Source organism: Chelmon rostratus, chromosome 9 (assembly GCF_017976325.1).
Source record: "Chelmon rostratus isolate fCheRos1 chromosome 9, fCheRos1.pri, whole genome shotgun sequence".
NCBI classification, from domain to species: Eukaryota; Metazoa; Chordata; class Actinopteri; order Chaetodontiformes; family Chaetodontidae; genus Chelmon; species Chelmon rostratus.
The window spans coordinates 24,817,389-24,889,477 of NC_055666.1; the positions used below are offsets into that span (position 1 = coordinate 24,817,389).

A 72,089-nucleotide genomic window follows, 5' to 3' on the forward strand; every position below is an offset into this window, starting at 1 on the left:
TCTCACTCATGTGCTTGCTGTTTGCTGTGGGAGTTGCAGAATGTCAGTTTTGCAGACGTTTATATTCCAGCATTTCATCCACAGTTGATAGTTATGTCATAAAAACAGATGCGTCAAAAAACCTGTCATGTGTTCATCTAAGTTAATTGATTACTGCACTACATGAAACTGAGTGTGTGGTGGTGTTTCCACCGCAGTAACTGTGCATAATTAGGGATACGATCAAAAAAAGGAAAATGAGCAGTAGTAATCTCACCACAGGAACACAAATGCTCTTTCTCAGCCGTGTTGTGCTGTGAGCTCACTCATCCTGTCCTCGAATGACTGAAGATACGTTTGAAAATGCATCGTTCTTGTTCATTTTGGGCTCACGATGCTTCCATTTTACAATTTCTTCTCCTGGTCTCACACTGGAGCCTTGTTGAAAAAGACTAATGTGTCACTGTCTTGCGGCAACATCTGTACTCTGTGGTGATGAGCTATACTGAAACACAACATATGTGATCACACACAGAGTTGGAAACAAGACGCCAGGCACACAGCCGTGCCGAACTGCAAAGATATCAGTGTTTGCATTCTTGTGAAGTTCGTTCTTCCAAAGGCAAGCTGGGAAAAATGCTCCACACAAGGACAACAGCATTTTTTGATTTGATAATTACCTTGAGCCAGTTTGGAGCCACATATATGCCGGTTTTCTGTACAACCGGGCAGCTGATTTCACTCCAAAAAGTGCTAATAAGGAAAAATCTTTTGCAGAAGTGTTTTTCTGGAGTGAAAACCTGCACGCATATGGCTCTCGATGGCACATAGATGAAGGCCATTGGGTTTAAAATTGCGTCTGGAACAAGTCGGCCACAACTGTCGCCATGTTGTGTATGTTGCGTGGGAGCTTGTCAGCACTGTATCCAAAACAAGGGCATGGGTGGAGAAGAACCAGATGTGGCCATTGGCGAAGGTTCATGAGGAGATCCTCCAAGCTTGGACAGTACATACTACATGACATCAGTACCAGATGGCTTGCTCATTAACACCCACCCTCTTAAAACATACTGAAAAGGCTGTGCTTAAAGTCCACTTTAGCTGCTCTGGCACATTTTTTCATGAAGTGTTGGGTGATGGTGATTAAGGCAAATTAGTCAGTGTAACAACTTTGTCATATCCTCAGTCTTTGAGCCAACAGCTAAAATGCTGCTAATTCAATTACATGCATTTGAAACACAGCTGAAGTTAGTTTCTAAAATGTTTTGCATATATTTCAGATTTAAATGTCATAATATATGCTTCATAATGACAACCAAGGAATCCAGCTGCAGTGCCTAATAGATAAAATGTGTCATTTTGTAAGATTTCCTAAGATGTGTATTAAAATTAAGCAAATCTTCAAACCATTGAGCTATATCTGTATTTCTCTCGCAGCTCCTGTTTGTCTGAGATGAACTGAGTGAACTGGAAGGGGGGCGGCGAGAGTACTTGGCACACTTGTCTGTTCCACTTCAGCTTGATCCATGTGTTGTGATGCCTGCAGTGTCCTGGTTTGGCCCTCCACCATTAAATGACCAACAGTGGGGTAGGTATTAACAGCATAGCCTGTGGTTTCGCAGGCCCAATGCAGGGGGGAAAAACACTTCAGTGGATAAAAAAATGCCTCCGGATTCAAAGGAAACAAGAGTTAGCTGATACAGGAGTGGATATCTACAGGGGAAAAAGTAAAGTCACTGCAGATTTGTCCATTTCTCATTGCTGAAATTTCCCTCTCAATCACCTATTTTGCTTTTTTTCCTGTCTATTTTATCAGCTAACTTCAAAAAATGGCCAAAAAAGTCAATGGAGCATCAGTTCTAACACAACCTTTTCAGCCCCAGACATATCAATCATTCAGCCTTGAATTTCTAAGTATTTGGCACCTTGACTAGAAAGATGAAGATGTGAAAAATTGCCTTCAGCATAGCTTCAGATACCAGACATCAATTTAAAAGTCCTCCTACCCCCATAATGAGAAGGCCTTTCACTGTCGTAACATTTATTTATTGCATTCCTCAGTTCTGTGCATTTTGTTGATATCCGGCCCTATTTACTGAAGAAGAAATCTGCAAAAGATTTGTTTTTCAGCAGTAAAGCAAATATGTTTATTAAGCACTTTAATATACATCAGAAAATTCCACTTCATATAATACAGGAATTCTTTTAAATGAAAGTTGAATGTACATGGTAAGCTATTTACAATCCAATCACTGACAGTCAAATCAAAGATGACAGACAAAACACAGTCAAGACAAACAAGATAACTGCTTAATAAGACTATACAGTATGTTTCCAACACTGTTTCTAGACCCGATCCTGCCTTGAATCCTTCTATTGACCCTTCATGGCATACGTTTGAGCTACTGTAGTACTGAAGAGCTGAGAGCTTTCACTAGGGCTTATAAGTGTTGTGCATGCGATAGGTTTCTACTCCCCCCAATCCCAGTTCTTGGCAAAAAATAGCTCACTGTTGACAATATGAAAAGCCTGCAAAAATATGACACAGTCTGTAAACGCTAACGCAGCTCCAAACAGTTCATGAGAAACAGATGTTCCAGTTCCCTCAGCGTCACAGTCGAGCACCTCCTCCCCTCCATATCCCGCGGGGTTAAGTCCTGTTGAACTGATACTCAGCTTCTCGCAGGGAGAAGGTGGGACAGAGTCACGTTGTTTCAACTTTGGCTTTACAACTCGGCATTTCAAACAATATCATTCACAGCTATGAGTTGTCTTAATGGCTGAACCCTTTTGAGCCGTTTTGTGTCATGCCCCTGAAAAATCCAGCAGGAAATTACTGGAAATTAACCACATGACAAGAAGGAAACAAAGCTTGAATTTTGTTTCTTGCATTGCAGTAGGTTATACATGTAACTCTTCAGACAAATGCAATTTTCTAAATCGCTGCTTTCACTTGAAATCGCTGCATTTAGCACCAAACTTCTGCTGACGGTACACAATGGGTTATTTAAATATTTTTTATGCACACACAAAATAACAACACACAAGCAACTGAAGAATCCCATAGGGACAAAATGAACGTGGTTTTTTTTTTTTTTTTCATTTTCAATGAACCTCCCTCTTTCTCGGATATTTGTAATAATACACAAACGCACAAAGCCAACAAAACTGGGAGTCCAAAATAACTGCAGGCAACTTCTGAACACAGCACCATGGTAGAGCGTAATGCGACACAAAATGCAGCAAAAGTGGCTTTTTTCCAAAAATAAATATGCTTGTATATACTTGTGAAGTAAACTGCCATAGCTATTAACATATTACACACAACATAGGTTTAGCACACTGATCAAGGTTAACACAGATTATTTGGGGTCTCTAGAAAAGGCAGACTATCAATGCGCTTAAATTCATACCATGGCATCACTTACTGTTATGTCCTGTGGTTTGTGACAATGTACTCAGTGGTACATTGCTGTCAGTGTGAAAAAGTAGACCGAACAAACATAATATAAAATAATAAAAAAGCATTGGTATGTTTCTCTCAAACAATTACTTTGATAAAACATGGATGGGATACAAAGTGAATAGAACAAAAGCATGTCTGTCATTTTACTCTTTTAAAAGTGCATACACTGTTCATTAAATAGCATTACATTAAATTAAAATGATAGTTTGCATGAATACATGAAGAAGGCTGTAACAGATGTAGGCACATCGATGTATCAGTTCACGTAAGCCTTAGGCAGCAATCAACAATCATCCCTAGGTATTATTTTGAGGTCTCCCACTGATTAAATAAATCTAGTATTTTTTTATGGAGATGAAAACAGTTGCTTTGGCACATTCCCTCCAATGTCTGCATGACGAATGGCATTCAAGACATCTGAAACAGTACAGGAATGACTTGGGTTAATGTTTTGCTTGGGAGGAAAAAGTTGGCTTATCCAGTTTGAGGCATTCTTCATGCAAGTCTGATTAAATCCAACTAATGGTGGTCGTGTTGAGTGCAATCCATTATCAACTAAAAGTCAGTTATTGGCCTCTATATTAGCCACTGTAGATGAACAGACAAGCCAAAGTCTTGCCTAGGTGCTGTCACCCTGACCTTAATTTCAACTTTGAGACAAATGCTTGATGTATTTCAACAAGAGCACATACTGGAGGACTATTTTGAAATGTATCTCTTACCAGCTATAATGGAGTCTCCTTTTTGTAGTTAAACCCAGGGTCTGATCCTTCAATCTGCAGTTTCAGGGCTTGTTTAAGGCTTAGCTCGGTTTCCCCTATGGGATAGTTCTCTAGAACATCCTGGTGGCCTCTGTTCTGGACAGTCCGAGGAACTGATACCCTACTCAGGAAAACCTGATTACCCTGTAGATGATAGTTGGGGTTGGTCATGATGCCATTCCTCTTCTTCTCAGAACAGCTCTGCTGCTGGATAAAGAATTGATCTTGGCCTTGCCCCCTTTCCTGCCGAATTGAACCACCAATCATGATCTTGCAATGGGGATCCTTCACCGCAATGTTCGCTACTGATTTGTTGAGGGCAATCCTCTTGTCAAACTGTGTCATCTCGTACTCCAGAACCTGACCTTGGGTTGATCCGCTGTTCTTGGCTTTTTTCTTGTCTCCCAGTGCTCCTTTGCTATTTGATGTCCCATTTCCGGTCTTACTTCCCTTTGTTGACTTGAGACTGGGTTTTAACTGAGACCAGTCAAAGTCATTGGATGGAGATGATGGCTGCTGACCAATGGACTTAGTCGTAGAGGAAGGGGACACAATAGACTGTCTGCTCCGGCTGCGAGGCAGTGAGTGCTGCTGGATTTGTTCAGTGAATGTCAGTCCATGAAAACTGTCGATCGGCACAGTCTGTGCTGTGGCTGTGGACGATGTGGTTCTCAAGGAGGAGTTCTTTGAACTCTTGAGGGAATTATTTGATAGGGAGGATTTCTGTCTATCTACTGTGGAATCAGGAGATTCTGATGGTGAACTGAAAGCATGGACAGGTCCGTTGGGTAGACCACGTCCAGACGACTGCATATCTCCTGCCCCGGTGCTGCCAGAGCTGCTTGATTTGATGGTGAGGGACTGCATTTTACCAGTCACAGCCAATGGGGTTTTTTCTTCCATGGTGTGTACTGGGGAGGGATTGCAGCCATTTAAAGTTGTGGCCCCATACTTTTCCAGAAGTTTTATGATCATTGAATGGCCGCCTTTTGCTGCCACTCTCATTGCTGTGCGTCCAAACTGATCAGCGTGATTGGGGTCGGCGCCATTTTCAAGGAGTATTTGCACAACATCAATGTGACCCTCTTGTGCAGCTATGCCTAGTGCTGTTGCTCCCTGGTTGCATGTATGATCCACATGTGTGCCATTCTCTATCAAAAACTGCACAACTTTTGTGTGTCCTTGCCATGCAGCAGACTGGAGGGCAGATCGCTTCTCATTGTCACAGGCATTCACATCAGCGTGATAGTTAATCAGCAGCCTCACCATTTCAACATGCCCTTGCCAGCAGGACACGTGGAGGGCCGTTCTACCCTCAGTGTCACAAGCTTCCACATTTGCCCCGTTTTCAAGGAAATACTCTGTCATGGCCAGCTGATTTTCAAGTGCCAATATGTAGAGTGTCGGGCGTCCATCTGCGTCTTTGTAATCTATATCAGCGCCGTGGCTCAGCAGCAGTTCAACAATGTCCCTGTGGCCTTCTAGCGCAGCCACCCTGAGAGCATTCCTTCCATCATATCCCCTCTCGTCAATGCATGACTTGTTTTCCAGAAGAATGTGCACACAGTCATAGTGTCCCTCTTGTGCAGCTAATATCAGCTGTATTCTACCATCGTTATCAACCTCTGTACAACGAGCACCTTGCTCAATAAGGGCATCGCACACTTGCCGGTGGCCCTCAAATGAAGCCATGTGTAGCGGGGTCCAGCCTGCATCATCCCTGTGATTCTCGTCCAGACCTCTGTCCAGCAGAGTTCTGACCACCTCCACATTACCCTGAGCAGATGCAATGCTCAGCACAGTCCTTCCCTCACTGTCAATGCTATCCACAGCAGCGCCCCAAAAAAGTAATGTGTTGACAACAGAGGCATGGCCCATTGATGCAGCAGCAAGAAGCGGAGTACGACCATTGTTGTCTGTGTGATCCACATCAGCCCCACCTTCCAAAAGAAGATCAACTACATCGACATGTCCTTCATAGCCAGCCACAAGGAGGGGAGTCATGCAGTCTTTATCACAGTGGTCAACCTCTGCTCCCCTGTCAATCAGAAGGCTCACAACAGAAGCATGGCCTTTACTTGCAGGAACACAGAGAGCAGCGACTGAAAGGGCAGTCCTTCCATCCACATCTTCATGATTAACTTCAGCCCCATGATCCAAGAGGTGCTCAACGATTTCTCTGTGTCCCATGTATGCTGCAGCAATGAGAGCTGTTCTTCCTTCATTGTCTGCCTTGTTGACCTCAGCCCCATGCTGAAGAAGGTTCAACACTATGTCTTCATGGCCTCCCCAAGCAGCAGCTCTCAAAGCAGTTCTACCATCAGCATCAGCACAGTCCACTTTGGCACCAGCATACAGCAGAGCAGATACAACCTCTGAATGTCCGCCCCAAGCTGCTGAGCGTAGTGCCGTCCATCCATCGTGATCTGTGTGGTTTATGTTGGCCTCGCAACCAATTAGGCAGTTGACCACCTTAGTATGGCCCTGCCTCGCAGCCAGAGTAAGTGCCGTTTGTCCATGGTTGTCTTCCAGCTCCATGTTTGCCCCTCTAGATATTAGCAAGTTGACCACATCAAGGTTTCCACTGTATGCAGCGTTGGCCAGCAGAGTTCTCCCACTGGAGTCATACTGGTTCACAGATGCCCCGTTGTCAAGTAATGTCCGTATCGAGTCCTCTCTTTCGAGGGCCTGTTGCACAATACATGACGCATGGTCGTCCTCATTGTTTACATGAGCTCCAGCTTTGACCAAAAGTTGCAGGACCTCCTGTTCTCTTGGTATGGAGGTGGTCAGAGAGTCTTTAGCAGGAGTTCCATTCCAAACCATCCAAAGAGCCAGATTAAATGGCTCAATCTGCAGATTGGAATTGACAAGGTGCAGTGCAAATTCCTGCACTTCAAGTGGTTTGAGCTGCTTTGCCCGGCAAGTATAACTCATGGCCAACATCCTATGTCCCTCTGCTGCATTGCATAAGTACTTCTGGGTGCAATGCTTAACATCCAGTAGCCACTCTGCAAAACTGTAGTGAAAAAGGATTTTAGTACTCCCAAGGCCATCAACCAACAGCTTGGAGAGAATGTCCATCTTTTTCTGAAACTCTTCCATAGTCAGTGTCATGTTTTTGGTCCAGACTGCATGGTACAGTTCCTTGACCGTGAGTGGCCTACAAGTGGCGAGGATTACATTAAGGATGGGCTGGACTTTGGCAAACTGTTTTCTGACAAATAGTCTCTGGCAGAGCCACAGATAGAGGCCATTGAGAGTGCCGGGGATGTCACGGATTTCACGAAGCATGATAAAGTTCTCCACCACGCCATCCAGCACACGCTCCAGGTAGAGGAAACAGCCACTGCTTTTGATGTGGAGTTGGTTGAGCATCTCGGCTGTCTCCTTGGTCAGGTGCTGCCTCAGGGCCTCCTCCTGGTCCAGCCTGTGGAGGATGTACTGTTGCACATCCTTTACAATGTAGGCCTTGCGCAGATCATCAAGGCTGATTTTGCGGAATCCTGAAAGAAAATAAATGGCCATTAGAGAACTAGAAAATAAAAGGCATATTAAAATTATAATAATTTGGCCACTGTTTGAAGAATATGAAAAGATGTAAAGAATAAACATAACAATAAATGGCAGTGGCTGTAGCAATCACAGTTGTTCATGATGGGTAGCATTACTTTCCCCTCAGTATACCTTGAGTCATTATCTTGAGTCTGACCTTGAGATCCTACCCAGTATTTATCCTCTGATCTTGTACCTTTGGATAGTTAGAAAATTAAAGGTTGGCTTAACCTAAGACAAAGGATAATCAACAGTAAAGCCATGTCGTTAAAGAAAAACCTTTCAGAGGAATTGAGAGCATAACCCCTCTGGCTGCTGGAAGCAGACATGAGCAGCAGGAGTTCACAATCAGTTCAGCCTATAAAGAACTAAGCAAAACAAAATCATGTCAGTAAGTGCACTAAATTGTGCCTGATGCAGAGGCAATTTCAGCTGTAATAATTTAGAGTGAGCACATGAGAGGATAAAAACAGCAATAATTTCAGTAAATACTGAAATAATGAATACATTATATTAAACTTGTGCTGTTGCTTATCCATGTACTGCAACATTCAACTGCGTAAATACTCATAAAAAAAAACTAAAAAAAGGAAAAGCACTCGAACCCATCTATTGACTGCAAAGGTTATTAACACCTAATCAGCAGGAGCAAATCTGTGGCAAAGGCTCAAGAAGTACAAGAATCAAAATGGAGAAGAGCAAGGGAGACATCATTTCAATGCCTGTAGCACATCAGTGGTCTGTAAAACATTTCTCCAGTGCCTCACTTATTATCGTGCTACATGCTCCCAGCACAGACCTTTAGAAATCCTTCTGAAAAAAAAAAAAAGGAATTATCACAGTGGGTCTTAATGAATGATCTTTAATGGGAATTCCTCTCCAAGATGTGGAAAAATGGCTCCATAATGGCCTCGGCTAATGGGCATTAAGTGAACTTTCCTCCACGTTAAAACAATCTGTTCATGGTCTGTGTGGCAGAAAGAGCATTCTGCATACCTCTATTTACACTTCCCATGAATCTGTGCATTACTGGGACAGGAAAACAATGTCACTAGAGGCGCTCTCAGTGTTATTGACATACAGTATTTTACAATGACTAACAGGCCTCCAACCCTGAGAAACGTAGTTGCATTCTTCTTCCTTAAAAAGGTGCACTTTCATGCCAGGCTGTGCATGGACTCGTTAACAGTGACCTTTTTAAAGTGAGGTAATTAAAGATTTAATTTTAGGCACCTCATTATTGACTGAACCTTTTATGTACTGACAGGAAACTGCTCTTAGAGACTGTTGAAAAGAATCAACAACAAAATTTAGCAGCAGCACTTTCATCTTTAACAGTTTGCCGTGATTGCTTTGATTATATAACACAACGTTTCCCTGTACATAATGTGAATCAGACTCTGTCACCAAGCCCGAGGCAGTGCTCTGTTCATCTGACTGCTATTGTGTGGGTAGAAAAGGCTATGAAATCTTACTCCACACAGGGCCAGTGCTCACCACACCTGGAAGCCAGATAACAAACCTGATGAGTTTAGGGAGAGTTCCCAAGCAGGTACTGACAGTTTGGACAACAGATCCTGGTAAACAGAAGGCGCGATGGGTTTTCTTTATCATCTGCTTCTGAGTTTGTTTAAGATAAGCACGCCTCCACCAACCGTCTCACAACGACCTTCTTCTACTTTGTCCTTGAGGCCTTAGTTATGTTTCAAGCTGTAATAAAACTAATGAAATGAAGGCATTCACACTGACTGTCTTTAATTACATTCACTTATTATCATGATAAATGGCAGAAAATAAGAATCAAGCACTGATTTTAATTCTAATAAATCACACCTTCCAGTTGGACGTTCTTATAGGCACAAATTACCATCCATAAAATATTTTATGACAGTTTCTAACCCTGGACAATTAGGGGGTACGTTTTTGGGATTTGTGGCTTTACTGTAGTAGTCATTATATATGGACAGACAGGTTCAGCCTCACAATGTAACCTGGGAGAAAATATATAGATAAATGTAAAAACTCCACATGCTTATTTTGAATATTCATTTCTACAGATCAAATTTAATGTTTTACAAGGAGGCAGCTGTGCAAAAGGTTTAAGTTATTACAGCTGAAAAGCATCACTCCCCAGCATTATGGCGTATAACTGCAAACTAAAAACTCAACGACCCTAACCCACTTTCAGCCTGTCATTGTTTTCAGCGACCGAGTACATTTTCCACCCTCCCTTCACCCACTTTTGTACCAGCTCCCGCTCCAGTCCTGGACAAGTCACAGTCAGCATGCACAGCAGCTGTAAGTAAATAAAAACACTCAAGCATTTCTAAAATCTTTGCTCCAAGAACCTCTGATTACTCATTACAACAGAACCACGGGAAGACCTGTAATGTAATCGTCGATTCTTTCAAGTTTGCATGAAAAGACACAGAAACACTTGAAGGTACCTAATGATCCTAATGTGCATTCCTGTCCTCAGTGTACTCACTAGTCCTCTGGCTCAGACTCAAAGCATTAAAGATCAAATTTCAGCCTATCATGCAATCAGAGGATTTCTCACTCCTACTCCCTCATTTTCTCCAGCCGTTTGTTTCATTTCAGGTCCTTAATGGTCTTTTGTTTAGCTTGACGGCAAAACTAGCTGGTGTACACTCTTCCTTCACCTTTCAAGCTAATGCACAATGACGAGTGTCTGAGTCGACACACACATAGTAGCACATTTTTATTTATAATCAGCGTTGAAAGACAGACGCCTGGTGTGATCTCCTGTCTGTGCGACTCCGGCGTCACGGACTGGTCCTCCTACTTCTACTGGACCCAAGCCTTCTTTGGACATTCTGGGTTTGCTCCAGTTGGGACAGGAAACCCACTAGCTGAGAGGGGGGGAAGAGGCCACTGGAGGGGAAAACAAGCACCAAAAAAAGAAAAAGAAAAAAGAAGACCAATAAGAAAAACTATTTTTCAAGCAGCTAGTGGCTTCAGCAAAGCGTGACATTTAATATTTTGTCTTGATGTAGATTGTTCTATTCACACAGGGACTAAGAAAAACAGCGAGTGTGCATTACAGCCCAATTCTGGAGATGTTACTCTATCATGAATATTTTCTCAGGGGAACAAAAGAAAAATGCTTCGGCGCTGTAGTTTATGATAAACAGTTTCTCCTACATTCCACGGTCGCTGACACACCAATTATGAAGATACAATGACTAGGAAGGCTGGAGGAGGGAGGAGGAGACAGAAATTTGACTGCAGCCACCATGAAATAAAGCACTTGCCTTGATACAAAAAAAAAAAAAAATTTCAATATACAAGAAACAAAAGCAGCTCCAGCAAGAACACAGCAAAAAAAAAAAAAAAAAGACCTCCTCTTTCAGTCGGAGGGAGATGAGCTACAATTTCCACTTTAGTCATCAGCAGACATCACTTCATAAGGCTTGGATGTCAACTGTGAAGTCATGGCATTATTACTGCCCTAAACCTGCAGATAAAGCACTAAAAACAACCACAGGGGGAAAGTCGTCCAACCTGTATTTGATGACTGTGGTGTAACAGGAACTACTATTAAGTACTACACAAGAATGCAAGAACTCTCATTGGCTACAAATGTTCAAATGCCTTCCAAGAACCACTTTCTTTCTTTCCAAAAGCTAACAGTCATGAAGGCCTAGGTTTTGCACCGTTAATAAGTGGGCTACACAAACTCTAGCTGAGTATTGTGTGTGTTCAGGCTTTTTATGTGTGTGTGTGTGTGAGAGAGAGGATGGTTCAGAGTCTGAACAAAAGCGAGTGCTAAACAAGCAACAAATGACACATTCATCAGGGTGAGGGATGCAGCTCCCGAGTACAGGCCTCTGAGCCAGCTGCTGCTCGTTACAGAACTGGATACCAGCCACAGGAGACAGAGCCCCGCGTACAAAAGAGGGACTGTTTGCCTTCTAGATTAATTTTTCAGATGACAAACGAGGCCGCGTGTGTACATGCGTGTCGAGAAATAAGAGGTCCGAGCCCGTCGACCGGGATTTCAGCACGGCAGCGTCTCCGATTCGGCGCGTTCTTTGCGAGACACCATCTTAGGTCATCTGATCCATAAAGAAAACAGAAACCCAAGCCTCGCTGCCCTCTCCTCAGGCTCTCCAGTAAACCCGCGCTCGACAAACGTCTGTTCGACAGCTGCGGCGTTCCCGGCTCCAAAAAACACGAGAGCGCCAACCTCCTAAACACAAGTATGTGGATGAGAGTCAGCTCCAACGGTCTGCAAACAACAGTCCTTTGAAAAGAGTGCTGCTATTTAATCTTTGAAAAATCCTGTAGCGTTCCTCATTTGACTGCGCGCGCTCTCTAATTTCTACTCCAACAGACGACTGGAGATAACACGTTCTACTTTATCTTGGATAAATGTGGCTTATTCACAAGTGAGAAAAGACAAAGCCAGGCACTGAGAAGCTTCGACTCTAATGGGGCACTAATTCAACTGAGCAAAGATAACTGTTGCAGGAGAAAATCATTTTAGATTAGCAGCTTCATTTTACGTGCACCGTGTATTTCCATACTACACGACCACCGGGCGAGGCGCTGAAATGATTACACTTTAACAATTAATTCACGTTACGCTACAGGCAAAGCACATGAAAACGCTCCTGCCCAAACACGCCTCTTGCTGAATTTCAAACGGGACGTGAGAGGGTTTCCAGTCAAACCTGTTGTGCGCGGCTGAGCGGGGCTGACGAGGCGAAGGGTGGAGTGAACAGGAACACGTTTGACACACTGAAGCCCTTTTCACACATGGAATACTTAACATTGCTGCCTTCATCTTTCGCGGGTGATTATTTGGACGTGACAGGAGAAAGAGAGAGAGAAAACAGCTGTGAGATAAAGAAGTTATGATAGCTCTCACCGGCTGCATCACTCATGGATTTTAAAACTTATTTTGCCACTGGGGCCTTAATTAATGACCGCTGTGACTGCGAGGGATGCTCGCCCACGTTTCAAACAGTGAAGCTACTGATACGTTTTCACATCACTTTAATGTTGCTGGTAGCGAGATCTGCTGCCTGGTTTATAACATCTGAAAGCACACAGGCGCTGAGTGACAGGCCGAGAAGTTGAGACTCTTGTTCATTCATGCAGCTGGCATGAATGGAAATACATGCAGAAACTGTTGCTTAGATCATTATTGTTAGAGGGCTGTTTTAACTACAAGAGGAAAAATCGTTTTTACGGACTGATCTGATGTGAGAAGATCGATCTCATTGCTTTAAAATTGCCTCGTTTATTAAACTGATTTTGTGCATAAGAGACGATGGTTGAGGTGATAAATTCATTACAATAATCCCAGAGGACGTTTAATCTCTCTCTCCCTGCATATTTCACCTTGTGTTACAGCAGCGTTGACTTTAATCCAGCAGCATTCATTTCAAACTGATGCAAATCTGACCTTGTGAGACTGTTCTTGCAGCATTTACGTAAATGTGAGCAGGGTGTTTATTCAGACCGACATGTTACACTGCCGCCAGATTAACGTGAGGGGTGCATGTCTGCATGAGGCCCGCTTTTAGAGGTATCAATCAAACCACCTGCACAGAGAATAATACATCAGTCATATGTGCATCTATGCAGAACACACCAGAAAACGTTCTTTCTCTCACAACCGAAGAAAAAAGTTTTGAATGACAGGAGCTCATTAAGACTGAGTCGTAAGGCTGTGCACCTGGTCGCATGTGTACCTTCACTCAATGCATCCCATAATAGATATCTACTCTAAAGAGAGTTTGCACTCTATCACAGAGCGTCTTGCAGCTGCACAGATGACGTTTGAAGAAATTCCAAAAAGAGCAGAAATAACTGAGTGTTAAGCCAGAAATATGCAGATCAAACAGAAGCATGAGTCAAACTGCCCATTTACCAGTTTCTGTAATAATTCCTCTTTTCATACCACGTGATTTAAAAAAGAAGTTGGAGTTTAAAAGGTTATATATCTAACTAGGTTCCACGAGTCCACGTACCATAAACATTCCCACTTGTCGATCTCAGTCGGCTCTTGTGCTGCTGGGAGTTTTCTGCCCCACACAGGATCAAATTTCCTCAATCGCTGCCCCTGTTTTTGTTCATCATTACACCGGCTGACCTCCCGGCGACCTCATTTAGCCCTACCAGCACATGTTTCCATTCACCTGCACAAGAAACGATTCAGTCAAACACGTCACTCGTGTTTTATTGGCCATCGAGTCAAACAAGCCATTATCTGCTATCAGCGTGCAGTGCCAGGAAGGTCTGGAAGCATTTTAGAAAGATCTCACGGGGAAATGTCCAGACAACAGTTCCAGCACGGGGAAAGCTGTGGCAGCTTGCTGTGGAATCAGCTACTTGCAAAGTCATCCTTGGCATGCAGGTCAAGAGGCAGCGTGGTATAAAAATCCCCCGTCTTTACTTTAGAGGCCTTTACCCCTGCAGCAAAACCAGCCAAAAGCACGCCAGGAATTCCACTGCATTTATTCTCACTAAAGATAAATTAAGTCTTAATTTAAAGACCCTTCAATTAAAGCAAAAACTGACAAGTCGTGCTCTGTACTAGAGCCTTGAAAAAAAAAAAAAATCTCGAGTCTATAAAAAATTGGCAGGGGCACGCCACATACCAAAGGGCATCACCTCGGGAGGAAAGAGGCCAGTCGGTTCGTCCGCCATGTTCACAATCATGTTACTGCAGTGCAGCACCCAAGGTGTTACAGATACAGACACGGTAGACCTGTAATTTGCCTGGCTGTCAGACTGCATGGTGGTAAATTACAGTATTCAGCGAGGATTATGGTCTTCAGCTCATCCAAAGTGAGGCTCAACATGCAGCCTCACAGACGACAACTCATACATGAATATGGACATAAATCAGCTTGTCTGTGTAAGCCAATTCCAAGAAAGGGGGAGGTGAGCTAATTAAATATGTCGTCCTTGCTCTTGTAAGCCAGGCATCAAGGCACGGAGACAATCAATACTGAAAGCTCCAAGAAGAGAGGACAGAGAGGGCTTTTATTATGCTTTGGTAGCATGAGGCATTTGTCGAATGTACTCTCTGGTTTAGTGCTTTGCAATTTAGTCTCAGGCCAAAGCGTGTTGGACTCATTTTAAAGTTCTTTTAAGTATTAAATGAAGACTTCTTAATTTCCAGCTCAAAGAGCGCCTTGGAGCTCCTTCCCTTTCAGTACTGAAAATTGTTCTTGGCATCTAATCTCTCATAAAACTTGTAATTTTATTTCGTAGTTAAGTTTCAAATTCATCTGTTGCCTTCGCACAAACACGCATCCAATCGGCTAAATGATGCCACAAAATGTCATTTGCTGGGGAGTCAGCGAGCAGAGCCATCTTTGTCTCTCTTCAGGGAGCATTCCACGGCCCAGAAGAAATAAACCATCCTCGCTGCTTTACGACTGTGTTTGTGTTGTCAGCCGGCCAGAAGATCTCGCGGTCCCTCCACTGAGGTCTCACATTTGACCAAATAGAAAGTGTACAAAAAAAAGGGGGGGGCGTTAAGAGTTTCGTTGACCTTTTTTGGCGGAGGAACGGCCGAGGCCTGAGATTCACGTGCGGGACAAAGGGCGGCTCAGAGAGGTGGAGGAGGGCGCATACTTTGAACAGGGCTGCTCTTTTCATTTCTCATCATTGGCGGTAAATCAGCTCTGTCTCTCGCCGGGTCGGGCAAAGAAAGCGCCATTCACGGCAGGGCAGAGTGGAGGTGGAAGATGTGGTTCAAGTCCTTGCCGGGGTGGGCTGCCCTCTCTCCGAAGAGACGCACATACAGGAAACAAAAACACAGGCCCACCCCAGGGTCGTACAATTTCCTGAAAGTAGCCGTGGAATTTGTAATGGCTTATATATATTATATATCCACTGCTATGGGAGAAGACCTGCTGATAACATGAAGAAATGTGTCATTTTAGGAAGGAAATGAGTAAAGCCCCCATCAAAATGCCTCACAGGATGAGTGTCTTCTCAAAGCGGCCACATGCTCCTGCAACATTCCTCAGACAGCGCCTGGAATATAACCGTCTTAATTACAGCTGTGATTCATAACAAACAGGGGCTTTTATGTGTGGTTTTGTATGTGTGTGTGTGCGTGGCTTTATTCCAAGTTTCTAGCTGGCACAACCCACAACGCCTGCCAAGTGCCCCCTGTGACCAACTGGAAGAACTAATAGCAAAATTGGGAACAGAATGAAAATAATAATGTTTTTTATGATGGTGGAAATCAATCTAATTGAAGTTGCTGTAACACTGCACAGCAGGAATGTGGTTGTTTAAGGGAAGCTATTATCTTTCATGGCTCCAGTAGCACACTGATACTATATTATTATAACTACTGGCACTGCAGTTGACAAATCCATGCCTTCTCCATCTTTCCTCATCCCTCACTCATGTTTTCCTCAAAATCCTAAGTACAGCTTGCACGAGGTTTTGCTTTGTGTTTCCTTTAAACTGGGCTGCGTCATTGTCATCTGCCTCCTCCTGTACTCAGGCATTAGTCACAACATGGGAGGAGAGACCTCAGTGGCAACAGCTCAGATCTCCTTCCGCGTGAATTTTGCCTCTATAGGGCTGCATTTTGAGAAAATTGATTTTATGAGCGATAAAGGATCTCATCGAGTCTGTTTTTGGGCAGATATGTTGCTACCTATGTGTGATCTGACGCCAGTGGGAAGATGACAGGAAAAGAGAGGAGAGGGATGAGTTTTGGTTCTTTGGGGTTTCATATTTGTAACCTTTGCTCATTAATTAAAAGCTAAATTAACCCATATCTACATATTTCTAGCACTTCTGTTGCAGCGATGTAGTCAGAGAGCTGTGGACGTGACCCCAGCTGGATGCCACAATGTAGGAAAGCAGGTTACTTACTCAAAGCTGCTCCGGACACAAGCATCAGTTTAAAAGCTAAAATATCACAGTAAAGGGTAAATGTACTTCCTGGAGCACAACAGACAGGGATACTTTTGCATACATGTGCTGCGGTCTATTTCCTGTGCTTCAACGAGCTGCCATCCTTCTCTCATCACACACACTTCTTCATGAAGCACATGCAGTACTCCCTGCTGCCTCTAGGCTGTCGCGCACTTACTACTTGAGATACAGTGACTTTGACAAGTGTGTGCCATAAACAATATTGGGCAGATGGTAGTCATTACAGTTCAGTGATGCCTCCACACGATAAAAAGATCACACACTAGGCTGGATCAAACGCTATGAGGGGATCGGGATTAAAATTAATCTGCAATTATTTTAATGAGGCCATAAGCGAAGTGATTTTTATTTTTTATTTTTTTTGCAAAAAACAAAGGGAGAGCCTTAAAAAAAAAACAAATAAATACAATTTCTGCTTCATAATATATTGAATCTTGCTTATTTGGCATTTGAGAAGTTTGAAGAGGCATTTCTGAGTCAGCAGGAAAAGTTTTGTGCAATTTTGAGAAATCATCACCTTTATCAGTTTTGTAGGAGTAAGTGAAATGATGAGAGTCGGAGGTATGAGCTGTTGAAAAAAATACGTCTGAGAGGCTGTTTCTATTTAAAAGCCCAACCCCCTGTCTCCCACCTCCACCCTGCCCTCTCTTTCCCTTTCCCTAGCTCTCCCTTCTGCCGGAGGCCTTGTTAAATTGGCACAGATTCTGCCTGACTCCCAACCAAAATCGCTGCCTAAGTGTTTCCACTCCGCTACCCCTATCATGGCCTTACAGTAGCACAGCACACAGAGGGGGGGTGTGCACAGCAGAGGCGGGCTTCTCTCCATAGGTCTGCAGCCACTCGGGACATAAAGAAGCAGCACTGACTTCAGTTTTCAGCACGAGCCTCCTTTAACACCTCAAGACTGATTTTTTTTAATCTCAAAGACGACGCATGAAGACCGAGGCTTCATCAAAACCGAGCGATCGTACAATGTGAGTCGGCCAGAGGGACACTGTGCAAAATTCTTCCTCCTCCACACACAAACAGAACAGCCTTTGTTTGCGAGGCTTTGGCCGAGCGGATGCGAGCGAGTCATTCTGCTGCAGAAGTCAGAATGCCTCCTTCTTCCTGCGCCGTCTCAGAGGTGTTGAAAACTTCCCAAAGCACATTCCTCTCTCTCTGAGACAGACACAAGGAATAACAGTTGAGCAAGGAAAGAGGAATTCAGAGTTTAGCTCCTGGGGACAAAGTCATTTCTTTCAGTTAAAAAAAAAAACCCATCCAGCTGACGCAGATAATATGTGTCAGACTCCAGTGAATTAAACACAAATCAAAGACGGTGAAACTTTCTGTTTCCTGCATTCTTCCAGGAATCTGAAGAGCAAAGACTTCTGGTCCAGCAACTTCTCTGCCGAATGACCTTCTGGTTAAAGGTCATTCCTCAAACTTTATCGACACTATATTCACATTACCACAAAGTTCCCATCACCGCAGACCAGAGTATACTGGGAAACCCACACAACCTCCACCCCAGACGAAATGGGCCGCTCGTATAAAATAGGAGTTGGCTTTGCACAGAGCATGAAAGTGGAGTCTTTTGGCAGGTCGCTGCCATCTCTGACTTGTAAACAATATGGAGGGTATTTTAAGGGGACACTTGGCCTCAATTTGATACTCTGAAGTCCTTTGGTCTATTTTAGGCCCACTGCTGCATGAATAAGAAGCATCCACGCTGCTGTATTCATAGTAAGACGCACAAGCTAATGGAGGACGAGGTAGGTGGGTGAATGTGTTTGTGTCTGTGTATGTGTGAGGGACAAAAAAAGTCGGCCTAGCAGAAGAATTTCCAGCGTCGAGGTAAAAGCGGAAGACCGAGTCCAGACAAAACAAAGACGGCGCTAAAAGCAAAGGCGAAGCGTCTCGATGCACAAACTCAAAAGGCTCCAGTGAAACGCGGCAATAATGAAAGCACTAAATCTAGAACAGCGTGTTCGCATAAACACGGCGACACAGGCAATTCTTAAAAAGAAAATCATCACATATGTCCTTCACTCCTCTCAGACGGGGGCATCACATCTGATGTGCGAGTCTGGCTCTGTTCAAAAGGACCTTTTTAAAACCGATTGCTGGGCAGTTGGAATAAAAGCTTTACGAAAGCTTGGCCATCATCAAGAGGCGGTAAAAAGGGAAAGAGATGAAAAACAAAAAACAAAGAAAAGAAAGATAACTGCTGTTTATCAGATTGTTCCAAGATGAAATTCCCTTCAAACCATATCAAAAACAAGAGGAACAGACAGCTCATCAGCTCGCAACATGAGAGGAGGAAAGGCAATCAGAGAGCAGCCTGAGACCATCTGAAGCAAGTTACAGATGAAAACTTCCCATTAGCATTTACATCAGTGGCATATATGGCCGTATATTCCCCCGGTGACTCCACTGTCAACTTTATGAGCAACTGCAAATGACATCAGATGATTTAAATCTATGGTTCGAGACAGCCACAGCAGACAGCGCGCACACACACGCACACACACACACACACAGAGGCAGGATAAACCAGTAAACACGATTTAATGCAAATTGCTGCTGAAAGGAAATCAAATATAAAACTTCTCCTTCTTCCGTCTGTGTTGTCTGTGGGCTCAAAGTTTTGGAAAATGCTGCGAGGATGCTTTATACTACGCTGTGATACTGATCCAGGATCTGATCTACCACGGGCACCTACGTAGAAGCTTTGATGTTGGAGGAAAGCGTGGGTGGGCATGTCTTTGTGATTATGCGGTGGGCAGCTTGCATCACAGTTGGTTTGTTGAATTAGATGCGTGACGCCCACAAAAGACTCAAAGTGAGTTCTGGTGTCCTAAAACCCGAGTCAACCCAACCACCCCCCACCCCCGACTGCCACTGTCAACACCGATCAGATCTCCACTCGTCTAAACTACACTTACACCAGTCTGACGCCTACACTTAAGATTTCACTTAATCCCCAACACTGCACCCAATCATTTACAACCTACTTTCAAACTCCATATTTGAGTTAAGATGCGAACAACACATGACAATCAGTCCATAATGGGAGACAGGTGCTGCGATAATGGTGACACTGACCTGCATCATGAAATTATACCCAATCAATACACAAATTACACCCATTCTGAAAGAGGACTGGAAGCCTTCGCTGTGACCTCTTAGATCCATGTGGCTCTTTTCTCATGACTGGAAAAAAAGCAGTTTGAACCGAGTGACCGGCGCTGCCTTCCTCACTCCATTTCAGCTATAAATAAAACTTAAGCATCTGACTATCTAACGCAGAGGGCCAGACACAGGAAGCCGAGTAAAAACACAGAGATGTTTTGGAAGAGTTTGAGCCTGTTTCATCCTAATTCAGACCAGTTAAAATCGTCATATTTTTTAAATGAAACAGGACAATGTTTAAGCACAACGATTTGACCATCTAAGATTTAAGAGTTCAATTCAGTAGACAGGTCAATTCATCAATCAATTAACAGCGACTGTTTTCTTAATTAATTGCTTAGTCAATAAATTGTTCAGTTTAAACCGGAGTCAAATTCCTTGTATGTGATTCTGATTCGACACTAATGTCAAAGAATCCAAGATGGCGGCTTCAACTTCCTTGTTTTGTCCAACAGATCAAAAGATTCTCATCTTACAAAGACAGAAAACAGCAAATCCCAACGCCGCAGGAGCTGAAACCACAAAATGTGGCTGCAAACATGACTGAAATTATCAACTGATCATCAAAATATTTGCTGATTATGATATCATATTACAGAACATACAGTTTTGCTGCTGACTGCTGCACATGGACATATGAGTTTGTGCAGGTGCGTTGTTGATATTTTCCTTTAAACCACCTCCCGCAGAAAGCCGGCTGGTCCAAACATGCCTACACTCCTGACCAGCTCACTTCTAGCTTACCTGCAGAGCATCTTCTGAACATATGCCAGCGACTGAATTCGCCGCCCACTAGAAGCTAAACGCTGGTCAAACCTGCCGTTTGCGCCGAATATCTGCAGATTCTGCCTGTCGAGAAACCATTTTGGATTTGTGTACATTTTACCTTCACATCATCTGAAAACGTCCCTACTGTCCACAACACACTTGGTGACAGAGATGAACCACAACAAGGTCGTACCTGTGTCATACAGGCTCCTGATTGGCTGCCTACTGCACTGCTCTGCACAGTGAAGCAGCTTCTAAACATCACCTAGAAGACCAGAACAAGACTTCTGTCTCTGTGCCACACTGTCAAACCGCCTGATATTATATGTAAAGTAACACTGAAAATGACAAATTACAGAAACTCCTGAATATTAGTGCAACATTATAAAAGCAACGTGTGGCCTGCTCAGCCTTGAACCTCACTTGATGCATCTCCTGAGTGGAGAGCGGCACAGAAGCGACCGCTGAGACTGCTGGGATGTTACGTAACGGTTTAAGAGGCGAGCCGAGGGCTCGAGAAGCTCCCACGTTGAGCGGTTTTGGGAAGGTAGAGCGGGTACACGCATCAGTGTGAGTCTGCGGAGGAGACTTCCTCCCACGCGGGCGGGTTGATTAATGCTAAGCCAGCTCATCACCACAGAGTAGGCTGCTGGACTGACAGGGAGATAATAGCAGCTGGTATGGAGCAGTGTCACAGGACACTAAGGAAGCACTGCAACTCTTACAGAGGTCTACAATGGTGACCCTAATCTCTTTGGGCATGCCGTGATATCAGAAAGCCTTTTTGTATCTGCACTATTTGAGCAGCCGTGACAGAAAAGAAGCCGCCGCAGTCTCTGTCTGTAACCCCATTTTCAGGTGAAATATATCACATTTACACAGAAAAATAGCTGCGACTGAGCGGAAACGAGCACGGAGAAGCCCTGACAGGTGCAAATATTGTCTCATCTATCAAACTGCCTTTTTACATCAGCTCAGTTCAGTCATGACGAAGGTATCACAATTATTTCCACAATGATGCCGCAAATTAAACCTGGTGGGTTGAACCTCTTCTCTCACAGGACGGACCTGAGCAGCAGCCACGCGAGTCAATCAGGAGGAGAGCCGGACTGTTTACCTGTGAACAGTTTGGTGATGGCCTTGTTCTGTCGCCGGGCGGAGCAGATGAGAAGCAGCCAGGGAGGCAGGAACTCGTGGTGACTGGCCAGGAGCTCGGCGATGGTCCTGGGGGAGCCGGGGGAGGACCTCTGCTCCCCCTCGCCCAGCTGACAGCCTTCGTCGATGGAGTCCACCAGCAGGAAGACGGACTGCTGAGGAGGCTTGACGCTCAGCAGAGGCAGGAGGACACATCTGAGGACAGCGGGAAGACAGAGACGCAAATGTCATCACGCGTTCAGATGTTTGACTAATTAGACAAGAAGTTTTAGTTTGTGTTATAGAAACATTTCTGTCAGACAGTTTCTGTCTGGAGGCAGAATACAGTCTCACTGGTCGAGGTGCAGCTGATAAAAGATGATTGCTTCAAAGTAAAACTTCAATGGTGAGCAGCAAACTGCTGTCAAATTAGAGCATAATTTTCTCTACAAAATAGGCAAATAATCATTTGGTTCCTTGCAGGAAGCAGACTGCCGTGAAAGCAGCGGTCTGTCTGAGTGACCGCCTTTCTAAAGGTCTTGTTTGTTGCTGTTCTTTTCAATGTGGTTCCATTACAACGTAAGTAGGGCCGCTCGATTGCGGCAAAATCATGAGCGCCATTATTTTGCTCAATACTGAGGCCACAATTATTTGACAAGATTATTTATTGACTTTGGAAATATCATGCATTCATCTGACTTTTAAAAAAACTTTAACTTTAAATTCAACTAAAAACATACAAAAGGTAAATGTCTTATAATAACATCTAATAATAACATCATATACAACAGAATACATATAAAGACTTATTTAAAAGTTGTATTAGAATGCTTTCATTTCTTATATAAATGTGAGACTGGTGAATTACATCTCTGTAGAGACGAACAGAATCAATACTGAACATTTAGCTTTATATATTGATGGCTAAACATCTGAATAGTGACTTTATTCAGTGATCTGAATGAGGAGTATAAGTAAGACGCTTGGATAAAAGACCCTCGTAGCTCATATATAACTTCAGAGGGAAAGTATCCATCAATGTCATATTCTGCCTGAGTCTGCTGGGTTTACTCGAGTAGAGTAACAGTTTTCCTGAACTTTATTTTAATGTAAAGAACATTATCATGTTGTATAAATAAAGAAAACATCATGAAAAGTCGTGTGTGTTGTTCCCAAACATCAAAATCAACTAAAATTCAGTTTGCTGATTCAGTGTCAGTCATGAAAATGTAAGTCGGGCATCAGTGAGGAATCAATACATCTGCCTGACAACATTTGGCTGCTGATTCAATCAGATTTTTCTATCTGACATGCAACTCGACACTCAGTCACGGCGAACAAGACAGAGATTTTCTTGAGGCGCATCTTTCTTTCTTCATCGCCCTCAATTGGTCGAGTGTGGGCGTTTAAATATGTCTCCATCCAACCCGAACTGCATCCGTTAACGGGCCCAGTGTGGATGATTTGAGCTCACAGAAACATCCAGAGACAGTCATTTATAATTCAGTGGCTCTTTTTGTGCGACAAAAAACTTTGCCCGAGAGCTAAATGTTCAGCCTTGAGATTAAATCAAAGACGTGGAGAGAAATGCCCAGCAACTATCACGATTCCAACAAATCTGCCTGCAACATAAATATCGCTGTTTGAATACGAGAATCAGCCGTGTGGTGACACAGCAAAACATCATGAATAGCATCTGTAGGCTAGCATCACATCAGCACTCAGCTGAGCATCCCCTCCCCAAAAAAACATTTTAAATGCCACATTAACATTTTGTCGACGGCAGACGAGGAATCTACTTGCTCCAGTGCTAATGTGCAACTTCACACGCTGCAGCTCGCTGCAGCCAACGAATGCATCTCTGTTCTGTGGAGTCGCATTCGTGCTGGCGAGACTTCTCTTCCACTGCGACTGCCGCCGACAGCTTGAAGCCAGCCATGAGACGTCCATTTGGGAAAATGTCATTTCCCAAGACTCGTAAAATTATTTCCAGCTCAACTGGCCGTGATAAAGGATCTGAGGGTTTCGTATTAGTGGCGTTTTAATCTGGGTCTAGGTTAATTAAACATTTAAAAAGGGGTTGGGAAAAAAAATCAATTAATCAACATGAAAACTTGATTCAAGAGCTGGCTTCGGGGCATCGTAGGCGTGCTCGCGGGTAGCTGTCGCGCAGATAAGATCGGTCACCTTGCACATGATGGGACTCTTCAACTACCACTCTTCCTTAATGGAAGTGGCATCGGTTGTAAGCTTTGTCATAAAGCACTAAAATACTGTTTTAATGAGACTTCCTCTGGATGCTCAACAGCCTGTCACTAAGCCTGTGGCTCCCTTTAAAGCATCTACCATCTTAGCCCCAAGTTCATCATCCTTAAACACGCAGGAGCGGCGATGACTGGGGTGAAGGTTTGTGCGCCTCTGAAGTACTGGGATACACAGAAGAGGGCATTTTATAATGGCTTCCACTTGAATGCCGCAGAGCAGTCCTGGTGCAGTTTTCATGTTCGACTAAAGTCATGCGCAGTTTATTTACTGCAACCTTATCAGCCTTTGACCTCACAGCAACAACGTGCAGTATGTCCGAGTAAAAAAATGCTGGGAAAGTCTTGCAGGGAAGCTGGATTGGAAAGGTTCGTGCAGGTGGTTTGTACTTTATAAGAGTCCTTTACATTCATTTTCAGTGCACAGATAACTTTCACTTCTTCTATATCATACCGACAGCAGCACTGCAAAACGAAACCATCACTCAACATTTCCCAAAATGGTTATTATTCTGGGATGAAATTAAAGCTGCAACCAAAGATTCTTTTATCTATTATGCTTTCTATTGACTGATTTTGTGAAAAGTCTAAAAGTCTAATCACAAGTTCCCACAGCCCACGGCAATGTCTTCAATTCGCTTGCTTTGTTGAACAAAACAATCCAAAAGCATAAAAATATCAAGTTTGTATTGAAAAAAGCAGCAAATTTGCACTTTTTAGAGGCTGGAGCTAAAGTGTTGCTTCCCCTGAGGTGGACACTCAACAGTAAAACCCGTGTTTGCAAAGCTTCTACAAACTTAAGCTTGAATTTAAAACTTTCCGCACGCAGTCTGAATCCTCAGCAGGACGCAAATCAGCGCAAACAGCCTCCAACCCTCACGCTTTGTCGTGACGGCGCTCAGCCTTTCAGAAACACGGTCAATCACTCCGTCTGATGGCTGCAGCCCGCTGAGAACCTGCAGCGCCATCTGGGAGCCCTGCCAAAAGGAATGTCCATCCACAGGGGTGGCTGTGTGCGAGTGCGTGTGAACGGCCGTGTCGGAGGCCGCGTCGCCCGCCGAGACAATCAAATCCACGGTGACAGCAAGTGGGCAAAACAAAGAGTCATTCTTCTCTCACAATTCGGCTACTTTCAGCCTGTCAAAGAGTCAAAAGACGAGGGCTGCAGACAAAGAGGACTCCACGGGACACTGGAGAGAAACTAAGCTCGGGAAAAGCTGATTTAGTTTGCCAGACAGACCTGCGGCCCACCTGAGCCAGAAAATTAAAAGTAATTCAGCCCACACACATAACGGTCTCAGACATTTGTACCAACTATTTTGGTTCTCGCTCAAATCCTCAACATATGCCCCAGCTGATGCCAATTGACTATTTAAGACTCAAAACAAGGGGAAGAAGGGGGATGTGAAATGCATCTAATGCACTCGCCATCTGTCGCGTTGTGTGCGCGACTGCAGCGGCCGTCGATCCCGCCGCAACGTGCAAAGTGAAGCTTTCAGCGTGACGCTTAGTGAAGACGTCTGTGCCGACAGGGCAGCGCCGGGCACCGAGCCAACGCCTCGCAAATTTACGCAGCTCATTTTATAGAGCAGGCGCAGAGCCTGAAATCCACGCCACACACCCAAACGCCGACCAGGACGCGGCAGAAGCTCGAGAAAGCCGAGGGTGAAATATAGCGTCCATTTCTCGGCCGCTGAGGAGAGGCCAGCTGGTGAGCCGAGCTCTCGGCTTCAGACGGATCGCCACACAGAGCGATACTGACAAAGCTTTCCACCACGATCAGTAGAAGACCAGAGAGGCCTTTTCATTAGAAGAACCCCCGTCTTTTTATTTAGTTTCGAGTGAATTTGGAGGAAGCCTGCTCAGCGTCTCTGCTAAGTCAGGAGAGCTTAGTGCCACGGAGCTGAACGACAACAGCTGACTCGTGCAACGCCTCGTCCAAAGTGAAATAGACAACTATCTCGCAGATTGTACCCTCGCACTTTCTTCTGCGATTCTTGCATTATGCATAACGCTACTGCAATCATCCCGTTCAAAGTAATCACACTGATGAGGACAATAAGAGTGACTGGCGGTGAGAGCAAATGTTCTGAACAGCCAGGCTCAGACACTTCGACTGTATTCCTCCATATGCTCCCGTTTCCTCCTCCGTCTGTTATCACCGCGCTCCAGTTCGAACTGACTGGATGAAAACCCCGAATCTGAGGTTTCATAACAGTTTGTGCTCAATGGTTATCTGATGAATAAAGCTTGTTTTAAAAGCTTTTAACAAATCAAGGGGTTGATGCAGAGCGGTTACAGCGGAGCAGAACTGCAGTTATGTAAGCTGCGGACAGACATATTTACATTAATTTGCGCTGAGAGCCTTTCATTAGACGGATAACCCCCCCGAGGATGTCAACCTTGCAGCAGTAAATTAGCTATTTTTCAAAAATACAGAAATAGTCATTATAATCATTTGTTCAAAAGAACTCAGAGGAGATTTGGGCGCCGTTTTAAAAAAAACCTTATTAAGCTCAAACAACATGCATCGTGACACAAAAGATCTTTAAACCATGCCGACGTTCTTTTGTTAAGTGCAGGACATCTCTGCTGACATGAAGCCGCTCTGCCCACGTTTCATATCTCACCGAGCTGTCGGCTGGATAATTACAGTCAGTTGCAGATTGGAACTTGTGAAGCTAAAAGTTCTCAGTGAGCATTTCATCTACTCTGTTTCTAGCCCCAGTGTCAGGCAGCGTCAGCCTCTCAATCACTCAGTGGGTCATCGACCACTTTGGTTAACCCTAATAATGTTGGTGACCCCTGTTAGCGCCATCATCGGGTCAACAATTGTGTGATTTATGGCTAAATACCTGCAAAACTAACAATATTCCCATCAGGCTCAGCTGTGCTTTAGAGCTAACTAGCAAATGTTTGCATTCTAAGACATAAGCTAAGACAGTGAAGATGATGCTTTTGCATTAGCACGTCAGCATCATCTCTGTCCACGTCATTTTTTATTAGCAAGAACAAACATCTGGACTCTCTCCTGAGCCCATGCACTAACATCCTTGATCTAATCATGTGTTCACAAAGTGGTGAACCTCGCTCCATCCTCACTGTGAGCGATTGAGCCTTTCCAGGATGCTCCTTTTATACCCAATCATGATCCTATCACCAGTCACCAATTCAATAAAGACGGACCATTTTATTCATTTATTAAGTTCTTGTAAGGTGCTTGTGTGATGGAAACATTAGAAACTGATGCATTTGATCAGTCTGTCTTTGTTACCTAATAAAAAACACATACTAAAACTTGACTTATCTTATAATAAAAGGATACCCAGCCCCACTGTGTTGAAGCTGAAACTCTCACACACGCTCCACGTCAGGCCACGCCTCAGTCAGTGATGTCAAAGCAGGTGTTTTCCACAAACGGTCGACAGGTGACCTCAAATGAAAGCCACGCGTCAGCAAAAACAGCTCCAGCCTCTTCTGAGTGGTCCAGTAAGTATTTAAAAAGTGCTTGTTTCTGCCGTTCTCTAAACGCGCCGGACAATGCGAGAATGTGATCTCGGCTTAATGGATTTGCAAGATCAATTCAGCGCTGGATGCCAAGCAGACGAATGCCTCCGGCTGTCTGAGAGACAAAGTCGTGGAGACAGAGAGGTCGGAGCGCCTGACGCACAAACAAACGAGCCCCCATAATCAACCCTTTCTGATGACAAACAAAAGCTGATATCTGCGGATCTGTGAGACCGAGTCTTATGATGTTTTGGATGCTGAACGCTCTGTCATGGGACTGGTCACACACAGTGATCGCACTGTTCCTGTGACGGCGAGGGCTGGCCAAACCTAAACCCGTTCCCCCATTACACCCGACTGCGTGATCTATTAACAAGAAAGATAACCTCATAAAACAGAGCCAATTCTGATTAAAAACATTCAAATCCAGCCTCTTTATTAACCAGACAAACTCCTTCGCCCCTATGCTGCAGCCTTTTAATGATTTGCAAGAGTGTAAACATCCTGCACACGTCTTTTCTGGCCAGCACACATACCTCGGATAACTATTCCAAATCCCCGAGCTCTTCCCAGCCCAGACGAGGTGTGCATTCCTGGCCGGCTCTCCAATACCGTCAGAGGAATCTGAAATTTCATCCTCCTCAGCCCCCTCCCTCGTCTCCCCGCTGACACTCCTGCCTCCGTCCACATGCGCAAAAGCCTGAACATGTGAATACAAGCAGTTCGCGTGGGGTTTCGACATGGAGTCCAGGGGCGGCCAGCAGAGGTAGACGGGCTTCACAAGGGCAGGAAGCGCTCTTTGATATTTGACTAAAAGCCCGGGAAACACATTTTCTCACTCGGCTTCTGAATATGAGCTCTGAGATCCAACACACACAGAAGATTCTGCCAACGTCAGAACGCTTCGGATCGGCGTTTTTATGCATTTCCCTCGCTGGTTTCGAGTGGGCTGACTCGGCGGGAAAAAGGTGATGTCACATTTTTACCGCCCACCAATCAGAGTTTAGAAACACTTGAATCAAAATATGATGACAGTTGTGGGGATGTTCGCTTGTGTTGCCAGAACCACTTGTCTATCAGATGCGATCAAACCACACCTACGCAGTCTCTGTGGAGTGGATTAGCTGGATTTCAAGGTATTAAAGTCCTCAGAAATAACAGTTTTTCAGAGCTTTAAACTGTTTTTTTTAATAATAAATATTTAATGTTACAGAAAAATAGTTTTATGTGCTTTAGCCTTTAAGTAATTTAACATTTACTGGTTCAAAAGTCTGAATTTGCCTCTTTCTTCTGTGTTTTTGTCATTGTAAATCAAATATTTTCTACTGGTCAGCCCAGATAAGACATTTAAAGATTAACTTTGAGTTCTAGGAGCACATGATGGGTATTATTCATCATTTCCTTATATTCTATGGAGCAAATGATTATCTGGAAAGTTTCAGCCCTCCTTTGCCTTCATGAAAGAGTCTAACTTGCTTCAGCTCTTTCTCTATGAGCTATTACACAAGCTTGAACACCTTCATACATGAGCTTTATTTATTGAGTGGGACAATAATATGAATGAGCTATGTGTGCCCACACACACACCCACACCCCCCCCACACACACACACACATCCGCCGGTGGTGTGGAGACAGAGGCCAGCCTCAGATTGCTGAGTCATCATTGCAGCCGCACCAGTGCTGCTGTTTCTCCTCATCTGCTCGACTCGAGTTGATGCGTCACACTGGGAGCCCTTTTTTTTTTTTTTTTTTTTGTTCCTAAAACGTGGCCCTAATCTGCAGCGAGTTTTCCACAGCCGTGCACCACATGAAAGGCACGGGGCCGCTTTCATTTAGCGTCCTTTAACCCCAATAAGCAGGGCCGCCCAATGTGCAACAGTCAAAAAGTCAACACAAAGAGGGAAAAAAAGCCACAACGCTCCCTCGCCGACTTCATAAAAAATGTCTCGGTCGGTTTTGCTCGAAGCTGAAATGTGCCACAAGCTGAACTGTGTTCAAAATCAGACAAAGAGGCTACAGACATATTATCTGAGGGTCATTTAAGCAACCGTTGGATCACAAGATGTCAAGACATCTTTACAAACATCTTCACATTTATTTATATCTCTGGCTCTCCACCTCACAATTTCCTACGTTTCCAAGAGCCAATAACTAGAATTCACTTGTCACAACGTACTAAAAAAAGTTCGCTTCGCGCCGGTAATGCCATGCCTGTCTTGTGAAATGACAACTTAAAAAAGCCAAACAATATGCGTGTTCACTGGAGGCCACCGGAGTAGATCCAATCGCGCTCGGTTTTCATTAATGTCACTACTTATCTGAACGGCTATTTGGAACAAAGCAACAGGCGACGTGTCACGAAGGAAGGTTTGAAGCAGCTGCCAGAAAATCAACATTTTCAACCGTCCCGTAGAAAAAGATCCCGGGGACCCTCAGAGGGAATAAAACACCGCCAAGAAACTTCAAGTCTTGTTCGCAAATTTAAGCCGCGGCCATTCATCATTTCTGAAGTGTGTGCCCTTTGCAAAGAAACAGAGACTCGTCCAGCCACGATTCAAGTGTAACTCGTGCTCGGTGGAGAACAGCCCGGCAACAGATCCGCATAAGGTCACACCTAAACTAAAAGGCAGCTTTGTCCCATCAGCAGAAAAAAAAAAAAAAACCCCGTTGGCTTTGGTTTGACCCACATGGCCGAGTTAACTCCACCTATATGAAGCCAGCTCTTTTGTCCAGGAGGGGGAAAGTGAGGCACGTTGGATGGCCGGTTGTTTAAAACTAACAGATTCATTCAAAGTGCAGGACTCCAGTCAAAACACAGCAGTGGCCTTTGATAAAGCTAAGACAGAAGCCGCTGAGACAGAGGAATGTGCTTCGGCTGCAAACAAAACCCCCGATGATACGCTGCAACCCAAGTGTCAGACCCTTCAGATAGCACTAATGGAAATGAATTTGACCCGTCCAGGCAGCCGATGCGCCGCAAGTATCAAGTTTATTGTCTGAAGGAGCCCTGAGGTTGTTCTGGGAGTCTGGAAGCAGCAGAGAGGCTGAACTGAAAGGTGAAGCTGCCTTTTATCTGGAGGACCGGAGTCCTGACCTTTGCTGGCAGGCATCTGCGCCGCTAATGCATCCCAACATGTTTCATAACACTCAAAATAAAAATGCATGCTACTCACACGCACGCAACATGTTTGTCATGTGATCGTTTTCTTATGTACGTGTCACATATTTGACAATGTAGTTATTTATTATGCACGTGATTTAACTAATACACTCAGGGACTGGAGTCGTCATGTAACCTGTTACACTGGGTTTTCATTGTCCCTCACAAAGAAACAAATCAATAAAATAAAATCAGATCTGTTTTTAAACTTTATTTATAGAATTTGGCCAGAATTGTTAACTTGGGATAATGTAAATTTGTAAAGTGCTAAAATATGATTCAGCTGTAAGAACAAACATAATTCAGCTTGATTCATTCGCCAGTTTGTATCTGATTCAAACACTGAACACAAATCAACAGGCTGATTTCTGAGGCTTCAGAGTATTTCTGCTTCTACTTTTACTGCTACTACTACTAAAACTACTAAAACAACTACTAAGTACATTAACAATATTTTTAGTTTTAGCTTTCAGGGGCCACAGCTGCCAGTGAGGACACAGGGTCGCATCCTCACTAATATTTTTGGGAATTTGGGGGGGTTTAATGACATGAAGAGGACGCTACAATAACTCACTTATTACACATGTTGGGTTTGTCGGTGGGGGGGTCTCAACCGCATTCATATACCTGTAAAGTATAGAGTGTGGAGAACGCTTCAAAGCAAGACTTTGGAGAGAGAATACAGGGTGATGAAAATATAATTAAACAATGAAAAATAGTTTTGTTGGTGACTAATCAACTATTTCTCAGGTGGGCGTAATGTTGTGAATACTCAAATGAAGTTGTAGCAGGGTTGTGGCTGGAATTTTAGAAATATTGAGGTCATGAGTGTTCCCAATATTTCAGATGGAAACATTAATATAATATTTAATCACATTAACACATTGAGCTGCAAGCTGTATTTCTGGAAATACGCTGGTAAAATACAAGCATGTTAAAATTGTACTTGACCACAGTACTTGAGTAAATTTACTTAGTTACTTTCCACCACTTTTTTTACTCAAGTAAAATTCTGAATGAAGGAACTTTGCTTTTGGTTTTATTGAGTATTTTAACATGATGTTATTTCAGCTTTTCTACTACAACTGCTGCTACTGCTACTACTACTGCTGCTGCTACTACCACTACTGCTACTGCTGCTGTTACTGCTACTACTACAACTACTGCTACTGCTACTACTGCTGCTGCTGCTACTACCACTACTGCTACTGCTACTACTGCTGCTGCTAGTACTTCTACTGCTACTGCTACTACTACCACTACTGCTACTGCTACTACTACTACTACTACCGGTACTACTACTGGTACTACTGCTGCTACTGCTACTACTACCGCTGCTACTACTACTACTACTACTGCTGCTGCTGCTGCTACTACTACTACTACTACTACTACTACTACTGCTGCTGCTGCTACTGCTACTACTACTGCTACTACTACTGCTGCTACTGCTGCTGCTACTGCTACTACTACTGCTACTACTACTGCTGCTACTGCTGCTGCTACTGCTACTACTACTTTGCTACTACTACTGCTGCTACTGCTACTCAGTTTAGCAGTTCCAATTTGCATAACTGCACTGAGATAAAACACAGAACTTGAGCTATAAAAAACAAAGTGTAGAAAATCGTGAAAAATCGATAAAAAACATCAAATCTGAGCTTTAAGCTGCGGCCGTCTGCTCTTCTGTGGTTGCAGAGGTGCAGACGGGAGGCGCAGTGATCAGGTTGCACAGCGTGGACGTCAACCCGTGTCTGAACCGGTTCCAATGTATTAACACAAGACTGGTGATTACTATCAACAAACAGACCTGTTTGTCTTTGACTGGCCTGAAGAATTCGACGGGGGCCTCTTGCATTCACTCGCTGGCTAACGTTTAAAATCACAGCTGGAGGGGGGGGTCACCTGAACAGTCTGTGTTCAACAGGACCCTGAACTGCAACCTGTGAGGAAGGCACAGGCCTGAACCTGTTCAATCAAAACAAGGCATGCCCCCCTCTGTGATTCTCCTCCCTGATGTAAATGTGGTCATAATGTTGGACAGATAATAAAGTTTGCACCTTCCATTTATTGTTGCAGTTTTTTTTAATGTCACTGCCAGATACAGACGGCGATCTTGGCTTCCCGAAACCAGATAGCATCTCGAACAGCGGGGGAGCCGCTCAGATTATTTGTGTGCAGCGCTGCCTGGGACACTTTTGCACCTGAGATGGCGATAAGGCATCCGCTGAAGTGCTTATTTGGCTCACAAACAAAACAGGCGGCGACGGGAAGCGCTGTGTCTTTGTCGGCCGCAAATTCAGAGCCTGAGGTTTCAAGTGCTACGAGATATTTGCTTCACGAGGCGAGGCTCAGCGAATGTGACCGTCTGCGAAAAGGCCCCCCGACGTCCAGCGTGACACAGAGCAGAGCCGAAGCGAGGAGCCCGGCCCCGCTGGGTTCAGGCTCTGTTTACGTCCCGACGAGGACCTGCCTTTTATCCGAGGGGTCAAACTGAAGTCAGAGTCGTCGGTAGAGGCTGCGTGATTACGAGCAGATGACAAGAGGAGCGCTCGCTTCTTTGGGAACGTCAGTGTCCCAAAAAAAAAAAAAACAAAGAACGTGGGTTGAGCTGTTGACTCTAGTGAGCGTTTAAAAAATGATTTACCTTGCTGAACGTTTGACCTACTTTTTCTCCCGTGTGTGTGAGATGTTGAGATGGTGCAATAAGCATCGCCAGATGGCCAGACGAGGAGCGTGAGTGTGTGTTCAGTGCTGCATTCCAGCCTGCGCTGCATCGACTGCCTGACCTATACTGTGTAGACAAGCCGTGCAAGTAACCCACATCCACACACGCTCACGCGCAGCTCCCTTTAAAGCCTCTGCCTACAATAACAGTCCATCTTGATCGTGTTACATGCCCAGGCAGGGCGCTGGAAGTCCACAAGCCTACTGTACTGCAGTCTCACATGTGCACTTCATCATTCTGCAGTGCAGTCGCTCGGGTCAGTCAGTCAGTGAGTCAGTCGCAGTTCAAAGCTCCTTCCTCGCCAGTGTCCGGCCACCTGAGCTCGGCCGCCACTTAAAAATATCTGACCTTTCTTGAATCAGGAGCCGAGCGGGGACGGTCCCACCCAGCATGCCACACCAGGGGGGAAAACCAACAAAACCGTGACATCAAATAAGTGGAGAGGCTGCTGAGGCGGAGCTATGCGATGAGTGTGAGCAGTCAAAAAAAAAGGGGGGGAAGGGTGCACCGGGGTCAGGAGGTGGAGAGGGAAGGGAGGGGGAGGGGCTGGCTTTGCATTTTACATTTCTAGGCAAGGCAAATTCCTCGATTTCAGACGTTACCTGGAGCCGCCGGAGATGGGTTGTAAGCGGTTTAGATGTTATAAAACATGATCCTCCGCAACAAGCAAAGACTGTGCAGGTTTTAATTCTACTGCAGGTGATCCCATGCAGCGCTGCAACAATCTGTTGTTCTTATCAACCAGTCAAGCATTGCTTTCTGTTAATCTTTTAGTCAATAAAATGTCAAAAAAAATGGTGAAAAACACTGCAAACTGCTTGTTTTGTCCAACCAACAGAAAAACTGATAAAGAATCAGTTAATTATGATAAAAACTGAGAGAAGCAGCAAATCCTCACATCTAGGATGCTATTGTTTTTTAGCAGCTTTGCTTCATAACTGCCTTAAATAATGGATTTCCACAATTGTCCTCCATTCATTCTCCGTTTATCGACTACTCATCAGCAGTAACTTCATGGATTAGTTCCTCCCCTGTCTGCCGGTGTGATAATCGGTGAAATCATCTGGCAGCTGCACCGACAGAGCGAGGAAAAGGGGAGAGGGGTGCATTTGTGTGTGTGCGTGCGTTCGTCCTTACCTCTTGAAAGCCTCCGTGGGGTTCCTCTCACACTCTCCAGGCTGCAAAGTGCTCTGCACAGCTGGGTCGCGCACCTTCTCCTCGTAGCCCGGCACCAGCCCGCCGCGGCAGATCTGAGCCACCAGACCCCGGATGAACCCGCCGACGCACAGCGTGTCCGAGTCGTCCGCCCGGCAGAAGTGGAAAGCCAGGCTCTGCTGGTGCAGACCCCGTTGCGTCCCCTGGGCCGACGTGGGCCACAGCAGCTCCGTGCACACCGCAGTTTTCCCGCTTCCCGGCCCGCCGACCAGCAGCACCCCCCAGGAGGTACCCGACTTTGCAGATCCTGACGTCAGGGTGCCGGGGTTGGACGCAACGCCGCCGGGCGCCAGCGGGGGCTGCTTACTGGGAGTGCTGGTCACCCCATTGAGGTTGTTGGTTTTCTCCTGGAGGCAATGCTGGATCTTATGGAAGACCCACTCCCGGCAGTAAAAGCGCTTCCCCTGCAGCAAACTGGTTTGGGCCATTTTGATATAGTGCTGCTGTTCCACCTATTCCTCCTCTTCATAGGGGTCCCCTCATTCGGCCCCTCACATTTTCAACTCCAACAGAGGCCGGCAGCAAATTCGAACATCCATTCCGTCGGCCAAAAATGTGCCTCTCACAAAGCGGGCCGCAGTCTGGCCGTCCTTAGCGCTGCTGTGAAGAAGTCAGAGTGAAAGCAACTTGAGCGAAAGTAGAGAGCGAGGCAGAGCTGCTGCAGATGGCAGGAAAAGCAGCCGAGCTACGGCGCGCTTCAGAATATCTAGGTCAAAATAAAAAAAAAAAAGGAAATCAAAATTGAGGCTCAAACCATAGATTTTCCACCAGCTTTTTCCACAGCTTTCCCTCTGGTTGAACTGAGTGCTCCTTGTTATTATGAGTGTGCTGCTTTAGCATGGCGCTGGGCATGGCAGGGCACCCGGCTCTTGAGTGCATCCACTGGCAAGCTCAAGCCACCACCGCTTGATACAATTAGCCATGGGAGTTGCTGATATATTTCCGCTGATGCATTTCAGATGCTACCGGGGGCGACCAAAGAGCGTTTCCATTACATTAACATGGAAGAGGCTGCCAGTGCAGAGTCAGTCTCTCCAATAACATACCAAGCCTGGCGCTGTCCCTGGAAAACAGACACAGAAATAGAGGCCAAATTAGAACACCTTTCAAACACAACTTCACGCTAATGCACAACCAAAACATCATTTCCAGTCAGGCAGAGAGGGGTGGAGCAGAAAAGAGGGCGAACAGATCTTTATATAAGCAACAGTTTGCCCACTAGTTCTTGTGATGCACGTTTTTGTTGTGAATACTCTCCGAGCGACAAAGAAGGGTTAACTCCTGCAGAAACAAAAGGTGGGCACGTCGGTTTGTTCGGTACTTTTATCCTCCGCAGCCCACATCGCTGCCTGCCCTGCAACTAAATTCTTGGCAGGGGTTCGTCCAGTTTCTCTAGTCTATCCACTGATCCCCCCTTCCTTCCTATGTGGCTTTAAATCCCAAACAGTCCACATCCGTCCTGAACTGTGTGTGTGTGAGTGAGTGAGTGAGAGAGAGAGGGGGGGTCAAAATGAGAACTGATCCTGCACTTATAGGGGTCGTTAACATGTGTGCAAATGGAAGGTAACCTCACCTAAAAAAATGATTTAACAGCTTTTTAAGGAAAGAAACTTCAATATGAGAGCGCAATTAGGAAACGGAATTAAGCGCCAGGATGGGGGGGGGGGGGGTCTGTAAAATCAGGACAGGCCGTCAAATTTAAGCTTCTTTTGATGTGATTTCTTCCAGGCTAAGTGCAGCCTAACCACCTTTTTTATCTAGCCCTTTATCACTGCTACTACTGCCTCTCCACACTGGAGCGAATGCAAATATTACCGTGCCTCTACGGCCGTGAAACGCGCACGCTCGCGCGCGCGCGCGCACACACACACACATACAGACAGAGTCTTGCTGGTTACTTTGTAACGCTGCCAAATAACAAGGTTTTCCACGGGCTGCGCGACATTTGCAGCGAGGCGCCCCCGACACAAAGCTCAACAGATCGTCGTGGAGCAGCTCGGCGCTCAGCTGCGCTCAGGCGGAAGGCGAACGACGCGAATTCACTCCGGCACAAGTCTTTTGTATGGCCAGACTAACCTCACCCATTTCTGATGGGATACGCTTTACACCTATGGGGGGGCTTTTTAAAAAAGAAAAACCCCGTTCAGACCAGCGAACAGTTGCATGCCTTCGAGAGACCCCCCTCCTGTAATAAAGGTTAAATGTAGGCTGTCGTGTTGCTGCAGAGCCGCAACTGTTCCTTAAACTTCAATTCAGCCAATTGTGGAGCGTTTCGCTGCTCTCAATACAGTTTCAAACGCCTCTCTCATCCCCACACGGCGCCCCCTCCTCACCTCTCGGTGTCTTCTGGAGGGTCTGGCTGTGTCCGCGGACTCGACACCCTTTCAGTCCGCCTCCGGAGCTTCACGCGAGCCGCTCGAGAGTCTCCTCCGCCGCGATTCAAAGCCGCGATCCGCGCATCCGAGCGGCGTTCATGTCTTTCTTTGAATCGCTCTTTTCTGTCGGCGTTCGGCTCCTCCTGCTGCCCGACACAGCTCCACAGTGCGCCGCCTGACTCCCCGCCTCCAACCACTACAGCTCTCTCCACTGCATGCAGAGCACACACGGCAGCCAGCGGCGCAAGGCCTTCTGGGACTTTGAGTTCACCCCCCTGTCGCCATTAGTAAAATGTAATGAGGTTGTCCAATTAAAAAGTGTGAAAATAACTGCAAATAATTTATTCCCAAGCTCTTCATTCTATTTATTTTTACATATTTCTGATGTTGTTTCACATCACAAGTCAACTTTTTGCACCGCTTCATTATTTATGTTCAAAATTTGCTAATATCCATCACACCTGTTCAAATATTTTGTTCAATATTACACTTTTTAACTGCAATGGCACAAAACACTGTATTTTATTATCCATATCTTATACATGTGCAATTCAAAAATGTTCCATTGAGAAACTGAGCCATCCTTCTAAAGTCAATATTATTTTATACTCTTTTTGCGTATGATCTACATATACTTTATATATAGTTGATTTTATTTTGCATCCTTTTTATTGCCTATTTGTTCTTTTTCTACATCTCCTTTTTATTCTTGTTATTATTGCTGCCTGTAACAGCTTGTACAGTAGCTAATGGTCAACTCCTTGTATATGAAAACGTACTTCATGATTAACCTGTTTCTGATTGTGATCATTTAAACAGTGTTCATTTTAAGATAAGCTAAGGTAAAAAGCTGAAACACCATAAAACAAGCAGGTTAGGCAGTGAACATTCAGTATATATATATACACACACTGTGTATATATATTGTTTTTTTTCCCCATGTTTTAATTGTTAAATATACAAGGAACCTTCAGGTTAGTTCAGTTTAGCTTCATGCTTGAACTGAACATAGTCGTTAATGTCAAACAAACATTTCCTGTTGTGCTGCCTGATTTACAGGTAAAATCATAAGAAAGAAAATAAGTTAAACCACACTTTTAGTTTTTAGTTTAGTTTGAAATTATTGATAATATTATTATTACTAATTTTCTAGACACAAAATGAATGATATATATTTCACAGCAACCTGTACTGTTTTAGTTTCATTTGTTTATCTTGTTTAAACATATGTCCTTGTCCCTCCACAGTCTCAGCGAACTTATGCGCATTTCCCGCCTTAAAAATACCACCTTAAAAGCAGCATCGAAGCAGCTGCTGCTGAAATTGGAAATCTGGATATGTGAGAAGAACAAGATAAGATTAAAATCTAAAACCTGATGAGTGCGAATGTGTTTATGTGTCGTGATTGTAACGCACAGGATGTAACTGCCAGCACTCGAGTAGTGGATGCAGATTGTGTCCTGAAGACCTGCACCAGGAGCTTCTCCATCTGTGAGAACGTACAAACATCCAAGCTTCGATGGTGCACCAGAATACGCCTTCCATTAGCTTCATCATTACCAACGTGTTGCAAAAGTCTCTGTTTTCATTCTGCCCAAAGCTTTTCATTGTGGGAGATCTGCTGTATTTGTAGCATTTGCCAAAGGTTGCTGATGGAAGGGTTCTGACGGCTCTGAAGGCTGATTAATCAATAACGTTCTCTTCAAATTAGAGATTATGGAGTTATTATGGATCTGCTGGAAAATAATGAATTAAGTGTTAATGGGAAATAAAAACAGGTTGTTCTTTCCATGGTTGAACTGTTTTCTGTGATGTGTTTCCTCACAGCTGACAGGCCAGATGTTGTCATTGTTAGCGAGCAGCCGGCAGGTGTGTGTTTTGGAATTATTGTTTTACTTTTGACAAAAAATTTGAGGAGGTTTTCCACCATCCTGCAGCGTGTGTTTATACTCAATCTCTGCGTAATCTCCGTAGATTGCTGCTGAATTCTTTGGGACTGCTGCGACTTGCGGTTCGCCGTGTGTTCCGGCTGCAGAACAACATGATATTTGTCACAGGAGCCGCTTTAGAAATAAGACGTTCAAGCTAGCAAGTTGTAGCAGGAGTGTGAGATATTTAAAAGTTTTTTTTCCTTCCTTCCAGCAGGGATGCACACGGGGCTTCGCAGGTTGCTGTGTTTTGATCTAACTTGAGGCTGCTGATCTTACAACTTATTTATCACTCCCGCGAGAATGACTTCAGGGACTTTTTCTTTGAGGTGGAGCCGCACTCGGTTGTAATAGCTGACAGTGTTGCCGGCTGATGCTGTCTGCGCTCACATGAAGATAACCCAATCTTGTGTTGGAGTGAGTTTCCACTTTAAATCATGTTTCCTATAGTGATGCCCTCAGTGTTTGGGCTTACAGAGATGATTGGTTGGGGTTAGAGTTTAAATGCGGTTCAGATTAATATTGGGACAAGCACAAATTGATAGAAACAGACTGCGGCACAACACCCAATCTGAAAGCACAAAACAAGTCATCTGAAACGTTCAGAGGCACAAAACACTGAGAGAAAGCGTAACCGCTCACTCCATCTCCTGGAAGTTATGTTCATATACAACTGATTTGCATCAGAATCTTTTTTAAGGAGATGCAACAACATCTGGATTATATTGGTACATGTTGTAAATTAACATATTTGGCAAGTCGCAAAACATATCTGTGAAATGTTCACTGACACCATCTTTGTTTCACACCAGAATAATCAATCTTACAATACAAACGTGTTCCATTTTCTTTGTTGATTGAAAGTAGCCACAGATGGGAGTCCGATAACTAAAGCCTCATTTCCACTGCATGGTACTGCAGCTCGACTCAACTCGACTGGAACCCTTCTTTGTTGGTTGTCATGGACAGTACCTGATACTTTTTTGGTATCACCTTGCTTTAGGGTCCAAGAAAGCTGAGCTGGTGCTAAAAGATGGAGTGAAAACACTGCAGCCGAGCCGTACCATGCAATGAGAGCAAGGCTGAAATCCTGCCTTCTGCAGACCCAACATCCACCCGACCAACTCGTGACTGTGGTGCCGGACTTTGATGCAGCACATCGTTCACTCCAAAGAACTGTCGCCTCTGAACATAATAAAAGCAGAGATTTAAAGCAGTTTAGTGATCCAGACATGCAATTTCTACAAGACACGGTTGTACCAGCCTACAAACTCCACCCTCAACTGCACCATCACCTACAGAGTAAGCACTTTGTCTAACTGATAAGTATGATGTTTGAAGAGGCACAATGACTGCAGGCTGACTCAGTGAGAACTATGATAGTCACACATCCAGCACGTCAGGGTGGCTCTGCAGAGGGAAATGATGTGGAGGAGTCTGGTAACATGAGTGCAGAGTAATGAAAGTTGTTTGTTATAGCCGACATATACTGGATGGCTGGAATCCCAACCAGGCCCCAGGTTCACACGTGTAAACACAGTTCCTCTTTTTCATGTGTAAAACAGTATTTTAGAAGTTTTAATATCAGAGAGAAACTGTAGGCCATAGAGTATATGTGTGAAAACCCAGCAGCAGTAATCCTTGGCCTGATAAAGGCTTTAGAAACACACATCACTGAGTTCCACAAACATATCAGAAGCCCCTGCTGGAATATCGTAGGAAAGTTCTGATGATCTTTGTGTTACGTTCATCAAAGTGCAAAATAAGCTCTCTGTAGAGATAATAACAGCGTTGGAAAAAAGCTCTATTACAACAGTAGGAAGCCTGCTGATTGGGGAGAACAAAACACTCTCTATACTAACCAGCTGTCCGCCGTCAATTCTGTAACAAATCAAGCTTGAGTCCCTGCAGAGCTTCCAAAACAGTATAGATCAAGGGCTCACATTAGTGAGCGTTTTGTGAACTTCCTCCACTGAAAGCATGTAGGGGCTGGTGTTCGGTCAGCTCCTGCTCTGTCGGATGTGTAACCCGTTGTGTTGGTGTTGCCATGCGGAGCGGCGAGCGTGGAGGTGCCCCCTGTGGATGCGGAGAGGAGATAAACAAATCCATATATTGAACTGCCCTCCAGAGTTATCACAAACACCGATCGACCTTACATGATACTTCATCTGCTAATGCCTGCTCCTCAACAAATAAGAGAGTGAAGGACAGGAGGAAGATGAACCGTCCAGGTCTCTCACTCCAGATTGACTGCGGGCTGCAACTAACGATTATTTTCACCATTGATTCCTCCATGAATGTCTTATTTGATTAAAGGTTAACCTTCAATTTGATGGTTTCGCCAGAGAAACAGCCTGAAATCCAAAGATAATCAGTTATACATCGTGTTGTTTTTTCTGAGCTGTTCAGCTTTATTAGCAGTTGCTCTCAACATCTCATGTCTGGTAGTTATTTCCTGTGAGTGCATGTCCAGGCTGTTTGGAAAAACCCTCCACATGGTCATATTGTACCAGCTAGTGCAACTGAGCATTTCTGACCAACCATTCTTCTCCAGAGGTTGTGCACGTTATCACGTTTTATTTGGCTTTGTTTTGAATGATTTTACGAAAACATTTTCACTCCCAACTCGAAGCCTTGTTCAGGACCCCTTGGCGTCACTTTGTAAGGCACGTGTTACCCCTTTAGCGGTCAAGTTAGCGATCATAAATGTACAGAAAGTGGTTAGATTTTCACAATGAAGCTCGCTGAGAACATTAATGAAAGTGTGGCTAACGCTGAGAAACAGATGCACTTTGGTTACCTTTAGGCACCAAAATACTTTGCTAGTTCAGGAAAAGATAATGGTTTGAATTAAAATAACTATGTTACTTACAAAAGAAATCAACCTTTACGTTTGCAATCACACAAGATGTGAACCCCGGTCTCCTGGATGAAGGTCCTGTACCATCCCAACCTCCTTCATAGGTGGACTTTTCTTGCTTGTTAAAGCTACATTGCTGACATTTATAACTCTACTCTGACGCCAATGGGTCCTGATCAAGTGTCCATGTGTGATGACTTTGTGTTTTTACAGAACAGTGTGAGAAAAGGTATGAGCCTGAGATTAGGTGATGACAGGGAGTTGTAGTTTTTTAACATTCTGACATGATTACGATTCAGTCGGTGGGTGACTCTTTGCCACGCTAGCTGCATGGCTCAAAGGAGGGCGATGTTGTTTAATGATCCAGACATTTCATCACCTACTGGAGAGACTGCCATGAAATCTGGTCATCATCAAGTCAAAATTTCAAATTGTCCAAGACTTTGGTTTATGATCAAAAACCTGCAAAACTAATGACATCAGCCTGAGCTGTCCTTTGTGTTTGGTGCTATCGTTAGCACGGCAACACGTTCAACTAAGATGGCGATTATGATGAACGTTACATGCTAAACATCAATATGTCAGCCTTGTCATTGGGAGCATGTTAGCATACTGATTTTAGCATTTAGGTCAAAGCACAGCTGTGCCTCAGTGCAGCCTCGCAGAGCTGCAAGCATGGCTGCAGACTCCTGGTCTTGTTTATGTTGAAATTGGAAATGTTTTGGTTTATCACCCAGAACTAAAGCGTCTGTTCATTACAGCTCAGTTTCAGAGATCTTCTATGAATAAGAATAAACGCTCCAGTCATAGGCCTATAGTAGTTCAGACATATTTTTATACCACGTTGCGCACACACACACATTTTGTGGCCAGTTCTTCACAGTGCTCAGACATGAGTACGCTCCAATCTGCCATTCCAGTATCAGCAGGAGCCAAGTTACAAGCTCACTACCCCGCCACAGGAAAACTGCAAACCCGCATGTTGCTGTTTATTCGTTTTTTTCACACTAAGATCGATGTGTATTATCCTCCTCCACCACGCTCACCAATCTGCCCAATTCATGTAATTACAGTACTTTTGCCCCCCCTTTTTGCTGAATAAATAGCAACTGGTGCAAGTCACAGTCCTCAGGAGGCTGGATCAGCATGAGTCGCCATGATTGTTCCATCTTTTGCGAATATTCTGAAATATTCTCCATGTTGTTATTAACAGCGTGATGACGCACATTTGGTGATTGGGGTTTGGCAGGGAAACACAATTCACTTCAGAAAATTGAGCTGGTCCATGTCCTCTCTGTTTTGTGTCTCTTCTCCGATTTGGCTGCTGCTTCAGAGCGCTGTGCGTAAGCTATAGATGGCAGCTACTGTGGATGTTTAGCATGTTTGGCTGAAACCAGTTTTCTTTGGTGTGATTGTTCCTCATTAGTCGGCTAATTAGAATCAAGGGCATTGTTGCGGCTCTCTTTGTGTTTGTTCTAGGAGTCATTTTGTTATTAGCTGTTATGCATGAGTCTCTGTAATGTGCAAAAGCTTCGGGGAAGATGTCTTTGCTCCTTCAAGCTGTGTGCTTTTACTTTGGAATTCATGTTGTATTAGACATCTTGGCGCTCATATTTGGTTAGCACAAAAGGCTGATTGTCGGCTGCAGTTCGCCACGGCTAATGTGTCTTTATAAATAAAGGTTCATATTGAGTGTTGAACACTGTTTACAGTGGCAGTGCCCAATAAATAGAGGCCACAGAAGAAGAAAGAAAGAAAGGGCTGAGGGAGGCAGCTAAAGAAAGCTTTCTTATAAATCTGATTTCAAAGCAGCAGCCAAGAGCTGAATAATGATGAGTGAAACTTCCAGACATCAGTTCTTATACATGACCTCCAAAAGTTTCTGTATGTTTGGTTTGGAATCTAAATACCTGCAACCATGTACTTAATGCAAAAGTCACACGGTAATGTGCTGCTATATGGCATATTTTATGTTATGTTGTTTTTAACATACTGTAGTGTGTTAATCTGTAGTGCTAATGTACGTGGACCCTGCTGTCCTGTGTGATCCTAGCTAATACATTCTGTGTTTTACTCGGTGCATCATCTGATCAGATTTTCATCCAGGTAGTTAAGATGCAGAAGGGTTGTTGTTTGCACATCCAACTCTATATTTAGACCAGAGCAGGATTAGGGCCTGGGACTCTCAGATTGTTTAGTTTCAGTGCTGATACAATACCTGATATCTGGGACGGATACCTACACACATTTCCTTTAAAAATCCCTCTATTTAATCCAACAAAAGAAGCCAAAGCTGTGTCAATGTAGTCTAAACACAAGCAGCAATAAAAGAGCTCCGCCCAAATAAAACACACGTAGCATTTTGGCATTGGGCAGTTTTTTGTTTTGTGCTAAAGTTGCAGGGCAACAAAACAATTTAAAAAACGATCCAGGTCAACGATCCAAAGAAAAAATATTGAAATATATTTCAAAATATTCCTTGAAGGGATTTATGGCACAATATGACAACATGTTCAAAGGGAGGAAATCTGTCCCCAAAATGTAGAAAATGTAACTGCAGCAGTTACAGGTTAGCAGACACATCACTGAACTGGGAATATTAGACCTTTTTCACAGCAGACATTTTGACTTTTTACAGCAGGAAAAGCACAGGTGAAATCATTTTTCTTGACGATACTTTAGCTCCATTATGTGTCCCGATAAGCCGTGAGCCAGCATGCACAGTACCAGGACTGCACTCGCTGTTAATCTTATTAATTACACCTATTAATTACATTTGGTCTGAAAAGGTCTATTGAACAAACCAAAATATCCCAAAACAGTAAATAATGAACCATGCAGGTCACACGAGGACATGTAAATGTGTGTGTGTGTGTGTGTGTGTGTGTGTGTGTGCGCGTGTGCATAGAGAGAAGAGGGTGTGTGTGTCCTGACATGACATTTCATTTGATGTAGTACGGCTGACACGAGAATGAGGTGAGGAGACAATGCAGTCGGGGGAGGGGAGGACCCTTTTTTTTTTTAAACCACCTCTCAAAATGTCTGCACACGTCCCTGCGGAACAAAACCCGGCATCATATGATGGGAATGACTTCTGCACAATGACAAGCAAAATCAATATTTCACCACCCAGAATGATAATGTGGTAATAATGAACAATGAGGATGCTGACCGTGATAACTCATGCAACTGCATTTCACTCTCTGAATAGAGGCTGAGTAACGCATAATTGGCAATCATGGAAGCCGAAGCTGCAGGCCTGTAAGCGCTAATTTGCAATCACAGGATGGGGCAACGCTGCCACTACAAAGAGTGTGTGTGCTCATGTGAGGAGATATACAGTACATGTGAGAATGCATGTGTGCTCGTGGGCCCCAAAGTGCAGAGGTAATTCAGATGCATGATCAATTTCTGTTGCTGTGGCCAATGATAAGCTGTGCGAAAGCAGATGAAACCTGGCATGTACCTTGGTAGCGTTCACAGCTGATTAGTGTCTCCATTTATTTATAGAATAATATTTCATTGAGGTGATTCGTGGTGGCACACGCTCCATCCATAAACCTGTGCTCTGCTCCGCTTAAATGCTACTTTGAATGGCAGCCAGCCAGCAAATTCACTGCAAAAAATGTGTCGTCGAACAATTTCTGCCCATAATCGACAACATAAAATTTGATTTTTTAAGATGGAATTGAAAAACCTTTCAGTGCAAAATGTTTAACTGTCTTTCAGTTCGTTGTTTTGGTTTTATGGCCTGTAACACAGTGCACAACTTTTAGCTAACAAAGTCAAAAACATCCACTGTACCATAATTGAACATTTAGCTGCTAAAGAGCCAAAGGTTTCTTTGTTGGTGGGGAAGAAAAACCGAGCTAAAAGGAGAGTGAGTGGCCAGAGACATGCCTGCAACTGAATGCTCATATTCCTCCATGTCTGCTGAATGTATAAATAAGCAACTGTTAGCTAACAACTTCACCATATCATCTTAAAAGGTGATAATGTGTCAATGTTGCGATTACAGCTTATTTCTGCTGCCCCCAAGTGGCCAAAAAATCACGTAATGCAATTTGTTCATAATTTGTTTGTGCTTTGCACAACTTGTGCTCTAAAATTAGTTAATTTGCCTGCAAAAATAAAGGAGAAAGTATTATTTGTATTTCAAATGAATATCAAACATGTGTTAGAATATCAGCAGTACTGTTTAGTTTTATGTTTTGTGTGTTTTGGTTCTATACTGACATATATGACACAAAAAATGAGAGATTTCTTTACAGTTTTACACATTTTTGTGTATGAGAATAATAAACAGTAACAGTAAATGCAGCTTTTTTTGAAAGAGTGGAAATTATTCCACTACTTTATTCATCATGCCCTGGCACAGTGCTTTCATGAGATGGCTCCGTCATGAAATATACCTCTTTGCTGTTTGCCTTTTACTCGCTCATGTCAGCTTTCAGAATATCTTGCCTCTCTATGATGACCGCAGAGCCCAAAGCCCTTTGGAGAAAATAGAGATTTTCATTTTTTCCCCTGTCAGATCGGACAAGTCTTCCCTGCTCGGTATCCTCCGGCCGACACACAAACAGTTGACAGGGAAACGGCGTGATTCAGATGAGCGACCCCTCGGAAAATGAGGGAGCACGTCTGGCAGTTTCAAGGCTACTGAGCTGCACGACGTCTGAAAGCGGAAAATTATGTTCGAGGCACAGCTTCCCTCAGATCAGAGAGATGTAGAGATAAATATGTCAGGAGTTTGGGAGCATATTTTGATATTTACTTAAGGGGGGAAACGTGATATGTCTGCGAGAAAGAAGAGACCAAAATTAAAATGTCATGTTTGGAAGGAAAAGTTTGAATCTTTTCCAATTAGCTCATGATATTTCAGTACAAACACCCATCATACATTTATCAATCTTAAGTTGAAATCTTATTTTATGTGAAACATGTGTGACATATCGTTCCACATATGCAAACAAACTTTATTAGTATCATACATTTCATACAAGACATGCAGCTGAAAGTGCTTAACAAAAATGAAATGCTCATCCCTACATAAAAACAGGGATACAATAACAGAAATAATGTGGAATAAGAGCTGGATATGCATTATTTTCTACATGTCACCACTTGATTCTATGAAATTAAATGAAAGTGAAACTATATTTACACAAAAAACCCAAAGCTGTTTGATTTCAGACTCATAAATCAAAGTTGTTTTTAAGCCTCAGTGACTTGTCAGGATATTTTTTGATGGTTCTGCGATCTTACGGTCAATAAAACCACCTTCAAGGAAAAACATGTTGATATTTGTGCGCAAATCACTACCTGAGGCTGTTGTGATGGAACATCTGGCGTCATGAAGGCAACTGATTTGATTGGAGGAGAGAGGAGATCAACAGTCAGCGATGGCTTCTTTTAAACATTATACACCATTCATTGGCTTCATCGATAATATAAAAAAAGGAAAATAACTATTAAGGTGGCGGATCAGAAAATGCTCATTAAAGTCATCATTTTTTAAGGCTCATGTTTTGTTTTTGAAGGCAACAAATGAACCATTTTGTTCTGTATAAAGACTAAAATACATGAAACAGCTTTGGTGGAAAACAGAGAATAATCAGAATATAACACTCCTATAAGAGAATTAACTCAACCAACTGGCATTTTTAAGAATAACAAATATGATTTTAACTCTTTTCTGCTTGTTTGCTGATAACAGAGACTCTAACAGTTGATAATGGGGATAAAGGGCCAATATATATATATATATATATATATATATATATATATATAATATTTAGAAGGATCTATTTGCAGAATATGGAATATAATATTCCTCAGTGTATAATCACCTGAAAATAAGTTTGTTACCTCAGAATGAGCTCTATATATATGCAACCTGATGACTCCAAATCCCTCACACTGGTCCTTTACAACAGCTTCATGGGATGACGTCTTGATACTGTGGAAGTAAATCACCACCTGGAGCAGTTGTGATCAAACATCTGGCGTCTTCATGAAGATAATGAGTCAAAGGTCAAGCTGAGGCGATCCGCAGAGAGAAACCGTCCTATATCCCCGACTTCAACACTTTTAAAAATTTAAATTTCACCCCAAAAGACCCGAAATGCAACAAACTATAAAATCATTAAACCAGATTGCTTCTCTTGACTTTATTTCTTCTATATGGGTCATGAAGTCGTGTCCCTCTTCTCTACAAACCGGTGTTGGCTACAGGCTCGTCCAGCCCAGCAGACTGGAACTAACAACAACTCTCTGAAATATTTATGTCCCTGGAGAGTGTGTGTGTGTGTGTGTGTGTGTGTGTGTGTGTGTGCGTGTGTGTGTGTGTGTGTAAAAGTGGTACAACATAACAACCGAGCTAATGTGTGCATTGCATTAAAGCAAAGGTTCTCCTCTGTGTGCCTGCAGGCTGTTTCTTTCTCTGTCACTATCAGCACTATCTTCCTTAAATACTGAGTTTGTCATGTACACAGATCTGGACTCTACAGATTTGGTCGCAGATGTTCAAAAAGATGCGACTTAACCAATTAGCAACCCTGGTGCTTTTGCTTTTTGGAGCTTATGAGTAGTCGTTAGTTTAATTAAAAAGATCCAAAATCAAATACAATAATAAGACGCTCTGTTTTATTCTCAAAAGTCAAGTCAATTCACTCAGATTTAACAGGCTAATTCCAGGTCATTACAACTTTGGTCTTATATTCATCCATCATTTCTATCAGTGATGGTTTTACCCACCTGGAACTGAGAACATGGTCACGTCGCCACAACAAAGCCAGACGAGGCAGGAAGTACGAGCGCTTCGATGATCAGACAGGTTGCAAACAAGCCAACAAGTTTGGCCAGATTATCAAACCAAACCGCCACAAAGTGAGCGGATGTGAACCATCAGTAAGGATCATCGCACAGAAGGTCTGTGCGCACACCTACGTCAGGTTCCTCGTGTCAAAGCTAAAGCAGGGAAGTCGGTTAAAAAACTGTGATGGATGTTCCCGAGCGGGTGATAATTTTATTGTTTGCCTTCTTGTTTACGGCTCGTCTGGTTGCTCGTTATTGTGCTCCGTCTGACTTATTTTTAGTGAAGTCGCTGTCTTCCTAAATCTCTGCAATAAACTGATGGGTATATTGTTTTTGTAACTGAATGATGACCGAAAATAAAACCAAGATTGCAATAAAACAGAGTTGTCCTTTAATTGCTGCAGTCAAGAAGGCAAACTTTATTACAATAAAACAGACAAAAGACCTGCTTCCTTTCTTCTTTTTATTTTTAGCTGCACAACATGGCAGCAGGGATTACAGTGTCAGCCTGTGGGTCCACCACACGGGCTGAGGCTGGAAGATCTCCACAGCCTGCAGACTACATGGATTTCCATAGTCGCCACAGAATGAATCCTAATGACTTTGGCTACATCCACAATAATATGTTTTCATTTAAAACAGCATTTCAAAATGAAAACAATCAGTGTCCAGAACAGCGTTTTAAGTCTCCATCCAGACTAACAAGCCTGAAAAAGCTCTTTACATTTTTACATTAACATAACTGGACATGCTGGTGTATACCTCCTGCGCATGTATTCAGTAGAAGTATAATAAAATAAAACAGCTGCTAGCATAGACAACAAGGTTAGCAACACCTATGATTTACTGTTCATGTTGAATTAACTGGTGGTAGTCAAGGCTCATACATATTTACAGCCTTTTCCTCCAAACAGGGGTCATGTGAGGTCGACATTTGTGATTTTGAGTGAAAGTATTGATTAATTGTGGTAACATTTGGTTCAGACGTCCGTGTTTCCCTCAGGATGAATTATAATCACACACTTTTCATCTGGCGCCATCATCAGGTTTTAACTTGCTCAATGCTTTGGCTTATAAGCGAATACCTGCAAAACGACATTCATCTGCACTTGTACTGATAAGCAAGTGCTAGCACACTAACACGCTAAACTAAGATTGTCAACCAAAACATTAGTCTTGCTGAACATCTGCATGTTAGCACTGTCATTGCCAACATGTTAGCATGCTGATAGCAGTATTAGCGTTTATCTCAACGCGCCATTCAGTACAACCTCATAAAGCTGCTAGCGTGGCTCTAGACTTGCTAATTGCTAATTGTTGCCTTGGGTTATGAATAGCATTCCCAGTGAATGACAGATAGCAAATAATAAACGAACCAACACAATAATGATTGAATTAATTAATTGATTCATCAATAAACGAATGAATGGATTCGGCGAATAAATAAAAAGTCCAGCACCCCATGTACATGAGACACTAAAAAGACGTCTTCCAGCTCCAGACAGGTCATCTCCTGAAATCTAGGACACAGAAACCAACTGTAAAACGGTTCTTACAGTTTGTGCATCACTAAGTGCTGAAGGAGATGATAGAGGTGAGCGAGGTGTGTGATGTCTGCTCCTCCACCTCTGCACAGGAAGGTTTAAAAATATCATCCTGTTGTGTTTCTGTTGCATAACCACCACCACAGCACAAGTTACAGGCGCCGTTCTTTATTCCTGTCCTCCGCTTTTCCTGGAGTCCGGAAGTTTCAGGGTTTTTTATTCCAAATGCTTTTAACTCGGAAGCCCAAAGGTTTGACCCGCTGAGCACTCAGCAATGACACCACACAGATAAAACATCGGCTTTTAGCATGTACATCATGTGTCTTTGCTTCTTAAATCTCATTTCAAGTACGTGTTTGATTTTCTTTTCTTTCAATCCCTTACTGATGGTGGGTTTTTGGAAAGTCTCAAACTCAAATAATGTAAATTTTCAGCTTTACACAAGCAGCTCGTCTTTGCTGTCCTCCCTCGTACCCAGCATGCTGTGCTGCATGTGCAGCAGAGTGATTGCATTCATAGAGAATGACGGGACATAAAACATTTAGCAGATATTTTCCTCAGCAGGTGGTGGAGACCACAAACAGAGCTAACAGGAGAGTGAATATTGGACTCACATCAGCCAGGTGGCCAGAAACACGAGTCCACATGAATGACCCGGTCCTATCTGCTGAATGTGTTTGCCATCACATTCATTATATCAGCTTTTTAACGTGATAATATACAATTTGTTTGCACTGCCCCAAGTAGGCAAAATAAAAATAAAATAAAAAGCAGTTTTTTGTCCCCATTTTACAGCCTTGCTAGTAATTTAAATACAGGGGGATCCAAAATAGGCCGGATCTTGTAGTGTGGCCTTAACATAATTAAAAGTGTGATTCATACATAATTAAAATTACATTCACATCTAAATTCCACAGTTTTGTCAGTATTAAAATACAGTGTCAAACTGCTGCCTCAATTTATAGATACCAATTTATGTAAATTTAAATAAATAAAATCACTAAATATAAAATACAGTGGTTTGCTTTGATAAATTGTTTTTTTCCAGAAAAACCCCAGGACTGGTTGATTAATGTGTGGATGCTAACAGACAGCAGCCTGTAGGACACAGGATCGCTGGAAGCCTCTGTGCTCTGCCCCAAAATACTGCCCCCAAAATCTGCTGCTTATGACGCTTCCTGCAAAGAATGCTTCACTAAATGGGATCCTGTGAAATTTAACAAACGAATGTGTCTTTTTGTTGTCTGTTTCTAACATTTGTTGACCTCCACTTAACATTTCCTGCAGTGTTTAGAGAGGAGTTTGTCTGAGTGATTTTATGACCGTGTTACTGGTTGTTTAAAGGACACACTCTCTCAGCTGAGGCTGCAGTTTGTGTTTGCGGGGGCCATAAAGTCAATTAGAGTGAGGTTTCACCGAGCTTTCCTGTTTGTTGCACTTCCTTCTTTTGAAAAAGGAGGCTGATCTGATGCACCGATGCAAAGACTTGTTCTGGAATATCATGAGACCTGAATCAAGCTGTATTTGCACGCCATCATTTATTTGATTATTACTATTGCCTTTATTATTAGATTGTTAATATCAGATATTTTTCCACTGCAAAAAAATCATAATCAAGTCCTTCGCTATTAGATTCGGCTTTCAAAATAAATGTACTTCTATATTAAACAGTAAGAAGTAAGAAATCATTTTTTTGCATATTGACAACTCCAACCAAAGTAGATTGAATCCCAAAACAACACTAACATGTCGTCATCTTATAAGTTTATAGCAAGCAGTTGCTTATTTACCCATCCAGCAGCTGCAGATCAACATTATCACCGTGTTTCTGTTCATCTGGTGAATGTAAGTCTAATACTCACTCTCTTTTGGTCTCTACCAACTCCTGAGGGAAATATTTGACGCTTTAGCTGCTAAATTCTCCACTAGCCAATCGCTAACTGTGTCTGTTAGTGCAGAGCAGGTAGTGTGCAGTGAGCTTGAAGAGGTTTTACACTGGAAACAGCTGCATGCTGCAGCTGAACATGGCACTATGGGACACACTGAAGGTTCATCAGTATGTGCAACTTGTTTTCTTTGTCTCACTGTTTTCACATTGTCATTTGGTATATTGTTGTTATAAAAATACCTATTATAGCAACAGTTAAGATAATTTGATGCAACAACAAACCACACATGTAAGTGCTGTTTTAAAGACATATTTCCCAACATTTTTTCATCAATAATATATCAGGTTTTCTATTCTGTGTTGCCATTTGATGCAACACAAGAGCGATTTAGCAGATCGTCACTAAATATATCTAACATGGCAAAATGACCAAAACATGTCCTCATACATCTCCTGATGTTACCACAGCCTGACTCTGTTGCTCTGGTCAAGGCTGCTGATAACACGAGGTTGTGGTGGGTGGGGGATTGCTCTGCAGTGACCTTGCAACAAATGGCTCAATTATCCGAGCAGACTTCGTGCATTCTTTGGTTAACCCCTTGCTGTCACACACAGTCACACACACACTTACTCAAGTGTGCACTGGCCAGAGAGTTCAGAGGTCACCACACTCTGAGCCCAGGCTCTTAACTTTTCTTCTCTCTCTTCCACTTGGACTGATTCGGTGACTTAATGACCAATGCCTTGCAGGAGGAGTTGGCTTGCAGATGGTTATAAGAGGGGTAGTTGCAGTCATATGCAGTAAAATTTCTCATAAATGGCAGGTAAAGTGTATTGAAGCTGTAAAATGCTTCATAAAGATGCTTGGCAATGAAAAAAGTTGCATTAAACAAGGACCTCTATATACTAGAAGCTGGTTTTGGTTCTGTGACAGTCAGGGAGAGCGAAAAGCATCGGTTCAGTGTGTGAAAACCGAAATCTGTTTCATCAGCCTTAAAGTCTTTAAATAAAACCTCAGCTACATTTTAAAGTCCCACACACTGCGAGAAGAGTGTGTGAGCTGGAATGTGAAATGGAAATCAATCACAAATGCTTGGTGTTAAAAATCCCTCCCAGTCTCCCTCCTTAACACTTCAATATGAGATCACTCTCCGTGGCTGAAAGATTTAACTGACCTGACTGCACTTCAGAGTTTACTGTGATGTTTGTAGTAAGCATTGCAGATTGTTCACTGTAATCTGCATAAGGGGATCAACTAAATGTAAAACAAAAAGAAATCAGTGTTAAATGAGTTAATTAAACCATTTTACACGTAATATGTAACAGAGACAGTACGATTGATCTCATTCCTTTCCTCACACATTTTAGCTTAATGCTATAAGATGTTTTTCGAAACCTCTGTCACGACCCACGCACGAGCTGTGGGAGTTTTGAAATGGCTGCCAGAAGGTTGCCAAGACAAAATGAAATAATTAACCAAATGTAATCCTTAAACTCTTTTCCCTGACACCACCCGCTGTTCCCGACGATCTTTAGTTATTCTAGGTTTTGATAAGATAAATTGTTAGTGTTAAAGCAGCTGTATGAGCATCATTGCTGCACTAAAGTAGTCAGAAAAACGTCAGTATAGAAATATCAGTGAATAGGCCTTTAAAACAGGCAGGAGAAGTCCAACAATTCCAAATCAGTTCAGATGTTGTGTAAATAAAAAACAGTTTTCTGAAGGGTTCCTGAGCCCATGTATTAATCTCCTTTATCCAATCATGTGTTTGCAGAGTCTTGAACCTCGCTTCATCCTCGCTGTGAACGACTGAGCCTTTCCAGGATGCCCCTGTCACACCCAATCATGATACCATCACCTGTTACCAATCAAGCTGTTTACCTGTGGGGTGATCCAAACAGGTGTTTTCGGAGCGTTCCACATCTTTCAAAGTCTTTAGTTGCTCCTGTCCCGACTTGTTTGAAATGTGAAATTCAGAATAAGCAGATATTTACACAAATCAATGAAGCTGATGAGGTCAAACATTAAATATATTGTCTTTGTACTGTTTTCAGTTGAGTAGATGTGTCAGAAAGAATGAGCAAGTCAACACATTCTGTGTTATTTATGTTTTACGCAGCGTCTGGGTTGTAAGCATGTGCATGTTTCATCAGTAAAATTGAGTTTTTGTGAAAAATACACATCATGTTATTTACCATACCTCAAACAGGCTACACTTTGGTCACCTCGCAGCTGCTATTTTACACAAGCAAGTCTGTCTTTTTAACTTGGTAAAATCCCAGAATATAAATAAGATTCTGTCCGGCAGGCCTTGTATATCCACACAGCCTGAAAGTTTAATCATTAGGCACACGCATTGAAAAGACTCTCAGTGCAAAACATGATCAACTCAGCTTTCAAGGGAAAATGTTAAATTATGATTCCATCTAAAATAACTGTATCTTCACTTTTCTATCTGCATTCAGATGAGAGCTGTCCATCAGTAAACCACGTATGTGCCAGTCTGTGATTCTGTAAAGGATTATATTTGTTCCTTAAGAATCATTTTGACAGGATTTATTTCTCTCGGGGAGCTGGGGGGATTTTAATATTACCTTCGCTGTGGGTCATTTTTCACCTCCGCTGCAGGAACGGTTGCAGCCTAAATTACCCACTGAACTCGCTGGTCCTACTGTAATGGGGAGAGTGAGACCCGGTAAAAGCTCATCATCTGGGCTGTTGTTAGCCTGCATTTGCTGACATTTTGGCAAACAGGAACCATTAAAAGTATGCAGAATTAGCCATTAGCAGTTCCTGTTTGCAACATAGCCATGCATGTACATACAACTATCAGTGAATTACTTTGACAATGAAGAAAACTTAAAAATGAGATGATTCTCAGGCAAGTTCTGAAGTGTTTTTTTCTCTCTGATTTGTAATCAGATTTAGGGATGTTTATTCACACTGGGCATCAGAGACAATGATATCGTCTTGAGGTGAAAGCCCTGCTGAATTATTTCAGCGTGTGTTTCATGTCTCTGTGTGAAGATTTGATTTGAGTTATTGGCTTTCTCCTGCTGAATGTCTGTGTCTATTACAAACCATATCCTGAATTGCCCCCATTGTTAAAATACTGTGTGATTGCTTTAATCCCCACCTGCTCCTGCAATATCAATCCTGTCTGAATCGAGCTTTTGTTCAGTTTTTTCTCTTTCTCTGACTAAGTGATTGTACTCGGCACCGCAGCTTGTTTTTTTTTTGGAAATTCTACCATCTTGAGGTTTGGGGGAACGTGGTGCTTTTCTCTTTTCTCTGCTGCGGCCCCATGCTGTCATTTAAATTGATGTATTTTTACAGAAAATCTTGCTCGGTGTAGCTTTAAGTCCCAAGATTAATCCAAGAAATTGATTTAATTCCTGTAAATCCAGCATGCAGCATGGTTCCTCTGTTCCAGTGATAAGAAAGCTTTAGGAACTGCTTCACAAAATGTAACCTGGAAGCACAACAGCGAGACAACAGGGACTTAATGCCTTGAGAAATATACAAATGATCTGCAACATTCACAAGCTGTTCTCCTCTCTACTTTCCATCTCTCTGTGTGTTACTCCTCCTCCCCTCTCCCCCTCTGAGTGTGCTTCAGCGCTCCTCCAATGCATTTCAGAGAAGATTGCTCTGTCAACCCTGTAAAGGTGACGATTCACAGTGTGATACTTCCTTCTCCTCCACAACCAATATGCAATTATTGCCTAAAGTGGGCTCTACGCCGTACCAGGTGCTGGAAATTGTGTGTTTTGTAGGAATGCTATTCATTCAGGGTATATTGACATTAACTTTTCCCCCTATGCTATTATGAGCCTTTTATGGTAATGCACTGTTATTAAGCAGGTCTAGAAAAGAGGCACAGTTTCAAAAGCATGTGAATTGACATTGGAGGTGACTTTTGGGAAAATGCTCTTTTCTATTTTTCTTTCAAGAATGTTGCCTGTCTTCCTCCATTGTTGTTTCTGTGCTGGGACAGGACAAACAACGAATGGGGAAGATGCAGAATACACGCAAAAGACAGTGTTTTGGTACAACACAGGCCCACAGCCGCCTACACCAGGCTTTTAAGGTTTTTATTCAATGCACTTATTTATTTTTACCCAAATACGACTCCACAAAGTTTCTGTGAATGTTTCAAGTTTAGTTTCCAGTAGGAAAAGAGAAAAGAGTGGGTGTGTTTAGTGCTACAAAGAAGCAGTAAACACACTGTTTTTGCTTTCTGTTTGTGTGTCCAGCAGCACTTTGTCTCTAAAGTTGGATGGATTTTTTTACTTTTTTATTTTTTCTTTTACTGGACAGATGGAAATTGAGCCAAAAACAAAACTGCTCACATTTTGGTGCTGATTCTCATTTCACATTTTGATAGCACTTTCTAAAAGAAAGAGCTGCTTTTCTAAATGGCTTTTATAGCTTTTATAAAGTATACAATACCCTGCAATACAAATACTTGAACAAAGTACAAGTATCTCAAAATTGTACTTACTTTCCACCACTGCTTACAGCTTTATAGTTCAGCTATAGGCCTCTAATAAGAACATCCTTTGGGTTGCCAGGTTGTGTCAAATCTCTGTAACTGTTTGAACTGTGTGACCACTGATCCTCTGAAAGAGAGCTGCACCAATGCACATTTGCATTATTAACAATTTATTGAGCATTTATTATTATTATTATTAACAGCTTTCATACAAATATCTAAACACCATTCAGAGGCTACAAAGCTTCTTGCAGCAGTAAACACCCACAAGTTTTTATTAATGGCTTACAATACATGCGTACATTTTAGAGTATCTTTATATGATGTATGTATATGCATGAATGTAATAATGGCCTGCTATGCATCATAGAACCACATTCGCTTACAAACACTTTCCTTCTCTGCTGTTATAGTAGTTGCATATGTTAATTTGAGTACTAATAAAGCACATATATAGCAGTTATCTCTTCTCTTTTGCAAGATTGCTTTGAGAAATCCTAGAAAAAATTAATTTCTCTGAATCGTTTGTACCTACATGTCACATTTAACATCAAGCAAACCAGCTGACGTGATTCAGAAAAGCTGCATTCAGTGATTTTTCTGACCTGATACACACACAACTGTCACCTTGTAACAATACTACAGTTGACATATTAACAGTTTAACATTTATACACCCAGCAGACATAATGTAAGAGCAGCAGAGTCATGTTTCTTCTCATTATTATCTATATCTATGCATGTTTTCCTACCTGCAACAATAAAGAGCAGATTTAAACATACAAGCAAACTGAGAAAGAAGGACATGTTTGTGAGATTAAGCGATGTCTTAGTTCGTGTTGGCACTGCATGCATGTGTGGGTCATTGTCTGACATATATCCATAAGAACCATGCTGAATGTGAGCCCCCACTGTGGTCCAACATACAGTCATTTACATTTTACCCATCTGCGTGTGGTACAATGACTTCTCTTTGTGTAGAGTTTGAAACAACAATGCTGCATTCAGAGATACAGAGAGTCTGCCGGGGCTTTTCTGTCGCTTATTTATTTTCTCTTGGACGGTGGCACCAGCCACCAACACTGGCATGCTGGGTAGTGGATCCACGGTGGCACTGAGACACTTCTCATATAAAGATAGCTTCTCGTTAAATTGTGAAAAGCTGCTTCTTGTTAGAGGAGAGAAAAGCTTCCCTCGAGCTGAATTGAGGAGAGCTCGCAGAGTGCCCAGATGGCCGAGTCTGTGTGAATGCTGAGCAGTGGAAGCGCTGACGAAATGCCAAGTGAGCTATGAATTCGGGCGATGGACGTTTCTCATTATGGGTTTAGCCAGAACAGAAACTAAATATCTTTAAAGTATTCTTAAAGAAAGATTAGTGTCAGTTCCAAGGTTTTTGTGCGGCTCCTTTGGCAGCAGATTCAGTCATATATTTCAGTATTTTGTACCAACAACATTAACAGACAAGTTACCCTCTTGACTTTATTTCCATTATTTTAAAGGGCCCAATTTAGCAGATCAAGCAAATAACTTTGGTGCTGTGGAACAATATTTTCTTTCTCTCACCCCAACCGGTGGAGGCAGATGGCGCCCACCCAGAGTCCGGTTCTGGTCGAGGTTTCTGACTTTAAAGAGGAAGAGTTTCCTCACCACCGTTAGCCAGTGCTTGTTTTCTTCTTCCTGATCTGCTCTATATGAACAGTGTCATAAGAAAACTTTTGTTGTTATTTGGCTCTACATACATAAAACATACACTGACATGGAACGGAGTGTGTCACCAGGCTGCTCCCTGATATCATGTATATTGTTTGCTCAACACTGCCAGAACATGAGGTGACACAGTACATGTTCCTGCAGCCACAGATGGTGATAATAAAAATGTTTACTGAGCTATAAATGGCAAAAGAATAAATAAATAAATAAAGTAGATTTACACACTGATTCATTTGCATTCTAGCATGAAGATCTGTCTTATGAATTTACAGGCCACTAGCTAAAGTTTACGAGTGCTAAACTAGTTATTTTTTTATGTTCCACCATTAAAATATCAAAGCAATAGTCGATTGTGCTAATAAGGTTAATTTAGTTCCAAGTCTCTATGATATTCTTGGTCAGGAACCATCTGGAAATATCTCATCATTTGGCCTTTATGTGACATTTTCTGATGTGCTGGATAATAAAACACACACACACACACACACACACAGAGAGAGAGAGAGAGAGAGAGAGAGAGTGCATATCTACCAACACAGATTGTGCTATGTAAAAGGAAGCAAAGTGACAATAAAAGGGCAGACAGAGACGGCAGCTGTCAGATAAAAACAAGTCAGGACTTTAAAATGTAAAAATCAAATGTGTTGCAGATATTTCATGAGTTCAATGTGATTGTTCGGTCTGAAAGAGCGGCTGAAAATCTTGTTTCTCTTGACCTCCAGTGGTTTGAATTCTCGCCTTGCTGCACTGACGTAGAGGTTCACTGGAGCAGATTCCTGAAGGTAAAACACAACCAGAAAAGCCCAGCATTATGTCTCTTTATGGATGTTTATTACATGGTTTGGTGAGAAACAATGAACGCAAACAAAACCCCGCCTGTTTACAAGAAAACTCATCAGTTTACCTTTAATCCAAAGCGTTCAAACAAATTGCCAAAATGAGCAGCCATTTTTAAAAACTTATCTCCTTCAGCTTAATTTAATTCATCCACCATAATGAGTTCCATTCATTCATTCAGTTTAATCAAACTAATATTTGTTGAGCAGAGACACATTAAGTTGAGTGAGGATTTTGTACAGTTCGCTGTCTAATGGATAAATTAGCCAATTAAATTTCACTTAAGGTAAAAACCTCAGCGCATTAATGACATTAATGACTGACAGCACGACAATGCAAGGCATCATTATAACAAGGAGACTGAGAGCTAATTGCCTTCATCAACATCCTGACTGCAGAGATGTTGTGCCGCTTTAAAATAGAAATATAGATGGATAAAGGGTTCGTATGGTTGCGTAAGCCCTTTTAATGTGGGTGTGTAGGTGCTTCCCTGCTATGACCTGCTGGTCCTCACTGAAAAGAAATTAACTTTGAAGGTAAACTTTCATTTTGGGTGATGTTTGGTTGTCAAAATTAAAGTGTAAATACAAAATGTTAGTCTCAGTTTAGATTATATATTAAAGGTTTATTTCATTATGTTTCTCCTGAACTGTTTTTCAATGTCAGGGCTTCTCTTCCTCTTCCATTTCTCTCCTTCCTTCTTTGTCTGACAATAAATCCAACAGACACTGTTAAAAATCTCGTAAAACCCAGCATCAGGACTCGTACTCGTATCTGCTGTGATGGAAAAGGTTGGAAAACAGGAATAAAAGGGGGACGTCCCACTCAGCGGGTTGGCTCACGAGTCAAAAATCCTGCATGTTCCTCACACCATCTGCTGATGTATTCTGGAGACCTGTGGGTGATATGCATGAGATGTGTGTGTGTGAGTGCGAATGTGAGTTCAGTGTGTGTAGAGTATGTCAAGTGTTTGTGCAGGAAGCGAGACGGAGACATATGGCCTGTGAACTTTACATCAGAGGACGGAGCAGGAGGCTGCGAGCGGCGACGGCGAAGCTGCTCAACTGCTCCAAACGCTCGTTAAAAAACGTCTGAACGAGCTCAACCAGAGGCTTCCCACCTTCAGCTTCCTCTTCAGTGCAGATTAATGAGAACTTCATGCCGACCTTTCTGGCTTTTAGAAACTAAAATGACAAAAAATGAAAAATCAGCTGCAGCCGCAATAGGAAGAAAGTCCCACACACCAAAAAAAAAAAAGAGCAAGACCATTATTTTACAGCAAAATTGAGCATAAAACACACATGGAACAACAGCACAGAGCACATTAAATCAATGTAAAATGTGAATTAAGTTTTACACAAGATACAAAGCTGATCATCTACCTTTGAGATGACGGAGTCGCTTTCAGTTCCTCCCACAATGAAATCAACCGTATCTCTACTTTCGACTGTTGGTTGATCAAAACAAGGCATTTGAATTTGAAACCATGTTAAATTGTGATGGTTTCTGATTGATCTATGAAAAAAAAAGAATGATAAGATGTCACTGAATGTGAAAATTAACTTTAATTTCCACCTCAGTCAAAATCTTGGATGCATGAACACTCTTTTAGGAGCTCTTATGCTGTAAAAGTTTTGCAATGATTTCTTCTTTAATTTGAGACTTTACTGTCCAGGTGATATAAAAACAGCTCCAAAGACTTTCCTGCCAACATAAACAGCTCTGAAATCTGAAAACACCCCCGGCGCAGAACTGTTTCTGGCAGAAAGACAGTAAGAAAAATAAGAAATAAAAAGCTGACACTGACCTTGGTAATGTTACAGATCTTCCTAACAGATTAACTTATCAATAATGTCTTTAATTGGATATTACTCATCCATGTAAATACACTGAAGTTTAACGGGACCAATGAAAACCATAAAAATACCCACCAAAATGCTCCCAGGCTTTAGACAGGGGATACCTTTTGTTCATTTTTAACAAAAATGAGAAAGAAGAGGTCAAACGTCACGCTAGAGGAGGTCTGAGCCGCATGAATTCATGTTTATTTCCCTTTCGCATCACTTTGTCACATGAGAACAGAGTGAGAGGTCATCTGACTGTAGGAGTCCTGAATAGGGATTCAAAACAAATGAAGGCAAAGTTTTTGCCAGCACTCCACCGCGTCTCAGCGGCATGTGAAGTATGTGTGACAGCTCATAAGGCGTCTATTGTCTGACTGCAGCTCAAGAGGGAGAGGACAGCATTACAGTACGAGTGATCAGTGGTCACAATCTGTCATTTTCCAAGCTGCTAACAAAGACAAAGCAAAGGGAATATTTAGAATACACTGAGAGTAAGATACTGTCTGAGCCACACAGTGAGATTACCTCTTACTGACTTGGCAAATGGAAAAATTAAAGCTGAGCAAAGTCACTCAGAGAATAAGACACACAGAAGGTCAGTTTACTTTATAAAGACATATTTTGGTAAATGTGTTTCAAACCATCCTGAACATTTTTTTTTTATCTCATGCATGACAACACACATGCATGCACACACGAGTGACCCAATAAGCTCTCAACATGATGTGTGCAGCGTCCGACAAAGGTGTGCATTAGACTCGAGAGAGACGCGATTTCGTCCGTGCAGGAGCTGCCATTGCTCTGTGATGCTGTTGTGGCCGCTGTGGACGAATCATATTAACCCTCTATGGTACAGCATTGCCACGTGGCAACAACCCCCTTTTAAGCCTTTAACACACAGATAATACATCCCAAATTATGATGCAATGCATTAAAAACGAGGTGGGGTTCTAAGGAAACCAACAGCAGTGTTTGAATTTGTCAAATGACTTTCTGGAGGCCGTTTTGAAACCCTTTTCTGCAGACATCATCGACGGGAGGAACCTCACCATTTGACTCCTAAAAATTCAACAAAAAAAGTGTTTTTTTGAAGTTTTTCAACGGGGAAAAAATATACACTCAACAATAGGTGAGTTAAGTTCATTATTATGTAGTTTCATGCATTGTACGCGATCAACAAATAATAGAAAAAGTTAAAAATGTGTATGTTGCCCTATGGCAACACCGTACCATTATGGATTGCTAGCCTGGCATGTTGGAGAGGAAAGCCCTAAAGAAGAGGGGAAGACCGTCCCAGCATATTGAGGCCAGGAAGAGGAACAGAGGTCTCATTGCATCAGTGCCACCAGCAGCTGTGCATCAGGACAACACAGATCACTGGCCTGTCGTCATGCCGAAAAAGGGCTGGTGCAAATACCCAGGCTGCACTGGGATTGTCAGAGTTCAGTGCACAAAGTGCGACGTCTACCTGTGCCTCACGACTGAGACGAACTGCTTCATCAGTTTTCACAAGCAGTAAGATGGCCATTAACAAGTCAAATCAGTTACTCAAAAAGTACTGTACATGTATTCGAATTAAATGTTGTTGTTCCGGCCACTGGGGATTGTTTATACTATAACATGAGTTTTAAAATAAAGGTTATATACAATTTTAAACAAAACTCTCTTGTTTTCATTACTTTCCATTATGGTACGGTGTTGCCATATGGCAACGAACCCTAAAAACTACTAAAAATATATTATTTTTTGAAAATGCCTCTTCATTATGTTTACTTGGTCTATTTTAAGACAAAAAAACACCCCAAACATTTTTTTACCAACTGGGATCATAGTGCGTTCCATAGAGGGTTAAAGGGAGGGCTGCATGTTTGTTACACACAGGTGTGTAACGTATACTTATAGTAGGGGGGGGACTGGACACAAACTGTGGTCTTGAGTGTTAAAACCTAGATGTTTTCTACATTCAATCATTCATTCCAATCTCATCAGAGGATTTGTAGGGTTGTGACAATGTCCGGCCACTTCTGCTGAGACAACCGTCATTATTCACACGACCACAAGAGGTCTCCTGTCAGCAAAACCTGCACAAAGACGTTCAGGACCAGTGGTGGAACATAGCGGAGTACAAATACTTTGTTACTGTACTTAAGTACATTTTGCAGTTGATGCCCTATATAAAAAGGGCCAAAGTCACCTCCATCTTCTGAGAAGACTGAGGTCCTTTGGAGTATGTAGGACATTACTGAGGACTTTCCATGACTCTGTGGTTGCATCTGCAGTCTTTTACGCAGTCAGCCGGGGGCTGCGGAAGCTCTGAGAGGGACAGAAAGAGACTTAACAAACAGGTCAGGAGAGCTGGCTCTGTCCTGGACTGCCCTCTGGACACCACTGAGGTTGTAGGAAAGAGGAGGATGTTAGCCAAGATGACATCCATCATGGACTACCCCTCCCACCCCCTGCATGACACAGTGGGGGCCCTTAGCAGCTCCTTTAGTAACAGACTGCTGCATCCAGTGTGTAAGAAGGAACGCTACCGCAGGTCCTTCATTCATCAGCTGTCAGATTATTCAACTCCAGCTTCACATAAGACTGTGTTGATGTTGTTTGCAAAATAATCTGTTGTTTTTCACTCATCATTTATGCCAACATACGTTCATATCCTTACATTTTGTGCAAAATTCGATATTTTTTTTTTACTGTTTTGTATATTTTATTCTTCTGTGCAGTGTGCTATTCCACTGATCACAGCCCTTCAAGAAGGACCCTGAACTTGTTGCTGCTGCCATTTTGCTTCTGAAGTTTTGCACCTTGTGGACAAGCAATGCGGACTTGCTGAAATTGGGTAAGTCACTGAAACAGTTGAATATTCTATTGGGTAGAACAGTTGAATAATCTGTCGATAAGTTAGCCTATTTGATCAGATAAATGACTGAAAAATGTGACATGATCTGTCTCTTCCAAAGCTTGACACTATGTCCTCAAATTTTTTGTTTTGTGATTGCACAAAGATCTTTTACTTAAATTAGTTGGATAGATTTTTTCTTTAATGTAGCCAACAGAGTTGAATGTTTTGCTTTGAATAGATTAGAGACAACCCATTGTGTGAGTACTTTTACTTTTAATACTTAAAGTACATTTAAAAGTAAGTACTTATTTACTTTTATTTAAGTATGATTTTTAATGTAGTACTTCTACTTCTACTTAAGTATATATTTTGCTGGTTATCTGTACTTTTACTTAAGTACTGACCTTCAGTACTTGCTCCACCACTGCAAGCTCCTGCGATATACCATTTGGAATGATGTTTTTTACGAGTCAGACTGATCCTGTCCAAACAGGACTTTCAAGTATTGTTTCAATCAACAATAAGTCATAAACAGCAGTTGATTTCAGATAGCAGCACTTCTGCTACATAGCCAACATAATGTCTTACAGTGTAATTAATACAGTTTATTCATAGATACAGATACATGCATTTATTTTAAAATGTTTATTTGAGTGTTTATTAGGGACACGGGGCACGCTCCGAGTCACTGGCTCCTGCAGCTCTGCTGCAGCAGCCAGTGACTGCAGCAGCCAGTGACTTCGATCGAAGCCTAATTGATTTTTTTATTATTGTGGGAGAAAACCTGAGCACCAGGAGAAGGGGTGAGAAGGGGAAGGGAGGGAGAGGGGTGAGAGGTTGAGGGTGGGTGTTTTTTTATTTATTGTGGGAGGAAACCTGAGCACCAGGAGTAAACCCACACAGCACACTCACTGAAACAATTTGGAGGTCTGTCTGTGTGCTGTCCTGAAATGGAAATTAGAGGGTGGGAAGGGGGGGAGCGTTCGACCGGGACCTCTGTGAACTTCTCCTGCAGATTGTTGTATTTGGTCTGCCAAGCTTCTTCATTCTAGTAGCGAGATCTCTGTCATAGAGAGTTCTAGCAGTTCCTTATTTTCTTCCTCCAGCTCTTTGACTCTCTTTTTCCAGCTCTGTTCTTTCTCTACCAGCTGGTTCTTTTCTTTTGCCAGCTGCTTGACTCTCCTCTCAGAGTTCTGTTCTTTCTTGGCCAGCTGATTTCTGAACTTCTTCTGCAGATTGTCATATTTGGTCTGCCAAGCTTCTTCATTCTGGAGTAGAGCCTCGTCTGTCAGACAGAGTTGCTGCAGTCGCTTCATTTCCAGCTCTTCGACTGTCGTCTCCAAGATCTGTTCTTTCTTGACCAGCTCCTTTCTGAACTTCTCCTGCAGATCATCGTATTTGCTCTGCCAAGCTTTTTCATTCTGGAGTAGAGCCTCGTCTGTCAGACAGAGTTGCTGCAGTCGCTTCATTTCCAGCTCTTCGACTGTCGTCTCCAAGATCTGTTCTTTCTTGACCAGCTCCTTTCTGAACTTCTCCTGCAGATCATCGTATTTGCTCTGCCAAGCTTTTTCATTCTGGAGTAGCGCGTTGTCTATCAGAGAGAGTTGCTCCAGTCGCTTCATTTCCAGCTGGTTGTTTTCTTCTTCCAGCTGCTTGAGTCTCATCTCCCAGCTCTGTTCTTTCTTGGACAGTTCCTCTCTGAACTCCTCCTGCAGATTGTCATATTTGGTCTGCCAAGTTTTGTCTTTCTGGAGTAGCGCATCATCCTTCGGAGAGAGATGCTCCAGTCGCTTCTTCATTGCCAGCTCGTTGAGTCTAGACTCCCACTTCAGTTCTGTTAGGGCCAGCTCCTCTCTGAACTTCAACTGCAGATCGTCATGTTTGGTCTGCCAAGATTTGTCGCTCTGGAGTTGTGTGTTGGCTATCAGATAGAGTTCCTCCAGTCGCTTATTTTCTTCCTCCATCTCTTTGACTCTTGTCACCCAGCTCTGTTCTTTCTCTGCCAGCTGGTTCTTTTCTTCTTCTAGCTGCTTGACTCTCTTCTCATGAAGAGTGGTGTTCTCTTCCATTTCCTTTCCAGTCTTGAAGAAGTTGCGGAACCTGGAGAGACCCTTCTTCTCTTGGAGAGCCTTGTTCTCATCCTCAATCTGTTTGAATCTCCTCTCCCAGCCTTCTTGTTTTTTGACCAGCTCCTTTGTGAACTTCTCCTGCAGATCGTCGTATTTGCTCTGCCAAGCTTTTTCATTCTGGAGTAGCGCGTTGTCTATCAGAGAGAGTTGCTCCAGTCGCTTCATTTCCAGTTGCTTGACTGTTGTCTCCCAGCTCTGTTCTTTCTCAGCCAGCTGGTTCTTTTCTTCTTCCAGCTGCTTGAGTCTCATCTCCCAGCTCTGTTCTTTCTTGCACAGTTCCTCTCTGAACTCCTCCTGCAGATTGTCATATTTGGTCTGCCAAGTTTTGTCTTTCTGGAGTAGCGCGTCGTCCATCGGAGAGAGATGATCCAGGTGCTTATTCATTGCCAGCTCGTTGAGTCTAGACTCCCACATATGTTGTGTTTTGGCCAGCTCCTGTTTGAACTTCAACTGCAGGTCGTCATGTTTGGTCTGCCAAGATTTGTCGCTCTGGAGTTGTGTGTTGACTATCAGAGAGAGTTCCTCCAGTCCAGTCTTGATGAAGTTGCGGAACCTGGGGAGACTCATCTTCTCTTGGAGAGCCTTGTTCTCATCCTCAATCTGTTTGAGTCTCTTCTCCCAGCCTTCTTGTTTTTTGACCAGCTCCTTTGTGAACTTCTCCTGCAGATCGTCGTATTTGCTCTGCCAAGCTTTTTCCTCCTGGAGTAGCGCGTCGTCTATCACAGAGAGTTGCTCCAGTCGCATCATTTCCAGTTGCTTGACTCTTGTCTCCCAGCTCTGTTCTTTCTCAGCCAGCTGGTTCTTTTCTTCTTCCAGCTGCTTGACTCTCGTCTCCCAGCTCTGTTCTTTCTCTGCCAGCTGTTTATTTTCTTCTTCCAGCTGCTTGAGTCTCATCTCCCAGCTCTGTTCTTTCTTGACCAGCTCCTTTCTGAACTTCTCCTGCAGATCGTCATATTTGCTCTGCCAAGCTTTTTCATTCTGGAGTAGCGCGTCGTCTATCAGAGAGAGTTGCTCCAGTCGCATCATTTCCAGTTGTTTGACTCTTGTCTCCCAGCTCTGTTCTTTCTCAGCCAGCTGGTTCTTTTCTTCTTCCAGCTGCTTGACTCTCGTCTCCCAGCTCTGTTCTTTCTCTGCCAGCTGTTTATTTTCTTCTTCCAGCTGCTTGAGTCTCATCTCCCAGCTCTGTTCTTTCTTGACAAGCTCCTTTCTGAACTTCTCCTGCAGATCGTCGTATTTGCTCTGCCAAGCTTTTTCATTCTGGAGTAGCGCGTCGTCTATCAGAGAGAGTTGCTCCAGTCGCATCATTTCCAGTTGCTTGACCCTTGTCTCGCAGCTCTGTTCTTTCTCAGCCAGCTGGTTCTTTTCTTCTTCCAGCTGCTTGACTCTCGTCTCCCAGCTCTGTTCTTTCTCTGCCAGCTGTTTATTTTCTTCTTCCAGCTGCTTGAGTCTCATCTCCCAGCTCTGTTCTTTCTTGACCAGCTCCTTTCTGAACTTCTCCTGCAGATCGTCGTATTTGCTCTGCCAAGCATTTTCATTATGGAGTAGCGCGTCGTCTATCAGAGAGAGTTGCTCCAGTCGCATCATTGCCATTTGCTTGAGTGTTGTCTCCCAGCTCTGTTCTTTCTCAGCCAGCTGGTTCTTTTCTTCTTCCAGCTGCTTGAGTCTCATCTCCCAGCTCAGTTCTTTCTTGACCAGCTCCTTTCTGAACTTCTCCTGCAGATCGTCGTATTTGCTCTGCCAAGCTTTTTCATTCTGGAGTAGCGCGTCGTCTATCAGAGAGAGTTGCTCCAGTCGCATCATTTCCATTTGCTTGACTCTCGTCTCCCAGCTCTGTTCTTTCTCAGCCAGCTGGTTCTTTTCTTCTTCCAGCTGCTTGAGTCTCATCTCCCAGCTCTGTTCTTTCTTGACAAGCTCCTTTCTGAACTTCTCCTGCAGATCGTCGTATTTGCTCTGCCAAGCTTTTTCATTCTGGAGTAGCGCGTCGTCTATCAGAGAGAGTTGCTCCAGTCGCTTCATTTCCAGTTGCTTGACTGTTGCCTCCCAGCTCTGTTCTTTCTCTGCCAGCTGGTTCTTTTCTTCCTCCAGCTGTTTGACTCTCGTCTCCCAGCTCTGTTCTTTCTTGGCCAGCTCCTCTCTGAACTCCTCCTGCAGATTGCTGTATTTGGTCTGCCAAGCTTTGTTGCTCTGGAGTTGCGTGTTGGCTATCAGAGAGAGTTCCTCCAGTCGCTTATTTTCTTCCTCCAGCTCTTTGACTCTCGTCTTCCAGCTCTGTTCTTTCTCTGCCAGCTGGTTGTTTTCTCCTTCCAGCTGCTTGACTCTCGACTCCCAGCTTTGTTCTTTCTTGGCCAGCTCCTCTCTGAACTCTTCCTGCAGATTGTCATATTTGGTCAGCCAAGATTTGTCACTCTGGAGTCGCATGTTGGCTATCAGAGAGAGCTCCTCCAGTTGCTTTGTTTCTTCCTCCAGCTCCTTGAGTCTCATCCCCCAGCTCTGTTCTTTCTCTGCCATCATCCTGTCCTCTAGAAACTCCTCCAGTCTGCTTACTTCCAGTTTTAGGCTTTGCAGCCTGTGGCAAAGCTTCTCTCTTTCTTCATTCCATTCATTCATTGCCTTCCCATAAGGAATCACATCACTATTCAGTGAGTGATTTGCAACCTGATAGGATTCAAAATGATCCGGAGGATCAAGTTGACCCCTAGTAGTTGGGCTGTTTCTTTCTGTCATTGTACTGCCTGTTGTAGTCTGTAATTGACTGTTGTGGACTAAAATTGTCTGTTGTGGACTGTACATGTCTGTAGTTGACTGCATTTCTATTCTATTTAGCACTTTGTTCTTTATTGTTTTAGACTAGTTTTCTGTTCTATTCAGATATGAATTGGCTGGTGTACATTCAGTTTCATGGCATCAAAACATCAAGGCACACTATTGGCTTTGATCTTCAAAGGCACACTTTTTTCTTTTTTTTTCTTTAAAAAAACTTTATTAAGAGCAAAGACAAAACACTGACAAGCACGGAGTGTGCGTGCGCGCGCGCGCTTGCGTGCGTGCGTGTGCGCGTGGTTACGTGTGTGTTCTGATCAGTTGGTCTACGAGGCTGATAAGCAAAAGAAAGAGAACTACAGGGGAGTATAGCAACCACCACTTTTGTGTTTAAACGGCATGATTGATAGCTTGGCTTCTCTTCCAATACATCCCCATCGTTTCCGTCGTCCCCCGGCCAGTCGCGGCTGGTCATTCCCAATTTCTGACCGACGACCAATCGCGGATCCCCGCGAAGCTCCGTTATGAAAATAGACCCGGCAACGGGAGCCGGCCGGAGTTTTTCCGTCTGAAGCCTCTTCAAGTCCGCCGGTCGTCTTCTGCTCCTCTCACATTTCATCCGCCGACATAAAGAGGTGAGCTGCTGCTGGCTTATTTATTTCACTTTATGCTTATTTTATTTTGTGGACGAGCTAGTTAGCTAGCTTCCTTATGCAGTGATGCTACATGACGAACGCTGTATCAGCCAAACTGTCCATGCACAACGTTACTGTCTTGGTGCCTGTCGGTGCAGAGAGTGTCGCTATGAATTACTGTCACAGTCTGTGTAGACTCAGATAAAGTCGCTGTTGTTTATTTCGTCGCCAGATGGCTGTAGTCATAGAGCGAGCCATAATTATAATCCTCTTTTTTTAGTATGCGATTACAGTCAAATTGACTTTCGACTGGTTTTCCTCAAAGAACAATGCATAATCATAACGTTTAATCACCCTCATTCTACTAACTGTAACGTTACAATGTCAGAGCTTATTGTCTTGCACTTCTCATTGTCAGGATTGTGTTTATGATGATGATTGTTATTATTATCCAGGAAATCGTGACACAATGAATGTCTTTCAGATGACCAAACAGATTAACCTACAGCTATTGATGACATGGTTACTATCTGGAGGCCACAGCCTGATGGAACCAGGACTGCGAAGCTGCATCCCTGTCAGTCAAGCCCCCCTCAGCGCTCAGCCACTCAGGGGACCTTGTTCACTGCGTCAGCATCTACAGTGTGAAGGTCCTTGGAAGGAAGCTCGTCCCCTCTTTTCAGCCGCCTTTTCTCTGGTGAGTTTTAGCTTTCTATCATGATGAGGTTATTTTTCTCATCCATCCAGTTACACTCTGACAGATGTGTTACTTTTCTGTCTGTGATATTGTGTGTTTTTGATTTTGCTGTACTCTTACATTTACCAGGATACCAGGAATGAGTGCAGTGTCCCAGGGATGGACTGAGTGGACAACCTGGCGGAGTATTTGATGGGGGAGTGAAACTGGACAAACACTGAACAACCAGCAGGCCACCACCAGCATAGCCCTGTGGTAGAACCTCCTGCCATACGACCAGCAGCGAGCGGCATACGCTGCACAATATATATTTATTTTATATATTTCTGTCGTTAATTTCTGTGAAGAAGAAAGAAATAGTTGTGCAACTTTTAAGACAAAATACATGATTTTCACAAGGAAACAAAATGCATTAAAGTGACAAATAACAAAACAGTATTTAAAGTGCCTAAATCCATATAGAACTGCACACAGCCACAGTCATCTAGGAAGAAATAAGAGTGCTGAAACCAATTCAAAGTAGTCGGGAGACACCAGTCACAGTAAATTATATTTATAGAGAGAAACCAATTATACCAACCGCATTCCTCAACATAGTTTTGCACTTGTAACTTATAATAGCTTTCCCTATTTAAAATAATATAAATATGCAAATGACACCTGGGACCTTAAGTAGTGACAGTAAATCACACATGAAGACTATTTCACATGTGATATCACATGTGAAAGATTTCAGATGTGCATAATACAGTGGGAACGTGGTTTATCACATGACACGTTTCACATGTGATCAGTTCACGTAGAAGTGCATTTGATTCTTGTCACATGTGCTCCTTTTGTCATAAATGTATTTGTTGAATATTTACACTTCACTGCCTGTTTTTTCCTAATTATTCTACAGTTGCCTTAAAGTGCTTCAATGGTTTCACTGACATTTATTTTTGACTAGCATAGATCATTTTAGGCCTGCTTTAAAGGACAGAGGTTTAGTTTAACAAGTCAGAGGTTCCTTCTACCTAAATAAAAGCACACATGTATTATCAGAACAATGTACTCAAAGTATCAGTAGTAAAAGTACTAATTCTGCAATAAAATGTCTCATGTGACTGATACCTGATTCTATGTGACATTATTAGATAGCTGGAGCAGCATTTTACTTTAGTTTGAACTCCTTCATATACAGTTAGCAAGTTTAGTCCAGTGGTGCCCAACCTAGGAGTCAGGCCCCTCCGAGGGGTCACCAGATAGATCTGAGGGGTCGTAGATGCTTAATGGGAGAGGAGAGAAGTTCTGATGCGCAAAATGTTGATTTGTTGGTCATTCTATGATCTAATTTGACCGCTTTGGGCCTTTAGCACTTATTAAAATGAAACCATGTGAAATGTTTAGAGGGCAACAGACTGAAACATGATGAGGAGACACGACACATTGATTTTTTTTTTCTTATCTTTACATTGAGTTGTATTTTATAAACCTTTTTTTTTATTGTTTTTTTTTTCTGATGGACTCGGATGTGGGTCCATTAATGTACTTCATACTAACTAACTGAAACTGCCCTTTTGTGCATCATTAAATTTGCTCTGTGCTTAAATGTGTTTGCTGTCCAAACATTTTCATCATATGGATCTTCACAAATAGACGTGGAAGCATAATCTGAGCTTAATATATTGCTTGCCATGTTATGACATTTGTTAATGAGGAGCCTGATTTAAAATCTTAGTTAATACATGAAATCACAGGTCAGATTTAGTTCCATTGCCGATGGTAGAAGCTGTTTGAAACCCCAGTTTCAAAAACTAAAATTTCCCATTTGCTGCAATTGAAGATGAACTACGGGCTTTAGATATTCACAGCAGCGGGTAAAATATGATTATTACAAACAGAAATATATTCCATGTGTGGGATCAAAATGATTGCGGTAATGGCATTGTGTGGCATTTTGGCTGGATCCAGAAAACGTTGAAAATGTCTCAGTATAGATTTCCCATTTCTTCGACTCTGGAGACATACAAACCAGAAATGTCAGCAGTTCACATGGCTGTGAACTGCTGACATCTGTGTGTGTTGGTC

At 43.0% G+C, this 72,089-nt stretch overlaps 1 protein-coding gene across 2 annotated transcripts; it reads right to left on the minus strand.

The window, feature by feature from the left end:
- Window positions 1-2,103: 2,103 nt before the first annotated feature.
- On the minus strand, window positions 2,104-37,177 carry ankrd50 (ankyrin repeat domain 50). 2 transcript variants are annotated; one of them, XM_041944259.1, is made up of 5 exons: window positions 36,990-37,177; window positions 35,411-35,719; window positions 34,579-35,256; window positions 21,767-21,999; window positions 2,104-7,712 (listed from the first exon to the last, which is right to left on the minus strand). In XM_041944259.1, the coding sequence occupies exons 3-5, from the start codon at window positions 35,082-35,084 to the stop codon at window positions 4,171-4,173; spliced, it is 4,281 nt and encodes a 1,426-aa protein (XP_041800193.1). In that variant the 5' UTR covers window positions 35,085-35,256; window positions 35,411-35,719; window positions 36,990-37,177; the 3' UTR covers window positions 2,104-4,170. The 2 variants fall into 2 exon arrangements, with proteins under 2 accessions (XP_041800193.1, XP_041800194.1); XM_041944260.1 differs by having other exon boundaries at window positions 2,104-3,862; window positions 4,168-7,712; window positions 34,579-35,719.
- Between the last annotated feature and the right edge of the window lie 34,912 nt (window positions 37,178-72,089).

Excerpts from the sequence above, each read along its gene's own strand:
- ankrd50 (XM_041944259.1), bottom strand. The coding sequence starts at position 35,084 with ATGGCCCAAACCAGTTTGCTGCAGGGGAAGCGCTTTTACTGCCGGGAG. Across the intron at positions 22,000-34,578 it reads CCCACGGAGGCTTTCAAGAG|ATGTGTCCTCCTGCCTCTGC; the intron begins GTAAGGACGAAC and ends CGCTGTCCTCAG. Across the intron at positions 7,713-21,766 it reads CATCACCAAACTGTTCACAG|GATTCCGCAAAATCAGCCTT; the intron begins GTAAACAGTCCG and ends ATTTTCTTTCAG.